This window comes from Jatropha curcas, chromosome 1 (genome assembly GCF_041381405.1).
Source record: "Jatropha curcas cultivar XTBG-Jc1 chromosome 1, XTBG_Jcur_1.0, whole genome shotgun sequence".
In the NCBI taxonomy this organism is placed as follows: domain Eukaryota; kingdom Viridiplantae; phylum Streptophyta; class Magnoliopsida; order Malpighiales; family Euphorbiaceae; genus Jatropha; species Jatropha curcas.
The window spans coordinates 15,302,821-15,374,909 of NC_143151.1; the positions used below are offsets into that span (position 1 = coordinate 15,302,821).

Below are 72,089 nucleotides of genomic sequence, written 5' to 3' on the forward strand. Positions count from 1 at the left end.
CGAAAGAAAAAAGAGATCAGATTAGATAATTATATTACGGTAACATGAATCTATATAAAGTTAATATTCCTTTTTTTTCAATGGTTTTCTATTTATTCTATTGAGAATAGTATAGAATACCCTTTTCAAGAAGTCTTAGTCAATCAAAAGGTAACTAAGGAATGGATAACTACATCTAATGATGTTGTTACATCCGTTCATCCTCCTCTAGAAGAAATTAAATTTGGTCAACAACATCAGATAGTTATAGGTTCTCCTTTTAAGATGATAAATACAGTAGATGATGATAAGAAAAATCATACATTAAAAGATATTAAAAATGTTCAATTTCAAAACAATTAACAAACCAAATACTCAATACAATAGCGTCACAATTAGATAGATTGGAAATTCAAACTCCAGTACCCTATACTTTCCTATTCAAAGACCCTTACCAATTACTAAACTAGAAATTTCAATAGTTAAGCCCCATGAAATACCTGCAGAACAAATAGTTAAGTTAGACAAAATAGAAAACATGTTAAAAAAGATACAAAATAGGTTAAATTATTTGAATATTTCCTCTTCTTCTAGTATTAAGGTATTAAGTAAAGACAAACAATTTGAAGAAGAAGAAGAAGAATCTGACACGGATATTAGTCAATTCAACTATTCAGTGAAAATTTTATTGTTCAGAAGATTCATAATGCAACATACCCAAAACTAGAAGTTTTTACCTTAGGCCGACACCTCCAGATATACAATATGAAAAATAGATCTATCATGACTCAGGCTAGATATGATGGAGAATCAATTAATGAATGGAATATAGATCGATTATCAGAATATCAAATAATAAATATATTACAAGAAATGACTATGGCCTCATCAGCCAATAAGTCTAAGGGTAACACTGATCCAGATGTAGCTCATATATTAATCTTAGGATTTACTGGACAATTAAAAGGATGGTGGGATAACTATCTTTCTATAGAAGAAAGACAGAAAATATTAAATGCTACTAAAACTATAGTTAAACAAGAAGGTCAACAACAAATACATACAACTGTACAAAATGCTGTTAATACATTAATTTTTGCAATTACTAAAACCTTTATAGGTGAACCAGGAGAATATCAAGCTAGAACCTCTGAATTATTAACTAATTTGACTTGCCCAAAGTTACAAGATTTTAGATGGTATAAGGATCCATTTCTTACAAAGGTATTTACTAGGCAAGATTGTAGGCATGCCTTTTGGAAAGAAAGATTTATTGGTGGATTACCTAAGTTATCTGCTAAAAAGGTACGCTTGAGAATACGAGGGATATACGGTGGATTTATACCTGATGATACCCTCATATATGGAGAAATTATTTATCATGTCAATAATGAAGGTTTAGCTCTATGTACTAATCTTAAGTTAAATGCAAAAATGAAGAGTGAGTTTCATCAAAGTAGAAAAGAATTAAGAAGTTTTAGTAGTCAATATGGATATGAAAGGTTACACCCCCCTTCTACTAGAAATAACAGGAAACATAAGAAAAATCTCAATAGAAGACCTTTTAGAACTAGAACTTTTCGAGATAAAACCCTTAAGGATAACAAACCCCCTCAGATAGTTAAGAAGAATACAGTTAAAAGAAAAGATAAAAGACAAATAGTGTGTTACAAGTGTGGAAAAGTAGGACACTATAAGTTGCAGTGCAAGATGAGAGAAAAAATAAATAATCTGGATACATCGGATAAGTTAAAATAGCAAACAATGAGTTTGCTTCTCACCGATACAGATACAGATTTAGAAATAAGTGATAACCCTAAAGATTTATATAAAGTAGAATCTAGTTATTCAGAAAATAGTTCAAGTGATATAGATAAATGTGAATGCGATGGTCCCTGTATTTGTAAGATAAATAGTATAAACGTAGTTACTAGAGAAACATATTTTCTTTTAGACTGTATAGATAAGATTGAAGATAAGAACGTTAAATGGCAATATTTGTTAAAACTAAAAGATGTGATATCACACAAAGACAGATAAGGTTTATCCTATTAGATGATAGCTATCCGGACTTAGGTTTTATATTCAAAAGTTCAAATAAAAAAGGTTTTCTCTCTTTCTGATTGGAACCAGAATCCATATACTGAGAGAAAATTTAGTCAAAACTTTGTACCAAGTTTGTAATTACACAAACTTACAGACTATCACTTAAATCAGATAAAATGTGTTTAGATCTAGGATCTAGGGTAGTTGTCATAACTTTGTAGTAAATTCTATATAGAACTACTATAGACCTTGTATTATATGAAAAGTTCATATTTTTTGATTTAATTGTTAAAGTTAAAGCATCTAGAATATTTGGATTGTAAAGGGACAGAGAAAAGTTTGGATAACAATTAAAAATAAATAGGACCATTAGCTGAATTAGATTCAATCATTGCTAAAAGAGAGTTTGAAAAATTCAAATGTCTTGCATCTCGTAAACATGCAAAAATAGGAATATTTAAATCAACTCGAAATAAAGGTTTAATTGCAACTTGAACTATACCTATATGCAAAATTTGTATTTTTCTTTGTGCCTCAAAATAGCTTAGGGAGAAAATAATTGAATATTTTCATACATATGGCTTAATGGAACAGATTGTTCGGTTTGTTTAATTGAATAATCAGAAAGAAAATCAAATGAACCAATTTTATAAATAGTATTAACATCATGTTTTGGGATAGACCAATTATGTAGCTGATTCTCCACATGAGCGATATTCATCTCTTGGATATTCAAATCACTAAGGCTAGAACTACGGTCACTAATGTTTAAAGACTAATTATTAGAAAGAAGATTTAGTAATCTACTCATTTTGCCAATTAATAATCGTAACTAGAGACTATTGATTACTAGGACCACCTTTGCGAGACCACCTATCACACGGCTGACCAACGCTTACACCGGTTGACCAACAATAATTCAATAGCTTTGTAATTACAACTAGTAACGGCTTAATTAGTAGATTTCTATATCTTATTCCTAATAATTAATCCATAAATAATTAACAATATTATTCCTAATTAACTAGTACTTCTAATTCTTTACTTGATTTTCTTACCATTTTGAATTTGTAATTTTTTTTTATTATATCACTTAAGTTATTTTTTAAAAATTTAAAAGGTATTAGTTATTTAAAATAATTAACAATCTTTATATTTATATTTGAATATTTGAATTTCTTTTAGTTTTAGATTGGATTTTTTTTGTGTTCATTTATTAATAATAATTATCTATGTTTACATCTCTTTTTTTTTTTAAAGCATTTATATTTATATCTATATATCTTTATTATTGTTTTTATAGATAGAATTTTTCTGTATTTCTTTCAAATTTATAATTTTGGAAAAAAATTTTAACTAATACTTATATCTAGACTTTTATATAGTATGTATTTACCATATTTTAGTTTTTTAATATATTTTTCATAATTTTTTATTTGTTTTTTTATTTCTCTAAAGTTGTGGAATTTTTTTATAAATATGTATTCTTATTTATGCAACAAAAAATAACCTCTAACACTATATACAATGGCAAAGTAATAATCTCCTAGTTATATAAATTTTGAAATCACTCTTTTCGAGTTAAGAAAGACATTCTCATAACTAATGGAATTTGTCAAAAGTGCTAATATTTGAATTACCAACTTAATTAGAAATCTTAAAAATAATATTTTATAATTGACATTAAAAGAACTGATATTTGAATTCAATTATAATCATATTGTTATAATTAAATTATGATATCAAATGAATGATATATGTACTCAATTATCATAATGATGACTAATATTTATATCTAATATTAAAATTTTTTAAAAAAATCATCATATCTCTATTAAAATTAAAAAAAAAAAAAAAAAGACAAGTATTACTGAAGATTAATATTTAAATTCAATTAGCAATCCTCATTTAAATTTAAATTTAAATTTTATTATTAAAAAAAATATTAAATCATAAGTAAAAGGAAGTATCAAGAGTAATATATTAATGGTATGGTTATGAATGGATGAAAAATTCATCATCCATCAAAGTCGGTACAATAATACTGACTACTAATTGGACGAAAATGGAGGCAAAGGCTTCTATCAGTGACCCTTACTACAATTTGTATGTTTGTTGATGGTTGATGGAATATTGACAGATGAATATGGTGCAAGTTTTCCTGTAAGGATTAGCTGTTCTTCAGTAAGAATAATGACTTTGTTCCTAAACACCCCCTGATGCAGCAAAGCATTTAGAATAATGAGATCTTTGCTTCCAGCCATGCAGCACCCACTGCAAAAAGGATTTTCCTGTATCATAAACTCAGCTTCGACTTCTAATCATGTTAGGTTTCATGGCTTCTATATACAAGGTTTCCAAAAGAGGCCATAGATTTATCAAGCCTGAGTTTCGCTCTTAACTGATCCCTTTAACTGGAAGATCTGGGTCCATTCCACCTGACATATTGTAGGAAGGACCAGAAGCTGCATTCCTCCTCGCTGAAAAGCACAGCTCAGCTCCACTCAGCCTTCGATTCCTTGTTTGAATAATAAATATGCTATTCCATCCATCAGTCCATTATATCAACTCCATTTACCACCATGAACTGGAGTCTTGTTTTGATTTTTGTATTTGCTTGTCTTTAGATGCGTCAACACATGGCTAATTTCATTAGCAGATGAATGTACCCCACCCTTCAACCACAACAGAGCCTCACCAGCTGCATCCTTTTCTGCAAGTTTCTTACTACTGCAAGGCTGTCCAACAAAGTCCAACCCATTAAAGATCACAGTAGAACGAAACTTGTTGTTTTTCAGTTGTTTCGTCTTATAGGTGGGCATTCCATTTCCTGCCCTGAGAAGCAAAGTTTGCAGCTCATTTTTATGATTATGCAGCTCATTTTTATAATTATCAGATGGTTCCTTGACAGGAACTGCATCTTTTGCTCCCTTTTTGGAAGGTGCTGGCAACTGGCGACCAAATACAAATCTACCGTCACTTTGATCCTCTGAAACCAGTAATCTTATTGTCATCATGAGCTCATTGTGAGATTGGATATCTAAACAGGGCTCCAGAAGCTGCGAAGGCATACAGATTAATATATTAGGAGTTATGGGTACAATTAAAGAAAGGAAAACTGTATGGAAGACTATTACTTACTTTCTTCTGAATTAGTTCCTCAAGTTCTTTCTTCAAGCTTAGGTATGTATCAGCTAAGGCAGGTTTCATAAAGAATTCTAAGTAACCTCCCAACATTTTAAGGTGTCCATCCTATTGGAAAACCCCCCAGAAAAAAAAGTTTCAGCATAAATTATCACAAAAAATGGATGAAAGAAGACAAGTAATAGTGTCCAATAAATCACTCTGAGAAGAACACAAGATGAATTAAATAGCTTACCAGTCCACCTCTAGAAAGGTTTCCTCCAAATAAAAGCAAAACAGAATCAGATACACCAGTAGAATCCCGGAGAAACACTGAATTCACTTTCACTTTTTCATTGAAGACTAACCATGGATATGGAATTTTGGGTACCGCAGCATTCACAGAATTCTGTTGTTTGCAGTACATAGTAAAAAAAACAAGGACAAAGTCAGAATTTTGATTTCAGGGTGCATACTTAGCATTTCCCTGTTTCACGCAGAAAACTTGTACCAGAGATCACAGTGACATCCTCCATTAAAATGCATTTATAAAACAATGTAGCACCTAGAGAGTAAACGTAAGAAACTAACCGAGTACAAAAGGACCTGACCATCCTCCATTGTTTTCAATGCTATTGACTTTTCTTTGTTCTGCATAACACAGAGTCAAAATGAACATTTTCATTGTATCCATCAGACAAGTTGAGCTGATTTGCTTAATACTAAATATCTGTAAGAGTTCAAGCTCCTTTGAGCTATGCCAATGTGGCCAATACTTATGACACTTTAGCCAAAGTGCTATAATTCCTTGCAATCACAAAATTACATAACATAATGATGAAAATAGGGGCTAGAACAAGGCAACAAAGGAATTGGTTTTTATTGGATCTACCAACATAAAGAAAATGGTAGAAACACAGAAAAAATTGCATTATGACTTACCACAACAGAACAGATCCCAGGAAACAAGCCAGCACAGATGACTGCTCGAATAAGATGCTCATCATGGCTCCACTCACTGCAATCCTCAATTTTCTGATCAACAAGACCAGTATCCTTAAGCAAGTAAAAGAATTGCTTCCTAAGAGAATCAATCGCTTTCATAGTTTGTGCAGAAAGAAAATTTTTCCAACAGTACTCATAGCCAGATTGTTGCTTTTCAGCATCTTTCCAGCCATCATAGGCTCGGACGAGGGCAAGATGATCACTGTAATAACGAGCAGAGAACTGTACTTTCGCAGACTCTGCAAGCTGCAAAAATAAAAGAACAGATCGATCCATAAACACAATAAGAACATAGCCTCTAATAACATTGAAAGAAGAACTGCTAAAAATGGCAAAAGAATCACCAAAATTTACATGCATATTTGAATTCTCCCTAATCCCTTTTTCAACACTCGTACCCTAATCTGATAACGTAATATAATGGTACTCCACATCAAAACTGGGAGAAATTAAGACCTTCTTGCCTAGCTGGCAGCTCAAAATAATTAGAAATGAAAAAAAGGTCAAACAACCTATGGCTAACTAATTTTGAGCTCTAAGGGTCCGCAACCTATTGCTAACTAAGTTTGAGTTAAAAGCTTTTGAACCATTAGCTCTCCTTCATCTGACTTCTCTCTCTCTCTTCTCGATAAACTAGGATATTAGTTTATTCAAACAGATTTGTTGATTGAAGCCTAGCAACATCTTTACCAGTATGCATGTATCTATAATCTATAATTTATAGTATATAGTATGTACAAAAGTGGGAATGGGGAGGGAGAATATTGGGATTGCTGAAAACACCCCTACGAAGTTTATGGATTGAAAAAATATCTTGAAGGATTGTAATCTATTGGTTGAAAAATAATGGTAATTTAATTTTGATTGGTTATATTAGTTTCATATCCAAATCTAAATTCTTGTTTCCTAAATCAAAAACATACATCATGTTTGATTAGTATAATTAATATTTATGGATTTATATACAAATTAATAATTAACATTTATTTACAATAAATATATTCTATTAAGGGTAAGTTGATAATATATTATTTTATTTGTACTATATACTATAAATTATATTAGTTTTAATATTATAAATATATTAAATCAACTATTTATTAGGAGAACTAATTGATAAATTTTGTCCGATCCTAATTAGGAATTAGAATCCTATTGTGGAAAAGTTTTATCCTACCTTAACACCATACCTAAAACTCCTTACCTAGAATCTGGATAAGCTTTTAGCTAAATCATCACTACCATGCCATCCAATTAAAGGCTATCAGGAATTGGTCATTATTAAATTTCAAAATATAGGTATTGGCTAATTTTGAATACTGATAAGCAGCCACAACTAAAAATTGAAGCACAATTATCTATTTTTTGGTCATCAAAACTAAAACAAATCAAAACAATAGTCACAGGCATGGTGGAGACTTACATCCTTCTTGTCAAATGGCATCAGGAATGGATCTCTGACACTAAGACCAGCAACAACAGTCATTATTGGACCTAGGCAGTTGAAAATGGCCCCAAATATCAGCATTTTTCCAAGCTTAGGCTCAACTGGAAGCACTGACAAGTAACGCCCTGCAAAGCAGCCACCATTTTTTAAAATTCTCAGAAGCACAAAGAGCATCGATATATTACAACTGTATAGAAATCAATATGAACAGAATCTCATCTTTAAAAAACATAAAAACTGCACCTAGCACTGTTAGATTTTCGTTCTCATCTAAAGCTCCTATTACTTTCAAATATTCAACAGCATTTTGGACCTGCAAATCAAAAAAAAAAAAAAAAAAAAAAAAAATCATATAATTAACATTTGGAGAGATACATCAATGATGTAAAACGGAAAAATAAACATAAAAAGTGGCTTGTAGTAAAACTGAAGCATCTACTTTACTACAAGCATCTACAATAACTTTCAAGAAACAAAATTAGGAATTACCGACAGAGGTTCTGGTGACTGCAATGCCCTAGAAAGGAACTCTGAAATACTACCAAGTTGAAGACTCTTGATTTGCAAGCACAAGGACTGCAATGGTGTCCTTAAAAGTTCTGGTAGTTGATAATCAGCAAAAGCATCATATACGCATCTGGGATAGAGATGATAACACTCGCCAGGTTGAACACGACCAGCTCTTCCTTTTCTCTGAAAGAATATCATCATAATTTGAGAACTCTCAATGCAATAATAAAAGGAATGTCCATGAGAAACAATGAAGCCTTGCATTAACAATCTTATGAATTAATTAAGTTACAGAAAATTTGAGAAAAAAACAGCAAATATTGGGAATGTAGATGCTATTTTCCATGCTATTATCATCTCACAAGTCTGTGCATTAGTGAAACATTAAACGAAAATAAACATACAAAAATTTGAATATAAGAAATCGGAAATTATCAAGTATAATGCAAATTGACATAAATTCCAAATATCCTGCCGCATTTCCACAAAAATAATTAACAGCTCAAAACATTGCTATCAAGGGCAATATGGACTTTTACTACTTTAGCCAGAAAATGAAAATCCAAGTTCTTAACACTATTTTATGGTTATCGAAAGAACCCTTCAGGAAGGGGGCAGATCCAGAAATTTGTATTAGTGGGGGCAAAATCCACACACATGGAAGGCGTGTGCAGGTACACATATGAATATATAAGAATAACAATAATGTAGTGAACATGCATGAGAGTTAATAAAATACCAACAAAATTTAAAGATAAATTTAGAATATTCTCTTTTGAAGGAAATTTATTCACAAAAGTTAAAAACAACCCAAAACAAATTAACATGTCATGACAAAAGTTAAGTGGATTAAAATGTTAAATAATAAGTTTTGTTCGATTCAAATTACATTAATTGACCTACATACATAAAATAAATAATATCAAACTAAAATTAGTCCATATAGCGAAAAACAATTACGAGGGGGCGAATAAAAATATTTAAGCGGGGAAAACATAATAATATTAAGTTAAAACTAATTACGATTTAACTAAATTCAAAAAGACTTCATGAAGGCAATAGGAGTAAGTGCCCATATTGCCCCCGTGCTAAATCTGCCCATGGGAAGGGCATGTCTATCCAGTTCTCAAATCATTTGCTGTATTACTTGTGCTCAACATTATATAGATACTAAAACGGAAACCAAAAACACTGTTCAACAGTGATTTTGGCTTCCTATAATGACTAAAATGCCCAGAATTTGTTATACACGTGATGGTTTTCTATGCGTCTGACAAAAACAGCCAGCTGCCAAGGATTAAAATGTCCTTTCAAGCTCAACACTATTCATAAGAAACATGATTTTGATTTTTCTATAATGACCAAAATGCCATGATTTTGATTTTTCTATAATAACCAAAATGCCCTGACTTTGTTATACAAATTATTGTTTTCTGAGTCAAACAAACACAGCAAGCTGCCAAGCATGAAAAAGTCCTTTCAAGCCAAAAAATATTACTCACAACACAATAGTAATTGAAAAATAAAATCTCTTAGTTTGGACTTTTTTCATATAATATGTATACACTAAAATAAAATCAGTTTATTAAAGCAGTACTAGGATAATAATTTTATTTTTATTTTTAAGTTGATGGCCTAACAATACAAGTTTTAATCTTTGACATTTTTATTGTATATTAAAATGCATTAGTGTTATTACTAAAAATACTATTTTGATAATTTTATCCATAAAACATATTCCTTTCTCATCCCTCCTAATTTTTTCCACTTCTTATAATATTATAATAGACTAATAGTCTACTCAATTTCAAAAATTCATTTATACTAATTTAAAGTATCAAAGGGTCATTTAAATCTTTGATTTTCAACCTTCTTTTCTCATTTTTATTCTTTAAAAGTTTCTTGAATACAATATTAATTGTTAAATAAATCTATAAATTCTACAAGAGCAATTATAGAAGAATTCAATAAATTAAATCTAAATCAAATAAATTTAAAAAATATACATACAAAATGAATATGGATTGTTAATTACATGTTTACCAACTAGAATATCAATTCAAATCAAACACTTTTCAAAGAATACAAAAGTTATTCCATAAATATTTAATAATTATGTTATCTCCATCTTTAATTTTGTCCATTTGACATCTAAATATAAGTGTATACCTAAATTGATCATCAACTTAATTTATGGATGCATATAATTATAATTTTTAATATTTTAATTTAGAAGTTATCCAATTCACTTATCATTCAATTGTGGTTCTTATATATTCTCCAACTATATAATATATCATTGACATTGATTATTATTTTACCTTCTTCTACCATGTTTGGAACCAGATAATAGTACTAAAGCAAGTAAAATCATTTTAGGACTTTAAAACTGACACTAAATTATTTAAATTTCTATTCACTTTAAGGACTTCTTTAATAATGAAAGTAAAAATTATGAGAAAATCATGAGAGGAAATTTCTAAATTATTTAAAAATTTTACTTAATAGTTAAAAATCCAAAAGTTCAAATATATAAAAAATAACTTTTTTATAATGGAAAAAAGGGTGAAATAATAAATCTTTAATACGAAGTTTAATTTTTTTCATAAAGAATTATAAAAATTTGAAAGCACAATATTAAAACAATAAAATTTAAAAATTAAATATACAAAATACAATATATTTAAGAGTTTTAAGATTTTTTGCGCATCCAATAACAATTATAAAAGTTTTTATTATATTATTTACAATATTATTATACATTTTCAGCAAATAAATAAATATAATAGGAAGCTCCCGACGAAGTGCGAGTGTCTTGGCTTGTATATATATACACACACAAACCAAGAAATGTTGTACCCACTCTGCATCACATGATCCAGAACATGGAACGTTGCGATTTGGAACACTCAAATTAGCATTCCAAAAGTGCAAACCACTATGGGAAGAGAAGCAAACAGTCTAGAATCAACCATGGGAAGAGAATCATCATTATGCAGAAATTTCTGGAATTGAGATTTATTTTAGGGGAAGTACAAAAAAATTACCTTGAGGTTTAACAGTCTAGAATCAATATGGGAAGAGAATCATCATTATGCAGAAATTTCTGGATTTGAGATTTATTTTAGGGGAAAGTACAAAACAATTGCCTTGTGGTTTAACACTTTTATTAAAAGGGGACTTTGATTTTTTTTTTTTTTTCAGATACTTAAGCCCTTATAATTTTCTCCATTATAGTTGTAAGTAAGTCCTTGTAGTTTTCTCCATAATACTTTTAAGTTAAGTCCTTCTAGTTTGCTCCATTATACTTGTAAGTGCCAAATACACTAGCACCATTTAGTATTATAAAATCAGTTAAAAATAATTTTCCTGACATTAGAACATTGTCATTATATTTTGGAGCAGGGACTTGGGGTTTTGGGGGTTTTTAAAAAAAGAATAAGTCAAAAACCTTTTTTGTAATATTTTTCATTTTGCTAATTAATTAAAATGTCAATTTTAACCAAATAGTGGGTCCTATAATGAGAGGGTAGCTTTGGTGTAACGGTAAAGTTACTTCACTTGTGACCTGGAGGTCATGAGTTTGAGCCACATGAACAGCCTGTCTACTAAGAAATAGGGGAAAGGCTGAAAATATAAACCCTCCCTAGAGCTCACACATGTAGAATGTTTCATGCACTGGGTTGCTCTCTCTAATGGTTCCTGTAATGCCGAGAGTTATTCCATGATACCAAAAGATATCTTTCAATTAATTTCTTATCCCATATTATCAAACGCTAACGGTGTTAGTACATCTAGAATACTTAAGTATCTAACAAAGCAAACAACAGAATTTAATTTTGTGGCATGAAATATTAATCTAGAAAATATATTTGGCTAACATAGAATTCCACTAGGTACTATGGAGCTAGCTCAATTAAAAATAAACATTTTAACTAATTACTAAAATGAAAAATACTTTTCATAAAAGAAAAGCAAAATAATTTTTATAAATTTCATTTAATCCGAAAATCTTAAATCCCCATCCCAAATTATAAAAGAAATTTCTCTACATCCGCAAAAATATTTTTAATTGATATTAATATATAATATCATCAAACACAAATGGTGTTAGTGCAGTTGGCAATTGAGCGTCTATTGAAGCAAACCACAGGGACCTACGTGTCTATAAAAACAACAAACCCCTATTAATAGAATTGCAAATGACATGATAGTTTTTTGTATTTTCCCCTTTATTTTGTAGTATAGAATTAGTTGTTAATTGATCTTATCAAATCTTTGCAGTTGTTCTTACTATCTATAATTCAGTATATGAGATCTTGCATAGATGTTATTACATATCAAATTCCTACCTAGCAATCCAAAAATCTAAAAAGAGGCATCACACTACATGTTTAGACAGAAATTTCACATTCTCATTTCCATTCCATGTACCAGAGCAATCGCACTTAAGGTTAACCTTAGATCAAACCCTAATAAAAATCTGACAAATGTACATTCAACTCCTTTCCTATATGCATTCAATCCAAGCTCAACCAAATTCATGCATTCCCTTTTTGCACCGCAGACTGCTTAAAAGAGCCTGAATCACAATTTAAAGAACCATTCACCCAATATGTTTGTTTGCACATATCAAGGTGCATGAGCTGAATGCTTGATGACAACTGTCAAACAAATGTATGGTAACCAGTAAACTCTCATTCAATATCTGCATCACATAAGCACCCACATGATCATTAATGAAACAAGCAGACAAACAAGCACAGAACTTAGAGGGAACAATTACTTAACACCTGCATGATTATGCATAATTCAGTACTAAATTCCTTCCATCAATCTCTAACCAAATAGCAATTTCTTCAAAAACTTCTTCCAGAATACTAGCACCTGTACCGTTCAATAGTGTGAAACCTGTACAGCAATCACCACCTAGAAATCTAATTCGTGTGAACTAGTCTTTCTAGTTCTAAAATAAATGCAAAACAAGTCCTAGTATCCTAACTTGCTAAGTGCTAATTGTCATACATCAGATAGGCGCAATAACAAACTGTGAGATATGCATAGAAAACTCAACAATTGATAATCATTAAAGCATGCTCTATTCACAACTACTTAGAGAAATTAAGAGTTAGACTTTTTAAGAAACAAAATCTCACAATAGAGATGTCTCTTTCATGACAGGAGGACTTACTTGCCTAGCTGCTGCCTTTGAGATCCATGATGGAAGCAAACAAGGAGTGTTGTTTAGTGCATCATATGATGTTTCTTTTGCCTTCCCGCAGTCAACAACAAAGACCACATCATTGATGGTAATACTAGTCTCAGCCATGTTAGTAGCCAGAACAATTTTTCGCACTCCATCTTCAGGCTTATCAAATATTAATCTCTGAATAAGGACAGGGAAAACGACCACAGAAATACAATCATTATATAGACATGTTAAATCCTTCGAATAACTTAAGTAAAAAAAAAATAATAATAATTTTAAGAACACTGAAAACCAAACAAGTAAAACAATTAATGCATAAACAAACAAAACAAACAAAACAAACAAACAAACTGTTAAGGATTAGTTGTAAATAGAACGCTATTAGGAGTTGTAAATAGAACTCTATTAGGAGTTAGATTCTTAATAGGTTTATAGTATCTTGTATGTATATATATATGTGTCCCAATTGATGAATCAAATACAGAAAAATATTTTCCCACATTAAATCTACATGGTATCAGAGCCTTTGGCTCGTTAAACCTTTTTTTTTCCGTTTGCGTTGAAATTCCAGCGGCTGTCGGTCTCGGTGACAGTTCTAGGGTCACCGTTTTGTCTCACCACCTACCTCAGAAGGTTCCCCAACTGCCGATCGGCGTTCCCTCCAAATCCGGTCACCGGATTCCCTACGCGTGGGCCCCACGCACCGCTTTTGTGTTTCTGCTACAGTACCACGCGCCGGCGCGTGGCGGCGCGTCCGGCTATCTCCGGCGATCGGAAATAGTTCTCTGGCTTCGTTTCAACTTCAGCAATCTACTCAGGTGGTTGTTTTTCCGATCCGGCGAAGTTTTGGTAGGGGCGTTCTCAGTTTTTGTCAATTTGGCGTTTTCAGGTTACTGTTTGCTCCTGTTTGCTTTTGAAAGGCTATTTTTTTTTTTGGATCTCTTTCTGGGTTGCTGGTAGGGTGTTTAGTTTTTGTTAATAATGGATCCTCCAACTACAGATTCTAAAACTACTATTACTGAATTAATCCCAGCAATGAATAAGATCACAGAACATAAATTGAAAGGAACTAATTATTTAGATTGGAGTAAGACAATTCGAGTTTATTTGCGAAGCGTTGAAAAAGATGATCATTTAATTGATGATCCACCAACTGATGACACTAGGCAACGTTGGCTCAGGGAAGATGCTAAGTTATTCCTACTGATTCGCAATTCTATTGACAGTGAAGTGGTTGGATTAATCAATCATTGTGAGTTTGTTAAAGAATTAATGGAATATCTTGAATTCTTGTATTCGGGAAAAGGTAATCTGTCTCGTATGTATGAGGTCTGCAAAGGATTTTATCGGGCTAACCAGCGAGATATGACCCTTACAGCTTATTTCATGGAATTTAAAAAGATTTACGAGGAACTTAATGTTTTATTGCCTTTTAGTCCCGATGTTAAGGTTCAACAAACGCAGCGAGAACAAATGGCTGTAATGAGTTTTCTTGCAGGTCTTGCTCCAGTTTTTGAAACTGTCAAATCACAAGTTCTTTCAGGCAGTGATGTTACCTCTCTTCAGGAGACTTTTGCTAGATTGCTCCGTACTAAAGGTTCTCATACACCTTCCCCTTCTGATAATAGTGCCCTTGTGAGTCATAATCAGGTAGCTAGACAGCCAGGAAACAGAGGAAGAGGAGGAAATAACCGTGGTAATGGACCAATCACTCGGGAGACAAGCATTCTTATCTGTCATTATTGTCATGAACCTGGTCACACTAAACGGTATTGCAAGAAACTAATAAATAAGCCACCAAGGGTAAATATGGCACATCAAGATTATGCAGTTACTTCTTCTAACAACAATGTAACAATTTCTGCTGCGGAGTATGCTGAGCTCTCTAGATACCGTTCCTCTAAGTCTACTAATTCCTCAATTGCTGCTACTGCCAACTCAGGTACTCCTCCTTCTTGTCTTATGTCTACCTCATCAAAGTGGGTCATTGATTCTGGTTGCACCGATCACATGACAGGTAACCCTAGTCTCTTATCCTCATTAAAAGAACCTAAACAATTTAATCGTCATGTTACTCTAGCTGATGGGTCCACATCTCCTGTCAAATGTATTGGCACTGCCAATCCCATTCCATCTCTTCCATTGTCTTCTGTTTTTTGTTTGCCTCGTTTTTCGTTTAATCTATTATCTGTTAGCAAAATTACTCGTATGCTGAATTGTTGTGTCAAATTTTATCCTACATATTGTGTGTTTCAGGATCTTTTGACGAAGCGGATTATTGGTAGAGGACGTGAGTCTGGTGGCCTTTATCTTCTGGATGAACACGTTTCATTATCTCTGGCTTGTGCTGGTGCTCTATCTCCTCTTGAGGTTCATTGTCGTTTGGGTCATCCATCATTGTCTACTTTAAAGAAGTTGTGTCCGCAGTTTCAGTCTTTATCAAGTTTAGAATGTGAATCTTGTCAATTTGCCAAACATCATCGTTTACCTTTAGTTCCTCGAGTCAATAAACGGGTTTCATCCCCTTTTGAGTTAGTTCATTTTGATGTTTGGGGTCCATGTCCTGTTATTTCTAAAACTGGCTTTCGGTATTTTGTAACTTTTGTGGATGATTATTCTCGTGTTACTTGGTTATTTTTAATGAAAACTCGTTCTGAGATATTCTCTATTTTCTGTTCTTTTTGTGCTGAAATTAAAACTCAATTTAATACTTCTGTTCGCATATTGCACAGTGATAATGCTAAAGAATACCTATCTAGTTCCTTCCAATCTTATATGTCACAAAATGGTATTCTCCATCAAACATCTTGTGTTGATACTCCTTCTCAAAATGGGGTTGCAGAAAGAAAGAATCGACATCTTCTTGAAGTTGCTAGGGCACTTTTATTCCAAATGAAAGTCCCTAAACATTTTTGGGCTGATGCTGTCTCTACTGCATGTTTTTTTATTAATCGCATGCCTTCTTCTGTGCTTAATGGTGCAATTCCTTATAATGTCTTGTTTCCTTCTAAACTTCTATTCCCCATTGAACCTCGTATTTTTGGTTGTACTTGTTTTGTTCGTGATGTTCGTCCACAGGTTTCCAAATTAGATCCAAAGTCCCTTCGTTGTGTTTTCCTTGGGTATTCTCGGCATCAAAAAGGGTATCGTTGTTTCTCTCCCGATCTTGACCGTTATCTTATTTCTGCAGATGTCACATTTTTTGAGAATACTCTATTTTTTCCTTGTTCTATATATAAGAGTGAGAGGGAGGATGATGACCTTTTAGTCTATGCTATCCAGCAAGTTCATAACTCTCCTGCTCCTGCTCGTATTCCTGACCTTGCTCCTGCTCCTACTCCAGTGTCTGCTGCTCCTATTCCCGCTCCTGCACCAGCATCTACACGCCCTCGTTTTGAACAGGTTTATTCCAGGAGACCAGGAACTCTTGACTCACTTCCTCCACCTGCCGTTTCAACAGAAGATCCGGTTCTCTCCACTCAACCTGAGCCTGTGCCATCCACTCCCCAGTCAGACCTTGACCTTCCCATTGCTCTTAGAAAAGGTAAACGCAAGTGTACCTACCCTATTTCCTCTTTTGTTAGTTATGATCATCTTTCTTCTTCATCTCGTTGTTTTGTAAGTAACTTAGACTCTGTCTCTATTCCTAAAACTGTTGTCCAAGCCTTGTCCCATCCTAGTTGGTGTGCAGCAATGAAAGAGGAGATGGCTGCCTTAGATACTAATGGTACTTGGGATCTTGTGCCTCTCCCGGCAGGTAAGAAAGCTATTGGTTGTAAGTGGGTTTTCACCGTTAAAGTGAATCCTGATGGGACTGTTGCTCGTCTCAAGGCTCGATTAGTTGCAAAGGGTTATTCTCAGATCTATGGCCTTGATTATTCTGATACTTTTTCTCCTGTTGCCAAATTGTCTTCTGTTCGTTTATTTATTTCATTAGCAGCTACTTTTGACTGGCCTTTACATCAGCTGGACGTTAAGAATGCCTTTCTTCATGGGGATCTTCAGGAGGAAGTTTACATGGAGCAACCACCAGGCTTTGTTGCTCAGGGGGAGTCGGGTAAAGTGTGTAAACTTTGAAATCTCTTTATGGCCTAAAACAGAGTCCTCGAGCTTGGTTTGGTAGATTTTGCAATGTGGTACATCAATTTGGCATGCAGAAGAGTACTTCTGATCATTCTGTATTTTTCAGAAGTACTAAGACTGGTTTGATTCTACTTGTGGTTTATGTTGATGACATTGTTATTACAAGGAGTGATTCAGCCGGCATTACATCACTCAAATCATTTCTCCAGACCCAGTTCCAGACAAAAGACTTAGGCTTGTTGAAGTATTTTTTGGGTATTGCAGTATCTAGGTGTAAGAGAGGCATCTTCTTATCTCAAAGGAAGTATGTCCTTGACTTACTGAAGGAAACCGGAAAGTTGGGTGCCAAGCCATGCAGTGCTCCAATGACTCCAAATATGCAACTTTCAATTGGTGGTGAGCTATTTAATGATCCTGAGATGTATAGAAGGTTAGTGGGCAAATTGAATTATCTTACCGTAACATGTCCAGATATTGCTTACTCTGTGAGCGTCTTGAGCCAGTTTATGTCTTCTCCTACTGTTATCCATTGGGAAGCTTTGGGACAGATTTTGTGCTACTTGAAAGGTAATCCAGGTCGTGGCCTGCTTTACAGTAATCATAGGCATTTGAACATTGAATGTTTTTCAGATGCGGATTGGGCAGGTTCGAAGGTTGATAGAAGATCAACTTCAGGATATTGTGTCTTTGTAGGTGGAAACTTGATATCATGGAGGAGCAAGAAACAAAATGTAGTCTCACGATCGAGTGCTGAATCAGAATATCGAGCTATGGCACAATCTGCTTGTGAATTAATTTGGATTCGTCAGTTGTTAGAGGAAATTGGCTTCAAGTCATCCTTGCCTGCAAAGTTATGGTGTGATAATCAAGCTGCTCTTCACATTGCATCAAATCCAGTATTCCATGAACGAACAAAACATATCGAGATTGATTGTCATTTCATTCGTGAAAAGATACAACAGGGTGTTATCTCTACAGGACACGTTAAAACAAGTGAACAGTTAGGGGATATCTTTACAAAAGCTCTAAACGGACCCCGGGTTGACTATCTTTGTAACAAGTTAGGCATGATTAATATCTATGCTCCAACTTGAGGGGGAGTGTTAAGGATTAGTTGTAAATAGAACTCTATTAGGAGTTGTAAATAGAACTCTATTAGGAGTTAGATTCTTAATAGGTTTATAGTATCTTGTATGTGTATATATATGTGTCCCAATTGATGAATCAAATACAGAAAAATATTTTCCCACATTAAATCTACACAAACAACAACAACAAGAAGAAAATGTAACAAACTTGGGTTAAGCTTAGTCATTACTTCTTTATAAAATGAAAATATCAACAAGAAGTAAATGGTGAAATTACCTGCTCAGTGCTGGCCATAGAACCATGGCATGCAAGCAGCAATACTTTGCTGGGATCACCCAAGATGGGATGAGTTTGTAGCTGATCCTTCAAAGAATTAATGTCATCCCAACCAGTCATAAAAACTAAGACAGCACCAGGCCTCTCTTTCTTTACTATGTGACAAAGCACATGCTCAATGAGGTTAAAACCAATAGAGTCAGGATTCCAAGAGTTCAAAGACTCCTGGGTACGTAGGCTATAGCCATTAAAGTTAGCAGCTTCAAGTGCATCCTGTCAAAAAGCTGAAGGTAAGAAGGCAAAGCAAAATGAAATCATGCAACAAGAACTAAAGCTTGTGTCATACCTCAACAGAAGAAGCAATCTGGCTCTTCCTCTTTCTGAAGGCTTGACCTTGTTTTTGCATTTTCCAAGCCTTTTCTTGACCATAATCATCAATTTGGTTATATGGAGTCAACCGGTATCCAGTCCTTTCCAAAATATCCTCTAAGAAATGTGCTCTCACTGGATAAGTAAAACCCTGAAAATACAAAAATCACCGCTAACAGCAACCAAGACAAAGATAACTTTGATCTGCTAGGCTTTCACATGTCTTTCTACTTTGGAAACAATGAACACATTCTTGAAAGGCAAGAATCAGATTTAAACCAAACTAAAAACACAGAATTACAAGAGCCAAAAAACAAAACGATGAAAATTAAGCACAACCAAGATATTCTTGCTGGTAAGTTTAACAAATTACCTGATGAACCAAAAGCTCATATATTTAAAGTAAATAAAACAAAGGCCCAAAAGAGGGTTAAAATTTTAAGAAGAGGAACTCATCTCTAGAAAGTAAGAGGATCCTTCACTATCGTGTTACGAAATTAAAGCTAAAAGAAGGGAACTCTATAAACTCAGAGTTTGTAATTTGTAACCAAATCAGAATAAGATGCTTAAACAATTCCAACACTGTCATGGACACTTCTGAAATAGAAGATCAAAGATGGGTAATCGACACCTCATCTATTTCACGCAAAGCCACTTTGAAAGCGTGCACATATTTCACATTGAGATGGACTAAAAAGCAAAAGACTGGCACATTTATCATAAATCATTTTTCAACCTGAAGATCAAAATTTGCATTGTTTAATAGTCCTAGTAGGAAAGAAAGTTTGTCCTGTCAGAAAATAAGCACAACTAGAAGAAGGAAACAAATTCTCAAGAGTCAAGTTTTTTTCTTTTTTTTTTTTTTTTAGGGGGGAAAGAAACATTATTGAGAGAGAAAGAAAGAAATGGGTGTATGCTGAGAACAAGGAAATCCAACCATATAACTCAAAAGACAACTAAACAACAAGAGTACAAGCTAAAAAATTATGCCCTTCAATCAACACTCAAAGAAATGCCTCTAAATGCTCTGGAAGAATAAGCCAGTGTAGAAGCCAAAAATATCACTTTGTCGACAACAAACTAAAGGATTAAGGATGTAGTCTGTTTTTCCAAAGATAAGAATCCCTCAATTAAAATAAGAATGCAAAAAAGCATAATTCAAAATTACTTTGGCATCTTTTCCACCACCAAAATTTCTCCACATTATACCAAGAAAAGCCTCTAGAGATTCTAGACACACCCACAGTACAGAACACTAAGAAAACAATTGCAAATCGCCAAGCCTCTTCACAATGTAGAAACAAGTGAAAAATGAGTCCACAATCATTACACATAACATATCAAAAGATAAAGCCTTATTAAGATAATTTTTCCACAAAAGAGCCACAGCATTCACCTTTTGGAGAACTGAAGTCCAAACAAAAGCTCTTACCTCAAGTGGTAATTTTGCTGTCCAAATTTTAACGAATGATTGAAATAAATAGTCTTGGGAAGGACATATAAGGTGAGGTAGAAAGGATTTAAAAGAATTTTCCAAAGGAATCCAAAGACCAAATACTTCTACAAGCTCTAGCAGATAAATGCTGCTATTAAGAGTCCTTTTTAAAGCTTAGGAGAACATTAACTGTAGAGTTATTTTCAAGTCAAATGCTCATATTTATAGTTATTAAATCAATGGCAATTATGGTTTCAATTTTATTGTAACAGTTTCACATATTCTGCTGATAAAGTATATTACTGGGGTGTGCTTTAGCAACAAAAGGAAAAGCAGGGAAAATATACAGCAGAAAAGACAGAGAATGGGGTAATGCTCTAGCAAAAGCAGTATGATATTAATGACTGTTAAAATCAACTAATTGGTTAATGCAGTAGCTGAAATTGGTCTAAACCATATAATTTATCATCAAAACTGTATTGCAATAATCGCTGGATGGGTTATCAATACTTGTAGGAAACAGAAACTAGCATCATGATACTCACAGGAATATGAAGCGTTGGAGCACCACCAAAGTAAGAAGAGAAAAGCTCAGCATTTAAGGTTGCACTCATCAGAATCAACCTCAACTCTGGTCGACGAGGAAGGAGATCTCTCAGGACAATAAGAAGGAAATCTGGCAAATAAATACGCCATAATTTAAGTATCCACAATATTCACCGTTAATTAACTCAAATGAATTCCAATTGCACCTTCATTCATTCCTCGTTCATGAATCTCATCAACAATGACATGAGTTACACCACTTAAATTTCCGTCAACAAGTAATCTCCTCAATAATATGCCAGTAGTGCAAAATAGAAGGCGAGTGTCCCTCCCCTTCATTCCTTCTAGCCGGACTTTATAACCAACCTTTTAGAAGGAAAAGAAAACAATAAAGTCAAAAAATGATTTATGAGACAATGTTTCAAGAGAAAGTGCCATTGTGTATAAGGCAGAAACTAACTGATTCTCCCAGTTTCTCCCCTCGTTCTGCAGCAACTCTTTCAGAAACAGACATTGCAGATATTCTTCTAGGCTGCGTACATATAATACTACATGCAGCACCACGAGCAGCTTCAATCTCAGATTCTAGTATATATTGTGGGAGTTGTGTGGTTTTACCACAACCAGTTTCACCCGAGACAACAACCACCTGCATCATGTAGCAGTCCTTTTTACTTTTTACCATTTATTGATAAAAAACCATATTGTGTCATAATCATAATTATCTGTCAAGTACATACATTCATCACAAGCATGATTTATGCCAATGCAGCCAATCCACTCTGCGAATGAGCAGTATGATTAAATATGTGTCTACACTCTACCCGCCAAGTAGTCCAATATGTTAACCAGCATGAAATAATCTCAGCATGAGAAGACCCTGAAAATTTCTCCCTCCCTCTATCTCATGGACCTATTCCAACCTTTACAAAAACATTAAAATGCAAAACTATGTGTGCCAGTGTGTAGGCAAGAAATGTAATGAGTTAACCTGGAATATGTCTCCGCTTAACTTAATAGGCACTTATGATTGGCTACAAACCAAACAACCTTGATTTGATGAAGCAGAGCAATCCAAAATGCCATATTGGAAATTCTTTATCATAGAACCTTTGATAAAGTAGAGCGGTCCAAAACTCCATATCGGACATTCTTTTAATGACACAATCCCTACTTAACTTGAAAGCTAGGTTGATGTGCAACTTAAAGCAAAAACCAGATATTTCTCTCTAATCACCAGCTCGCTATGTCTCCCAACCCCCAATCCCAATTCCAACCCCTCCATTTCTTTTGGGCATAAAGAGAATCATTTCTTGGGACACTTTAGTCCCAGTGTTGCAATTCACTTTGGAAATAAAACTCCCTCGCAAGTCGCAACTTGTTTTATGCTTTCATAATAATTCTGGGGTTTAAATGATGCAGCATCCTCAAAATTAGTTTCAGCCAAAGTGATATTCGTGCAAAAGACAGTGTAATAGATAAATAAATAGAAGATCCCCGAGAAACAAATTCATAACCGTCATTGGTTGAACCACCCAAGATGCTTTCCTCAAAACTATATGAGGAAGTTCCAAGCAATTCTAAAGCTATAAATTAAAAAGCAACGGTGAGGAAATGAAGAAAAATCCAGTATGACAATAAAATTACCTGATTTTCAGAAATGGCTTTTAGTAAGGCATCCCTTTCTTTATATGCAGGAAGACTTCGACGAAATTCAGCCATCTTTTGACCCTCACGAGATTCCTATAGAAGAACTATTATTGAGCATGATAGTATTTAAAAGATACAATAAATGATAAGTAAAAACCAGCATATAAAAAGAATTTAATTACTACGAACTCCTACTGGGAAAAATGTACTAATTGTAAAATTGAACAGCTGACATATCATACGACTTTTACCAGTCAATAACATTCTGAAAGTACTGAAACTCAAAACTTGTGAAGGTACAATGTACCTGCCATTCTTTTTGCTTATTTAGTAGTTGCAAACTTTGACGCTGGAGAATTTTCCCCATCACAACATTGTTCCGTATCAAGGTATCTGCCTGCTCATTCAGTCCTTCAGCAGTAGACGTACTTACCCCACTATTTGATCTTGTCAAGGAATTACCAGAAATGTTTCCCCTGTTCTTGGAACTTTTGGAAAGGTAAGCATTGAGATGGGCATCCAATTCTCTCTGCAATCCAAAAGGCAAAATTACCTGTAGATGCACGTGAGCATAAGCGTTAGAGATGCAATTACAGCAGTTAGAGATGCAATTACGGCAATTTTCTTAATTTAGAAGCTTTATTATTAGTAAGAAGTTTTATTTAGTAGTCTTATTTCGTAGTCTTCCTATTTTAATAGAAGCCTTCAATATGTGTTCCTATTAAGGAGCAATTTTGAATAAAACTACAGCAGAATTATTTTCAACTAAATTGAAATCTAGACTCTCTCTAACGAGTCTAAGGTTAGAGCTCCCATTTAACGAGCCTAAGGTTAGATCTCCGTTTTAAAGAGCTTACAATTTTCAATAACAATAGATCGAGGAAATATCATGGTAAAACAAAAGCTTTTAGCTTTTAAATAGATTTTTGTTGTTAATTATTAACAAGCCTGTGGCCAGATCCTGATTGCATGAACATAACAACTTGGTATTAAAGTCAAGCCTCATGAGAGATTCAATCAAAGAGATCAAATCTCTTCTACAAGAACTAATGATGCAGATGAAGCTCGAGTGGACCAAGTTGAATCTTGGCAGAATCTGACTTGACAAATGCAGGAACTCCTTATCTGATCAAACAGAAATTGAGAGAGAGAGAGAGAGAGAGAGAGAGAGAGGGAGAGAGAGCCAAGGAGGCAAGCAGCAATTCGACACAAGAAATAGCGGAGTTGAGCGAAGGTCCGAGACACGGGCTGGTGCCATGACAGTTCCGCGATACACCAAATTGGATTTTCCTACCTATGATGGTTCTGAATGATCCATTAAGTTGGCTTCAGGTCTAAGCCATTTTTCCTCATCAAAAAACACAAGAGGCTGATAAGGTAGGATTGGCAACGTTTCACATACAATAGACTAGAGCAAGAAGAACCTCCTATCTCGTGGGAAGTTTTTAAAAACTACTACAATCTTTATTTCGGTCTACCCCTAAAGGGCAATGATTTGGGCGAATTAGTCAATTTAAAACAAAGAAATTTTGTTGAAGAGCAATTCCAAGTGTTCTTAGCAAGGGCTACAACAATTAGGAATGACCAGCAAGTCGAGCACGTTATCAAAAACCATAAAGTTGGATATTGAAATGCATAACTGACGCAGGGGAAAGATGTAGAGCTGTCAGTTTTCAACAAGTAAGCTAGAATAGGGTTGATTGTAGGTGGAACAGTAATCAGTAATTAGGTTTATAACCTTTGAATTAAAAATTGTGAGGAAAATAAGATGATTTACAATACTACTAGTGTTGTCTATTTATAGTGATAAATCCTAACTAGACTAGGAATCCTAATTAAAGAAAGAATTAAAACTCTACTCCTATTCAATGATAAAATAGTAAATCTTAATTAAATAAGGAAACGGAAAACTAATGCAAATCTGAAATAAAACAGTAAATTAAATAAAATCCTAATTGTGCTAGGAATCCAATTAGGATTAGGAGTGCTCCTGCATCATTCTCCCCAGGCTTGAAAAAGACTCGGCTCCGACGAGTAAACCTTAAAGATCCTTCAGGAATGCATAACTTATTCCTTTTGAATAAATAACTATCTTGCAATCGGTATGGCAGACTTTCAGCTTCTGAAGAATGCAGCAAATCAGCCTTTATCTTGCTAAAACATGAATCTAAATTACACTAGTTTTTCAATTCTTCAAAATCAGTAATTTGAGTGCTCAAAATTGACAAAATTAGGGATCTTCTGCTCAATGCATCAACCACAATATTAGATTGATCGGATTTATATTTTAGTGAGAAATTAAATTCATCAAGGAAAGAACTCCACTTAGCATGTCGATTGTTGAGTTTATTCTGAGATTTTAGATACCTCAAGGCCTGATGATCAGAAAAAACCACAAACTCACGATAAGCTAAGTAATGCTGCCAATGTCGAATAGCTCGTACCAAGGCATAGAACTCTAGATCATAAATTGAGTAACGCTTCTTAGCTTCAGACAACTTCTCACTAAAAAACTCAAGAGATCTGCCCTCTTGGCTAAGAACAGGTCCAATCCCTTTATGTGAAGCATCACATTCGACAATAAATAATTTCTCAAAATCTGGAAGTGCAAGAACAGGTGCTCTACTTATCAAAAACTTGATTCTTTCAAATGCCTTTTGTGCAGAATTTGTCCACTTAAACTTTTCTTCTTTCATAGATTCAATTATAGGACTCATAATTGAACTGAAATTTTGAATAAATCTCTTATAGAAAGAGGCCAAACCATAAAAGCTTCTAACTTCTTTGATGGATTGCGGTGCTGGCCATTCGGTAATTGCACGAACATTTTCTGGATCTGGTTTTAATCCTTCAGCAGACACAATGTATCACAGGAAAACCACTTCTAGTTGCAGGAAACTGCATTTTTTCAAGTTTATGTGCAGCTGCTCTTGACGAAGTACTTCTAACACTTGTCGCAAGTGTTTTAAATGATCTTTCTCGGTGCGGCATTCAAATAACCCATCCGGTGTCTTAAAAGCTGTTTTCCATTCATCACCATGCCTCATTCTAATTCGGTGATATCCACTTTTCAAGTCAATTTTGGAAAACACTTTAGAACCCGCTAGTTGATCATGCATATCCTCCAATCTTGGTATTGGAAAGCGATATTTGATTGCAATCTTATTTAGAGCACGACTATCCACACACATTCTCCAAGAACCGTCTTTCTTTGGAGTTAATCAGGCTGGGCAGGCACATGGACTCTTACTTTCACACACCAGACTTTTTTCCAATAATTCCTTAACCTGTCTTTCTATTTCAGCCCGCTGTAAAGGAGGCAGTCGGTATGCAGGCAGATTTGGTAAAGCTGCTCCTGGTAACAAATCAATAGCATGTTGGATGCTTCTTAACGATGGTAAGCTTTTCGGTACATCTTCACTAATCAACTCCTTGAATTCCTGCAATAATCGTTGAATTTCAAAGGAATATTCAACTGATTTTTCAACCTGGTCAGCTCCTATCAGTTTGCTCACTAAGGCATACGTGACTCCCACCTCACTATGTGCAGCTGCAAATTCTTTAACACTTACAAGCCCATTTAATTTACTAGTTGCAGCTCCTTTATTTGCTATTTGCCTTGTTTCTTCTTTGAGAGGATGCAAAGTGTACTTCTTGTTGTCCTTGTAGAACGAATAAGTATTAGGCCTTGTCTTGTGGTCTATATCATGATCATACAACTAAGGTCATCCCACTAGAATATGCCCAACATCCATTGGTACTACATCACATAGTGCTTTATCTGCCAAACCATCTCCCATTGTGAATTGCACTAAGCATTGAGATGTTACTGGTATCTCGTGCCCTTTCTTCAACCAACCTATTTTATATGGATGAGGATGTTTTGTTGTAGGAAGCTTTAATTTATCTACAGCCTTCTTTGATATTATATTTTCCATACTTCCTCCATCAATGACTAAATTACACATTTTGCCTTCACAAATAACACATGTACGGAAAATGCGGCGCCTCCTCCAATCTTCTTTTCCTTCTTCCTTCATCGCTCTCATGACTGTTTGAACAACTAAAGACTCACCTTGAGTTGGGTGAACATCAATTTCTTCTACTTCCTCATCATATTCATCAAAAATAGGGCCCTGGTCTTCATCATACTCAGCTAAATTCACCTCCTTTGTGGACAGATGAATGAAGTATGTCCCTTTTCTCCACAAGTAAAACAACGAACTTGAGAATTGTTGCCTCTCCTTGTAGACGAACCAGAATTGTTTTGCCCACCATAAGGTACTATACATTTCCCTTTATCGTTCCCATCAACATAGGTTGCCTCTTCATTGTATTTATTAGTAGCGGCAGCTTCTTTCCCGCTTCGTTGAGTTGTTTGAATCCCTCTTGCAGGTCCAAATTGTTTTGCCAATTGCTTCTGTTAATGGGGCTTCTAGCAACGTAACGGAAACTCGCTTTTCAGCTGCTAAGGCATATTGGCGAGCATCTTCAAGATTGTGTAATAGAACTATGCCCAATTCATCTCTAAGGGACTGATTCAAACCAGCAAGGTAGCGAGAGATAATTTGTTCATTATTTTTAGATATTCCAACTCGAATGGACAAATTATTAAATTCTGCAATGTACTCTTCAATAGACATGCTATTTTGTTTCATGCAGTGGAACCATTCATATAGTTCCATTGCGTAATCAGCTGGTAAAAATTGCTTCCTTAGCTTAGTTTTCATGCGCTCCCACGTGTTGATTTTAAGCTTTCCTTGTCGTGCACGCTGCTTCTCAACTCTCTTCCACCATTGAAGTGCAGTACTCTTCAATTTAAGCTTTACAAAAAGCACTTTTTGGGTTTCAACCATTGGTTTCTATTCAAAATAATTTTCTTAACTAGTTTCCCAATCTAAATAGTCTTCGGCATGCAATTTCCCATGAAAGTCAGCAACTTCAATTTAACTCCTCCACTATTTAAATCAAGAGCATAAAGTAAACGCTCTTTCAATCTGCCTCGTGCTGCCGGGTTTGCAGGTCCAACTTCATGAAAGGGGTTTACGTCCTCGACTTCCTCTTCACTCTCAAGAGCTTCTTGGAAATCACGGTTTTGGGGGTTGCCTTCCGGAGTCTCCATTCGGGCTTCCACGGGTTCCTGACGCTGTAAGGCTTGTACAGCCCGGGTCAAATCCTCAATCATTCGCCGTATCTCAGCTATTTCATCTTGTTGGGGTTGATTGCCTCTGCCTCTGCCTCTTCCAACCATGACTTAATTCAGACAAAAACAAAAAAAAAAAAGAATCCTAGGATCTGTTTTTGGGCTCTGATACCAGTTGACGCAGGGGAAAGATGTAGGGTTGTCAGTGTTCAACAAGTAAGCTAGAATAGAGTTGATTGTAAGTGGAACAATAATCAGTAATTAGGTTTATAACCTTTGAATTAAAAATTGCGAGGAAAATATGATGATTTACAATACTCCTAGTGCTGTCTATTTATAGTGATAAATCCTAACTAGACTAGAAATCCTAATTAAAAAAAGAATTAAATCTCTACTCCTATTCAATGATAAAATAGTAAATCTTAATCAAATAAGGAAACGGAAAACTAATGCAAATCTGGAATAAAACGGTAAATTAAATAAAATGCTAATTGTGCTAGGAATCCAATTAGGACTAGGATTGCTCCTGCATCAATAATCCACCCAATTTGGTTACTATGATGAATTGGGCAAGGGCTCTTTTAAGGAAACAATAATTGGGGCAAGCTGGAAACACAAAATTTGGTTCTACCGTATTGGGAAGCCAAAGATTCACACCTTTGTAGCTCATTCGACCAAAAACATGGGAGGAGTATTGACCACAAATACTGACAGCATTGTAGTGTTTCCACTCCTTTTATCAAGTAACTCAACTGCGCAGAAATGGATGGAATATTACATTGGGCACTAGTGTAAAAACTTATTTTATATGGAAATAGCAGACCACCGCAAACTAGAATCACATAAATTTGGGGAAAAGGAATTTCTTTGCACACAATTGTGTGCAAGCAACATACCCAACTTAAAAAGCAGTTTTCAAGCTTGAGGATAAGCTCTTTCTCCCGGAGGGAAGTAATGTTAGAGATGCAATCACGGCAATTTTCTTAAGTTCTATTAATAAAAAGTTCTATTTAGTAGTCTTCCTATTTAGTAACCTTCCCATGTAATCTCTATTTAAGGAGCCATTTTCAATAAAACAATATAGCAGAATTATTTTCAACTAAATTGAGGTCTAGACTCTCACTAACGAGTCTAAGGCGAGAGCTCCATTTTAACAAGCCTAAGGTTAGAGCTCCCTTTTAATGAGCTCACAATTTTCAGCAACAATAGGTCAAGTAAAGAATCATGCAAAAACAAAAGCTTTAGCTTTTGAATCAAATTTTACTGTTAACAAGCTCATGTGAGATCCTGAGTGCATGAACATAATAATAAGTTACCAATGCACTAACTGAAATGCAAAAGCAGTTCTCAAGAACTGTGTGCAAATGTTAATAATTCTTAAGAATGATAATTAACACTTCTACTTAATCATCTAAGTAAATATTTATTGCAATTTTTCGATAAAATGGTCCAACCATATTGACAATTTCCTTTGTTCAAATATAAACTAACAATGCCAACCAAGTGTGGTCCGGTTGGTCTTCTCACTTGTGTGGGGAGTGAAAGAGTCTCAAGTTTGAGACCTCTCGACTACGGATCCAATAGACTGGCGCTTAGCTTAAAAGGCCATGGGTCCTCATTGTGTAGTCCACAATATCCTTTTAACAATATATTGAAGAGAGGAGGGACCACAAACTAAGATGAGAATAAATACCTCTCTCTGAGGACGCTTGTCATCCAGATCATGTCTATAATTTGGCAAAGGGGCCTTACTGAAGACAACAACTTTTGAATATTGACGACTGCAAAGATAAATTTTATTCCAAAATGTCACAGGAACCTCTAGGTCTTCAACCACGTTCCAAAAAGAATTTAAGATATATATATATATATATATAATGACTACCATAAACTGGAAAAGACTATGATACCTATGCAAACCCATTCGAGTTGCCAATGCTGAAAGATGATCAAAATCACGCCTGTCCTTTTTCTCCCTCGAGACAATTTCTTGCTCATCTTTGTTACGAAGTAACATAGTTAACTTCCATCTCCAGTCATCAATGTTATCAAGGGTGGAACCACTCTGAAAAGAACCAAAAAAATGCAAATGCACACAAAAGAAAGTTGCATCCATGAGAGTTTTATAGCTTTCATGTAGTAACATAACAATTACATCGTCAAACACTAGTATCCCAAATTACAATTCTCTGTCACTTAGTTACCATCAAACAGGTAAGAATTTTAAGTTTCTGGTTTATGAATGTAGTTTACTGCTATGAATTGCTAACATTAAAATGATGAAATTGCCTAGACTTGGTTTTAAATTAAACTTGTGAAACTCAATCAATCTGCTAAATTGGACAAGACTAACAAATTTGGGTTAAAATACTTTATAAATACATGTGAAACAAACTCGTTAATTTGTTTCTATTCTCAAAAAGTAAACTAAAAGAAGTTTCATTCATTATCCGCTGTAAAAAGTCAATCACAAGTATTTCCTTTGGTTTCAAGAATTCTCTGTTTGAATAGCGCATACATGAAAATTCCTTGTTGATGTTCATTGCCACAATACATACTCCAAAAAATAAAAAATCATCACAGTGTTAGAGCTAAATTATAACAAATAGAAAATAATTAAAGAAATGGATACGCATAAAAACCAACCAATGACTGCTGGGATGCCGAGCCAAGTTCGCGGTCGGAATCATCACTAGAAACGTCCTGGTAGGCAAACCGGCCATAATTCAAGTTCTGACGACCCATATAAGGCAAGGCAACGGTCTTCCAATCCAAAAAATCAGGAGAACCAGAACATCTGACAGTCCTCTGACGCTTAAATTCCTGGGAGGCATAAAAAACAGGCTTGAAAGCCAGAGTTCCGTAATTACTCATTGTAACACAAGATGGTGCTAATGAAAATAGAGATGGTTGGAGCTTTAGGGTATTGTTAGGGGTTTTACGGGAATGGAAATAAAGAGAGACCGTGGAGGTGGTGGTGGTTCGTAAAGACATGATAGTGGAGGAGGAGGAGGTTCTAATAGAACTCTGGAAAATTGCTGAGTAGCAGGACATTATGTTCTTCGTAATCTTCTGGTTCCTTCTGGTTTTAGGGATTTTTGTTCCCTTTGCTGCAACTAGGGTTTTTGGTTAAGTCTGTTGTAGAGGGAACGAAGCTTGTTTCTGCACCACAGGGATTATGCTTTTTCTGTTGCGGCTTTAGTTTAGTCCAAGTGTTTTGTAATACAACAGAACGTTAAAACTTTGTTCTTTGTAAGATAAGATAAAAAATTTATGAATTGAAACACCCGTAAATCCTATTTTCAAAAATTTATTGAATTAACTTAAAAATTAAAAACTAGTTGTTTAAAATTTTTAATTGAAACACCTGTAAATTCCAATTTCAAAAATTTATTGAATTAACTTAAAAATTAAAAACTAGTTTTTCTTTTAATAAAAGAAAGAAAAGTGCATCATCCTAGCATCAAGAATGAACGATAGAGAGATAGTACCCCATCTCGTAGACTGGACTTTTAATAGGCATAAGTTGCGAGTTGTTAGTGTGCAATCTTATTCGCTGATTGTTCAGCAATCACTAATAAATACGATGAGACGTTAATTTTAAGTAGTATCTTAATTTAAATATACGCAATTGTGTTTAAATTTCAATTTGTAATTTAAAAATAATTCAACTTCAATTTGGTAACAGTAAAAAGACATTTGCTTTTTTAATTGATTTTTGATCACCTGAATGCCACATGGGTTTTTTTTTTTTAATTGATTCAGATTTTCATTAATTAAAAAAAAATTCCCTCTCCTTCCTATCAAGTTTTTATTTCAATTAAATTAACACAATAAAGAACTTTTTTTTGTTTGGGAGTCAACAAATTTAGTGATGTTCTGGAGAAAATATGTGATTTAAGTTTATAACTAAAAAAAAAGGAACTTGAAGTGTAAAAGTGCATTATCAGATGCTATTAATTTATTTTTAAGTAAATTTGTCTATAATCAAATAATTGTTACCGGAATGTTTAAAAATTAGCCTTAGAATGGCAAAACTCATGCCATTTCAAGTTGTTTGTGCTTCTTGAACTTTTCAAAAAAAAAAAAATCCTAAGGCACCCTCAATTGTGCGAGGACCAATTATACACCTGAAATTCAAATTTTTATACCAATTTAGTACCTCTCCACGCTGGCAGATGAGAGTGTGGATACAATTGCAAATTAGAGCGTGAAGTCAAAATATAAACGCAAATGTAGAAAAAATTTTGTTAATCATAACATCAAACCTTTTAATAAACCTCACTCTTGCCTACACAAAATAAAAACCCAAACGCCATTAACATCTCAGAAGTAAAAACCACCACCAGTTCGATATGGCCGTGCTCCCTAATGCACCACTACCAATTCTCCCCATAGAATCCATCTCACGCTGCCACTCTCATTACTATCGCCACCACCTCCTCCATAGTTACAATTACAAATCCTAAACAATCATCATCATCACCATTTGTCACCACCAAACTTTCACATGCAAATTGCAGTATTTATGATCAAACAAAATGATATCACAAGGGAATTTATTTATGTTAACTCTTTTGCAAATTACAAGCACAAATCATTATTTTCGTACCAAAAAACCCCGTATAGAATGTCATATAAAGACCAAAGAAACTCAATAACTTCAATGGAGCAAATGCAAAAGCCAACCAATATGTCAAGATACAAGCAATAGCAAGGTCAAAAAATGCCACAATAAAATCACTTAAAATACAAAAATGGACAGCTTTAAAATCCATCTCCTCTTTTAAGAACTCAAAACTTCAAATTCAGTATATTACTATTAGTTGAACAAAGCACAAAGAAAACATGAAATTTGAACTAATTCTAAACAACCCACAATGAGAAATACAATTCCAATACAATAATGTTAATAAAAGAGCAAACATGACAAGCAAAAAACTTTCATGACACTTGAGATATTTTTGAAATCAAAATATGACTAATTAGAGGATCATAATCTATTATCAAGACTTTACATTTGTTTCTCTACACCATCAAAAATGGCTTCCACGAACAAAGCCGTATAGCAAAGATTATGACAGTTGCTTACTCGAATTTGAAGAGAAGATTATGAGATTATGCCTGTATAGTCCTTGTTAATCTGCCATTTGATTATGCCCGTTGCGACCTGGATATGGATAAAGATGAAGAGTCCTTTTTCAACAAAATATTTTCTCCAAAATTGCCAATGTGGCAATTAAAATGGGCCCCATTTTCAATTACTTTATCCTAGTAAGCACTTGTGTCATTCACGCACTTAAGACTGCTCAGAGAGGTGCTAAATTGGTATAAAAATTTGAACTTTAGATGCATAACTGGTCCCTCGCGAAGTTGAGGGTGCACATGCTTTTTTTTTTTTTAAAGTTCAGGAGGCAATTTATGTATTTGGCCTTTAAAAAAGTGCAATGCTAATATATAGAGTTTGGAAAAGGAAAAAAAAATAAAGAGAAGATATTTTTGTTTAGAATATTCACAAACTCTAAAATTGGGAAGGAAGACATTTAAAGTTTTAAGTTGTCATATTTGTAAATGTATCAAATAAATCTTAATATACAGAGCAAAGCCAAGGGATCAGGAAAGCCAAGGATGGTGTAGCTCGTGTTAAGTTATTTTCTTAAATAGCTTCTGCACAAGCCACTAGAAGATGAACGAGTTAATTCAGTTGAAGCACCAAAAGAATTAGAAATGGAAACACGCCAATAGTAGAAGAAGATGATGTTGTCACCATATGTTAATGATAATGATATGTAAGTGAGTTTCTATTAACTTTAATTTTAGTATCGAGTCAAAGGAAATTCTGTCACTATTCCCACGAATCAAGAATAAGCTCAATTAGACATCATTTGGGCCTTGATTAGACCTCTGGAAGCAAAACAATGTGCAAATCGGTGAGAAGGTTGCTACAGGACCACTTCTGTTTGTGGTACCATAGGACCCATATGTGGTACCATTTGGGCCCCATAAGGTACTATTTGGGTACCACTTGGCACATCTAAATGATACTGTTTAGGGGCTTTGTAGTACCATATGGAGCCCTTGTGGTACCATAAAGGTGGCCCTCTGCACTGTGAAACCTACACTCCCTGTTGACGCGTGTCTTTATGCCCCTGCCTGATCCAATGATGATACGAGGATGTAATATGAATGGGTTAATGCTATCTAGAAGTCTTTTAATCCAAGGATTTAAATTGAAAAAAGAGAGAGAGAGAGAGATGATGTTAAGTCTTTGACTGGGTCATAGCTGCGTCACGCAGCTATGATAGCCTACATGATGTTTTTGTATTAAACGACATGTAGCTCCGGTACAACAAGTAAGCTGCGTCACACAACTATGCTCTGTTGCCCTACTTCTATAAATAGATCTTTTTCTCACGTTTGAGACAACGGGAGAGAACGATTCTGAAACCCTAAAAAATACGCCCTGCGACCACATTCTCCTCCAGAAGCTCTTTTGAGTTCGTTTGAAGGAGAATTGCCATTAGATATTAATTTTAGGTGAATCAAACTAGAAAAATAGAGAGAAAATTAAGAGAGAAAAGAGCGAATATTTAAATCCTTGTTGACGAAGTTTCTGGAGCGTCTTAACCGTCGTTTGTTAAGGCATCAAAGCTGTTTACAATCCTCAATCTGAGGATTAGGTAATTCCTTTACACTTTTTGTGTTTTTGTTCATTGATTATTTATTTTATCGCTGTTCTTTTTAGTAGTTTAATCTTAATTAAATTATATTCTGTTCATTTTTGGTCATTCGAGGTTGTCCTAAAATATATTTAAATAAAAAACGCTTTAAACAAATAATTTAAAACAGAGCTCGGACCAGAGCAGTTGCGTCACGCAGCCAGTAGATCCGTAACGGATCTGGCAGATGCGTGATGGAACTGTTCATGTCCAAAATTTTGTATCTTTACCCAGAACAGTTGCGTCACACAACTACTGGATCCGTAACGGATCTGGAAGATGCGTGACAGAACTGTTCATATCCAAAAATATTATTTTTCATACCCAGTACTCTGTTTCTCGAACTATGAACAACTGCGTCACGCAGCTACCGGCTTCGTCACGCGACTGTTCTTCCAAAGAACAGCTGCATGACTCAACTGTTCTAGGGTTCCAGAAACAATTTTTATTCTTTCAAAAAAAAAAAATAATTTTTGTACAAAATAAAATTTAATTTTTCCAATAAATCTGAAGATCACCAATTATGAACAGATTGTAATTTGATTAAGTTTAAAATATTAAAAATGTGATTATGCATGATTTTGGGGTTTTTGGGTTCAAATTTTTATTCGGGTAGATTGTATTTTTAGGTTCGGTTTGTAACCCGCCTTGAACCATAAGGCAAGAGCGGGTCTTTTATTTATTTGATTTAACTGCTTTAGTTTGGATGATTTGGATGATTTGAGTGATTATGGATGCAATGATTGGATTTGATTGGAACGATTAAATAATTTTCCATATAAGAACTCGATTCACTTGGGTTGGGTTTAAATAAATAATTTGGCTTTTCTAACTAAAATAAGTTAGAAATCGTAGGGTTAAAAGAGGCCGATTTTTCCAGGCGTCGGCTTCCAATGGGCCGGCGTACCCAATTCCCTTACCCAGAATTGCATTGATGCGCCTGACCAGTCTTTTAAATGATTTGGCCTTAAACTGGGTTTAAAATGAAGTCACTTTTTATAAAATTGGAAACGGTCCCATTACCGAAATAATGGGTGGCGACTCAAATGTTTTATAAGACCGATGTATCGGCGTCGTATCCAATAAAATGTTTCGTCACCACTGTTCACAATAAGATCCTTTTCCCATCAAAAATAAAAAGGGACGTTTTTCGGGTCGCTCGGGGGCGGTACGAAAATAGATTGGCGACTCTGCTGGGGATGCACCCGCTAATCCCCGGTTATTTTTTAAAAATAACTAGTCGGTTGCAATTAGGAATTAACTCTAAACCTACGTTTTCTAAAATTGGACATAAAATTGGTTAGAAAGCCGTCAGAAAATTCTTTAATCGTACTTGTTTGTTTATTTGCTTTCCTTTATTTTTTTTTTAAGTTCTTGCATTCATACTGCATTTCTCTCTTCTCACCACTTTCTACCCAAATTATCCCTCGGTATCATTGTTAACTTTGAAAGTGGATCCAGCCTAAACCTTGCGTTTTAGGCACATCCACCCGAGAATTAGCAATTTTACCAACCGCAAGCCCAGTACCTTAAAAGGTGCATCAAAAGGAGTAGGCCCATGTGAAAGCCCGAATCCTGTTTGTGGAACCCAGACCTTGTAAGCCCCATGGACCAAAGCCCATGCATGTAGTTGAAAGCCTTAGTCACTTCCCCATAAGGAAAACCTGAGTCTATTTGCTGTTGTTCTGTCGCATTCATTCTGAGAATTTGTTTTGTCAATCTCAAAACCCCCTGCTGGTTGTTGAGATTAGACCAAATCCTAGGAAACAGACGTCGAAATTTTTACTAACAGAATTCGTGTGTGGGAGAGATAAGGTTGGAAGGCATGCATTTCCCAACTCCCATTCCCCTGTGCTGTGACATTTGTGCATCACGTGATATTTTTCATTTCAGCCATGCATTAATAAGGGCTAATTTTCGGTATGGACGTTTGACCTTGATTTTGAGAGTGGACCTCTAATTCGTTTTGAATAACATAATGCAATCGTTTATAGTGAGTTGACACCCAAAAGAAAAGGGAGTTATAAGGGGGTTGCGATTCTTTTGTATTTTCACATTTCTCGCATTATTTGAAAGTAAGTGTCAGATTGCAAAAAATTTGTAATTAATCAAAATAAGATCCTGCTTGGGACCATCTGCTCCAAGGCAAAAAGTAAGGATACAAAAACAAGAATAATGAGAAATATCCCGCTTGGAAATTCTTTCATTCCAAGGCAAAAATTAGGGACTCGAGAGAAAATAGCCGACCGTAAAATCCAAAATGAACGGTCGACGACAGATAATGTCAGAAATGTTTAAAGACAAAGTAAACTATTGCTATGTTATTCATGTCGAATTTTAGGTCCACTCGTCGAAAATGAGATCTTATTTCCATACTGATTATTGGCACATTAGATTTGCATTCCTCATCCTATGTGCCTCTATTCTTCATGCATACATGCAGAACCTCCCTTAACTCAGGTCCTTTGATTTATCAGCCAAAATTGATCCGTCCCGGGAAATCACTTCAAGAGTTTGGCGTCGACAGCCCAGTCACCGTCTGGTCAGAGAGTCCCCAATCCCCGAGCGTGCTCTGGTTAGTTCTGTGGTCAGTTCAAGTTCGTCTGATTCGGTTTCTGATTTAGATCCGGTTGTAGTCGAGATGGCTGACGGTAATGTGAATGAGACTGGCTTTTCTCCGGCCCAGTTAAGGGCTATAACTGATATAATAGCCACTGCTTTTGCTCAAGAGAGGGCACAGAATTAGGTTCCCCCTTCTTCAAGTAATCAAACGTCTTCCCTTGTAGTTGAGGAAAGGGAGGCTCCAGAACCCGCTTTGGGTAACCAAGCATCAGCTGATAATGTTGCTCCGGTTGAGAACGATCTGATTAAGCAGTTAGCAGAATTAAAAGACAAGTGGAGAAGATGTCTATCTCAAAAGAAAAAGATCCAGTTATCAATTTTCATGTGACTAAGTATGTCCTGAAGCCCACAAGTTCTACTTCTTCGAAGACCTTTAAGCATACCTTATTCAAAGGGGATAACGACCCAAGGTCTCATTTATCGGAGTTCATCTGCCTTGCTCAGATGAACCGATACGACGAAGAGGATGTGTTGCGAGCATTTCCTCAGACATTGCACAAGAACTATAGGAAATGGTATGACGGTCTAGAGATGGAGATGCAGAGGGCTGGATTGAATATTGAAGAACTGTACAATGAAGAGAAGACGAAAAGTCGAGAGTTCGGTAATTATCGGTCTTCCTACAGTGATCATAACAGAAATGTTAGTCATGCAGCTATAAACCAGTCAGGGAGTAGCAATACAGTTGGGGCTGTTAATGAGAAAAGGAGAAGGGAATTTACTGATTTGGGTAGGCCTTTAAGCACAGTCATGAGATCCTATATCAAGAATGGCGTATTGTCAAAGTTGCCAATTAATCCATCTAGGCCTATTCAGGGTAGGTTTGTCGATCAAGACTGTGAATATCATTAGTTTAAAGGTCATTCTACTGATAATTGTTTCAGGCTCAAACATGATATCCAAGATTTGATAGATAGTGGGAAGATCACTAAGTCTTCGGAGCGCAGTAAGCCGACGCCTGGAAACCATTAACAGATAATTGTGATGAGCGTATTGAACAAGCTCTTAATCCTTCTTTTTGTTTTGTTTTTCTAAATGTTGTTTTGAGAACGATTTGGGTGGATTTCCTTTACTATTTCAATCAATGGAAGTGAGTTTTAATTATTTGTTTTCTTGTTTTCCTGATTGTCGTGTTCATGGCATTGATTCTACTATACGCATATTTGACATAAATGCATTGAATCATTTCGCATTTAACCTAAGCACCGCCGAAGATCCCCAAATAATCGAAATCGGATCGAACTTTAAGCTTGAGCTCAAAAAAAAAATAAAAAATAAAAAATCTCCAAGAATGTCTCAAGAGGAATTTAGATGTCTTTGCCTAATGTTGATATGCCGGGGATCAACAAGTCAATTGCAGAGCATTTCATCCCCATCGATCCGCATATCAGGCCAGTAAAGCAGACGGGTCAGACCAGAGTGGCAAGACAAGATCAAGGCTGAGGTTCAGAAGCAACTAGGTGCAGGTTTCTTGGAGGTAGTGCATTACCCTGAGTGGTTAGCAAACATAGTCCCTGTGCTTAAGAAGGATGGAAGACTGAGAGTCTGTGCCGACTATAGGGATTTAAACAAAGCATTGCCCAAAGATGACTTCCCACTTCCACATATAGATGTTCTGATCGACGGTGCTGTAGGAATGGGATGTTATTCCATTAAAAAAAATTAAAAAAAAAAAAAAAAAGAGAGAAGAGGAAGGAGAATGATTGCTTGTTTCTACAATAAGTGGGTGTATCCAAGGGCTTTGAAAAATGCAGATGTAGTTTTGGTCAGACTGTTAGATAACAAATCCCAGAGTCATCTTGGAAGGAAATTCAGACCCAACTGGCATGGACCGTTCAGAATTCAGAAGCTGTTGGCCAAGGGTGCTGCTAAATTGGTCACTACGGAAGGGAAACCTTTTAATCGGATCGTTAATCAAGACCAGATGAAAAGGTTTTATGTCTGAAATGATGATTTCGATTAAAAAAAAGGGGGGGGGGGGGCTAGGTTGAAAACCCAAAAGGGCGACCTAGGTAAGAAATGAGCTCGCTAAGTTGAAAACCCGTAAAGGGCGGCCTAAGCAAAAGTCAGAGTTTATAAAAAAATAAATAATAAAATAAAATAAAAATTTTGAGATTAACGTATGGTGCTTAGTTTAAATGCGAAATCTATGCCATGCATTCGTGACATACTTGCGACCGGTTGCTGAATGCCATCAACCTGACTAGAAGGAGAATAGGCGAATGAGTAGTTAGAAGGAACGACTGTTGTATTAAAGTAATTTCTTTTTACTTCTGTATGATGTTGAAAGAAGTTAGATCAACAAAGAACTTGTTTTTCAGATTTTCCTTCTCTTTTGTTTCTGGGGTATGATGGTTGATTACAAGACCTTCCTCTCTGCTTATTTGGTCAAAATCGGCTCATTTAGTTTTGAAGATGTTTTGGTTGTTGATCCTGCCTGAGTGTTGGATTCTTTTTAGATGGTGATCAGGAGGTCAAACGCTATTTTCTCAGTGGTTTCCTTGGAAGGATCGATAGAAAAAAACCATGAATAAAGTCCTTAGCACTTAAATAGGTTCATGCATACATGAGGGTGTTGCATATTTTATCTCTTTCTGAATGTTGCAGGTGATAAAAGGGTCACTTCATCTTTTTCAAAAATGTAAATTCTCTTTGTTTTGGTGGTTTTCCTTAGCTTTCGTTTTAATGTCTTTTGTTAATTTTGGAATAACGTTGATGGGCATTTATACCCGTGTTAACGAGGTGAACCACTCTCGCAAGTGGGTGGGATGCCTCCTTTTTTCGTTTTTGCGGTTTTGTTTTCTTTGTGCAGGAATAAAGTGAAGTCCCAAATCAGAATGTAAATAATACTGTAAAGGAAATGTAAATCATACTGTAATGTGCTCAAAGGAGCTACAAAATATATATATATAAAAAAGAAAGAGCAGCAGTCATCGCACTGGTTGGACCATCAAACACCAATCCCTCCAAGACCTAGTTTCGTCACTCGGAATGAAACCAATCACCATACCTGAGTGTCACAGTGTCATGCATCACTCCCTGACCCATGTACCAGGTGTTTCGATTCCCCCAACGATCAGCTAGGTTGGTCAACAAACTCTGCGTCACGGGACCGCTTTCGAAGTTATGGACTCTGGGAATGCGCTGAATAACACCATACTGGCGATTGATTCTGTCCGGAAAGTAGGCCATGGAAAGATCAAGACTGGCATATAGCACATAATTGAGGTTCATGCTCCCGACAGTGACTTGTCGAATCCTCCACCAAGGGCAAGTCCACCGAATCACGGTGTGATCTCCAAAATCAAAGTGTCCTCGAGAGCGAGTGCGAAAATTGGCAGAACCATATGTCGGGATTGAACGAGCTGGGACCGGAGAAATCAAGCTCAGTTTGTCTAAAGCCCAGGCTTGCAGTAATATCGAGCAATCTCGATGGTGAACATTGAAGTCGGTAACTTGAAGGACAATATCCCTAACCCAGCACATGGTCTCTCCCATGATCATCATAAAGACGGTGCGATGATACACCTGCATGTCCCGGACAACGGTCAGCAATCGAAAATCTCCAATTCCAGGCCAGCGATTTTTCATGGCATACATATTCAGCAATAGGAAACAACAAGCCCGAATCCAGGAAGGGTTCGCATCCATGGACAGAACCCTATTCAGGAAAGGCTCTAAGGGAAGACCTTGATCCGGATCTATTCCGCTAGGAAGGTAAACCGGACATAGAGCAACAACCTCGATCAGATCATATCTTGGGCCTGGGGACAAAGCGGGACTTTCATCCTGTTCAGGGTGGTGACCCATTATGGCGCACATCTCCTCATAGGTCGGAGTCACTTCAGAATCTTCAAATCGAAAAACCATAGTGTTGGGGTTAAAGTGCCTTACGAGCTAGGATAAGAAACCATGATCAGGCTTCAAGTCTTTGAAGTATTTCAGCCAGGCTAACTGATTCATGGGATGGATCCCCCACAGGTCATTGGGAAGTGATTGAACAAAAGAGGAGACTTGATTTCTGAAAGTCCTGGAGGCAGAGGCATTAGTAGAAGATCCGCCAGCTCGGGCCTGGGTAAGAGATTTAAATAAAGGGTTAGACTAACAATTATTTATTTTTAATTACAGGAAATAAAACATTCAAGTTGCTGATTAGACACAGACGCGTCACGCAACTGCAGCTGCGTCACGCAACTGCAGCCGCGTCACACAACTTATCAAGGAGCTGCGTCCCCTGGCTCGTAGCCGCGTCACGGAACTGTTCTTCCAAAGAACAGCTGCGTGACGCATCTGCTGAAAGGAAAGAAAAAACCTAACATTAATCTACCCTATTTCCTGTGTTTTTCTATGAGCTTACAGGGTCTAGATGAGACGGATTCAACATGGCGTCACATTTCAAGGCAACAAATAAGGTATTTAGATGCGCAAAAGAGTCAAAATCAAAGTTCAGAGACAACAGGGTCGCGCAGCTTTGAACAGCTGCATCACGTAGCTGTCCACCATAGAATAGCTGCGTCACGCAACTCTCCTGCGTGACGCCACTATCGACGAATAGACAGCATAAAGACAGCAAATATGCATCCAAAAATCACCCAGAATAACACAGACAGCAAGAAATTCAAGCGTAATTCACTTACCTCACTCTGAGAACCGCGCATTGCGTCGGTATTGTGTCAAATCGGAAAATGGGAGCCCGGTGCCGGAAGAAATTGAAGAGGCCGTGTACCAGATGTAAAAAAGAATGAACAGCAAAAGGTTATTTATAAAAGAAAAGGGTTAATGGGCCCAAGCCCACCAAGAACCTATAAAAGCCCAAATCGGCTTATTTTAGGCACTTTGGAGTCGGTGTGCGGCTCGTATACTTCAATAATTCCATCTACTCACCACACAGGGGTCAAAATCATCAAATACCCTCAGGTAAGTTTTTCTTTCAACACCGCATCAGGAAAAGTATACCTGAAAATTTAGGGCTAGAAAAATTTGACAAAATTTTTGCTAAAATTTCAAAAATTTTTGCAATGGATAAAAAAATAACATTTTCAAGGTTTGCTTAAAAGACAATATTTTTGGTCTCGGGAAGGAATTCCAGACTGGGGGCAAAAATAAAGTCTTTTGCCCTGATGCAAAATTTCAAATTTCAAAGTTTATGGTTACTAATGCATGGGGGCATGTGATGCTCCAACATTTAACAAAGACGACATCTGTTTGTACACAGAAATTGCTCTTTTCTTTTTGAAAATAATTTTTCAGGTCAACCGGTGATGATTTCACGAAGCCGTTTGGTCCTATCTGTGACATCCTACCGAGTCGAGTCTTAGCATAGAGTCGAGTAGTCGAGTTGAGTCGAGTTGAACCAAACCCGGTTGGGGTAGAATGGGTTTATAAGTGGAGTTACTTGAGTGAGAGAAAAAGATCAAAGCATATGGGTGAGGATTTATTTGCATTAAAAGATCAAGCTTGGGTATTAAGTGATAGCCTTTTGCTAATTGAGGTACCATTTAGGAAGTTTTACATAAAATCCCTTGATTTTTGATGGCCTACCCGTGATTATCACTTCACTTTCCCATTTTTCATCTTTATCTTCATCTTCTTCATTTTCTTCCTTTCCTCTTCCACCTTCCTTTCAATTTTAATGGTAGTTAAGCCTTAACTTCAATTTTTCTTCTATCCAAGTAAGTAAACCTTCTTGAAGTTCATAATTGAATCATTTGGTGCTATTATATTAGAATTCATAAGAATTCTTATTTATAGGTGAAGGGAGTTCAAAGAGTGTAGAAAAAAGAAGTTAAAGAAGAGCTCAAGCTTTTTGGAGTAAAGGTTTGATATCTCTTGTTATTTTCCATTGTCTTTGCATGAGAATTGTGTGGTGTGTTGCTAGTGAGACAATATATTGCTTCATGTTGAGTGGGAGGACTGGTAATGGTGAGAAAACAGGGGAGGAAGTGACTAAATGAAGTGAATATTGAGTTTATGTTGAAACAGGGCTTGCTGGAAATTTTACCAGTAACTTCATCTTAATTTTGACCCTATTTAATGATGGAATTAGGAAGTTTCATAGAAGAGTTATTTGTTCCTCTATGTGTTAGCTTTATATGGGTTTTTGAATCATCAAAATCGGAGTTGTATATTGAGAGATATGACCAAAAGAGTACAGACTGTGCAGGCTGGAAAACGCGAAGCGCGCGCGCGAATCGCACGACGAGCTCGCGTTGCCTTCTCGCGCTCGCGATTTTCAAATGCGTGCTCGCGACTTTCACCTGAAACTCTCTGACTCTTATTTGTCACATCTCATGCTCACGACTTTCAAGTGCGCGCTCGTGACTTGTGCTCGCAAACTCTCTGTCTCTCATTTGGCACTTCTCGCGCTCGCGACTTTGAAGTACGCGCTCGCGTACTTGGCCCTTGGCCTGTAAGCGCTCGCGACCTTCATCGTGCGCTCGCGAATTTGGCCTGGGAACTCACTGTCTCTCATTTGGCACTTCTCGTGCTCGCGACTTTCAAGTACGCGCTCGCGACTTGTGCCCGATAACTCACTGTCTCTCATTTTGCACTCTACGCGCTCGCGACTTTCAAGTGCGCGCTAGCGACTTTCACCTGGAAACTCACTGACCTTCATGTGTGCATTACGCGCTCGCGACCTTGCAAGGCGCGCTCGCGACTTGTGTTTTCATGCACTTTTGGACTTCATTTTCAATGCAATTGTATTCCTTTGCTTCACTTATATGCCTCCAATCATTTTAACATCAAAATACAACATTAGAACATGTATCAAAACAACATTCAAGCATGCAAATGATGTGAAATCAAATAAACATTATGAGTTATGAACTATGAATATGATGTTGTGTTATATTATTGACATACCAACATTATGCTCCATTGAGGTTAGGTAGAAACCATGTAGATAAGGCTATGTCGCGACATAGGATAGTAGATCTGCACCCCATACAGTTTGATACTCCGGCTACAGGCCGTTGAGTGGATATGATTATATATGGGCCATAGCAGCCAAGCATACAGTATTCATCCAGTTTCATACAGTTTTTCTTATCACTTCGGTTTCACTATAACCTTATGGAGCCATACAGATATCTTGACATAACATTTCATGAATCATATAGTATTATAAACAGTACGAAAGATAATCAAGGTATAATGAAGGATCATGCTATATGTGCTTATATGTTTAATTATCCATATGCATTTACATGCTTATTTCTATCTATGTATGTGCTTAATTATTTCTTTATATGTTGAGATATCCACTGAGCTTTATTTGCTCAGCGAGTTACCTGTTTAACTCGCAGGCTCTGAGTTTGGACCATAGAGAGTCGGCTTACAACTGCTGCAGTTCATCTGTAGAAGACTCAGTTTTCAGGGTAGCTACTCATTTTAATATGTATCTTTGTCTACCCTTTTTATGGCATGTACAGGGCACTCAGTTGGGCCCATTTCATTTTGACACTAGTATCATGTTTTGTAAATATAAATTACATTATTTTTGTATACAACATCAGCATGCTATTATATTCAACATACATTATGATTTCAGCATGTCAGGCCATACAGTCAACCAGTTTGTAGTGTCTCGGTCCGATTCATTCGGGTTTACGGGTGGACCGGGAAGGGGTGTTACAAATTTTGGTATCAGAGCCCTAGGTTTAGTTTCCCCGGGCTTGCATGCATAAGTCAGTATAGTGTACATGCCATGTCTACCCTGATGAACTAAGCAGTTGTTGTTCTTTTAGGAGGATGTCACAGGAAGGTGAGAGTGAGTCACACGCCTCCAGAGCAGTGGAGGGTGAGGCTCCAGTAGCACCAGGTCAAGCCAGAGCAGTGGAGGTTGAGGCTCCAGTAGCACCAGGTCAAGAGGTGTTGTTAAAGCAACTTGCAGATACTTTTAGACAGATTGCAGGAGTGATACCTCAAGCACCAATAATAGTAGAAAGAGAAAGAAAGCCCCCACTAGAGAAGCTTCGGAAATATGGGGCGAAAGAATTCAGTGCTAACAAGGATGATAGTCCAAAAATAGCTGAGTATTGGTTAGATGGGACATCGAGAGTTCTGGAACAATTACAATGTACACCAGAGGATAAGTTGGTTTGTGCCACATCATTGCTCATAGATGAGGCATATACCTGGTGGACTACTGTTCAGTAGCGGGTATCAGCAGAGCAGCGTACATGGCAATTCTTCTTGGATGAATTCAAGAAAAAGTTTATCACAGAGGCTTACCTAGATGCGAGAAGGAAAGAATTCTTATACCTGAGGTAGAATAGAATGTCAGTTGCCGAATATGAAAGAGAATTCACCAGGCTCAGCAGGTATGGTAAGGGGATAGTGACTACAGAGGCCGAAAGGTGTAAAAAGTTTTAGGAAGGCCTGAACGATGAGATTCAAATGGGAGTGGTAGCTTCCAGATTCAGAGAGTTCTCAGCTTTGGTAGAGGCAGCTCAGGAGATAGAGTGAATTCAGGCCAGTCAGCGTACCAGACGCCAGCGGTCTCAGCAGAGGAGAGACCAGACTCAGAGTGCACCCAGTGCATATCAGTCAGAAAGCAAGAGATTCAGAGGTGCTAGTAATTCAGCTAGTGCTAGACCTTCCTTTAGCCAAGGCGCAGCTAAGGGTGCTAACACGCCAGCGGTATCAGTTGTGGCTAGTTCTGCTGGTGGTAGTCGAGGTTCAGGCAGAGGAATTGGTAGAGGCACCGGTAGAGGTGCAGAGTCAGCCGGTTATACTTTTCCACCTTGTGAGCATTATGGTAGACGACATGGTGGAGATTGTTGGTTGGTGACTGGTAAATGTTGGATATGCGGAGCATCAGACCATCAGAAGAAGGATTGTCCGAAGAGGGCAAAAGTTCCTACACAGTTCATAGCAGGAAGAGGTAGAGGTGAGAGCTCCGGAGGGCAGAGACAGCAGTCAGAGACTGTGGACAGACCTGATACAAGAGGTCCATCCAGGGTCTATGCTATGCGAACCAGGGAAGATGAGGAAGCTCCAGATGTAATAGTTGGTGAGTTTTCCTTATGTGATCATACAGTTTATGCTTTAATTGATCCTGGCTCATCTCATTCATACATTAGTGTACCTAAACCTTGGGTTAAAGGGTTAGAAGTTGCATATGTGAGTCAGGGTATGGTAGTTACTAATCCATTAGGAGATGTAGTACAAACTCATACAGTGGTCGAAGGATGTCCAATTGTTATTCATGGAAAAGAGTTTCCAGGAGATCTGATGGAGTTGCCATTTAGAGAATTTGATGTTATTTTGGTTATGGATTGGCTATCCAGACATCAGGCTATAGTTGATTGTGCAAAGAAAAGGGTGACACTATATACAACAGTAGGGGAAGAGATTACAGTAGTCGGGAAGCGGCGAGAGTTTCTGGGTAATGTGATATCAGCCATGGCAGTAAAGAGATTACTTCAGAAGGGTTGTGAAGCATACTTGGTATGTGCATTACAAGCAGAGAAAGAACTGTCAGAAGTACAAGACATACCAACAGTGTGTGATTATCCAGATGTATTTCCAGAAGAGTTACCAGGGTTACCACCAAGGAGGGAAGTGGAGTTTACCATAGATGTCTATCCTGGAGCAGCACCAGTATCAATTGCACCTTACAGAATGGCACCAGCAGAGCTAAAAGAGTTAAAGATTCAGCTACAGGAGTTATTGGATAAAGGCTTTATCATACCCAGTGTATCACCTTGGGGAGCACCGGTATTATTTGTAAAGAAGAAAGATGGATCATTCAGACTGTGCATTGACTACAGACAACTGAACAAACTGACAATCAAGAATAAGTATCCATTGCCTCGAATCGATGATTTGTTTGATCAGCTAAAAGGTGCAGGTATGTTTTCTAAGATCGACCTTAGGTCGGGATACCATCAGTTGCGGATAAAGGAAGAAGATATCGCTAAGACTGCATTCAGGACCCGATATGGTCACATGAATTTTTAGTCATGCCATTCGGTCTCACAAATGCACCAGCGGTTTTCATGGATCTCATGAACCGCGTGTTTCATTCATATCTAGATCAGTTTGTGGTGGTGTTTATAGATGACATTTTGGTCTACTCCAGAGACAGGGTTGAACATGATAAAAATTTGCGGATTGTACTTCAGACACTGAGGGATAAACAGTTGTATGCCAAGCTCAGTAAGTGTGAGTTTTGGCTGGAAGAAGTTTCTTTCTTAGGACATGTGGTGTCATCGGAGGGTATCAGAGTGGATCCTCATAAGATTGAAGCTATTGTTGATTGGAGACCACCCAGAAATGTTACAGAAGTTCGAAGTTTTCTGGGTTTAGCCGGTTATTACAGAAGGTTCGTAAAGGGATTCTCCATCATTGCATCACCCTTAACAAGATTATTGAAGAAAGCAGTTGTATTCCAATGGGATAATAGATGTCAGCAGAGTTTTGACACTTTGAAGAAAAAGTTGACTGAAGCACCAGTGTTGACTCAGCCAGTGTCAGGTAAAGATTTTGAGATTTACAGTGATGCCTCTCATATTGGGTTAGGATGTGTACTCATGCAAGACAGAAAAGTGGTAGCTTATGTCTCCAGACAGTTGAAGCCACATGAATTGAATTATCCAACCCATGATTTAGAATTGGCAGCCATTGTTCTAACATTCAAAGTGTGGCGGCATTATCTGTACAGTGAAAAGTGTCACATTTACACAGATCATCAGAGTTTAAAGTATTTACCGACACAGAAAGATTTGAATTCAAGACAACGGAAGTGGATGCAGATTCTGGCTAATTATGATTATGTCATTAATTACCATCCGGGCAAAGCTAACGTGGTAGCTGATGCCCTTAGCCGGAAATCATTGTTTGCTTTGAGAGCAATGAGAATTAGCATGGAGTTGCAACAGCAGGGAGTTATTCTAGCACAGATGCAAGTACAGCCATCTTGGGTTCAGGAAGTTGCAGAGGCACAGAAGAAAGATGCACAAACAGCACTATGGATGAAACAAGTACAAGAAGATCATGGTGGGAAATTCAGATTGGATAACAGTGGAGTCTTATTCTATGAAGACAGAGTTGTTGTACCACAGATAGGGGAGCTTAGACAAAAGATTCTGCATGAAGCTCATAACAGTCCATATACAATGCATCCAGGTAGTACCAAGATGTATCAGGATTTGAAGAAAGGCTATTGGTGGCCGGGCATGAAGAAAGATATCGGAAATGTTGTAACAAGATATTTAACATAACAAGATATTTAACATGTCAACAAGTAAAAGCAGAACATCAACTGCCAGCTGGGTTACTTCATCCAATAACAGTGCCAACATGGAAATGGGATCAGATCACGATGGATTTTGTTACTGGATTACCTCAAACGCAGCGGAAGCATGATGCAGTATGGGTGATCGTGGACAGATTAACTAAGTCCGCACACTTTCTACCAGTCAGGATGGACTATTCTCTGGACAAGTTAGTAGATATTTATGTGAGCGAAATAGTTCGACTACATGGAGTTCCATCATCCATTATATCTGATCGTGATCCAAGGTTTACATCGAAGTTTTGGGGTAAACTGCAGGAAGCATTAGGAACGAAATTGCAATTCAGCACTGCATTTCATCCTCAAACAGATGGCCAATCAGAGAGAGTCATTCAGATCCTGGAAGACATGATGAGATCATGTGTTACGGAATTTGAAGGCAGTTGGGACAGATATGTACCTCTCATGGAGTTTGCCTACAACAACAGCAACCAATCAAGCATTAAGATGGCACCATATGAAGCATTGTATGGTAGACCATGTAGGACACCTGTGTGTTGGACAGAACTGAGTGAGAAGAAGATTTTGGGTCCAGATTTGGTTAGAGAAACAGAAGAGAAAGTGGAAATCATCAAAAAACGGCTGAAAGAAGCAAGTGATCGACAGAAGTCTTATGCTGATTTAAAGAGAAAGGATATTGAGTACTCGGTGGGTGATAAGGTATTTCTGAAAGTTTCACCATGGAAAAAGATCCTAAGGTTTGGACGAAAGGGTAAGCTTAGCCCTAGGTTCATTGGTCCATACGAGATTGTTGAACGTGTAGGACCATTAGCCTATCGCCTAGCGTTACCTTCAACCTTAGATCGAATTCATAATGTCTTTCACGTATCCATGTTAAGGAGATACAGATCAGACCCATCACATGTGTTATCAGCAGAAGAGATTGAAATTCAGTCGGATCTCACCTATGAAGAAGAACCAGTTCAGATCTTAACCAGAGAAATTAAAGAATTACGGAACAAGAAAATAGCATTGGTAAAAGTTCTTTGGAGGAATCATAAGACAGAAGAAGCAACTTGGGAATCTGAAGACACCATGCGACAACAGTATCCGCTGTTGTTCACAACAGGTAAACTTCGGGACGAAGTTTTTATTTAGGAGGGGAGAATTATGACATCCTACCGAGTCGAGTCTTAGCATAGAGTCGAGTAGTCGAGTTGAGTCGAGTTGAACCAAACCCGGTTGGGGTAGAATGGGTTTATAAGTGGAGTTACTTGAGTGAGAGAAAAAGATCAAAGCATATGGGTGAGGATTTATTTGCATTAAAAGATCAAGCTTGGGTATTAAGTGATAGCCTTTTGCTAATTGAGGTACCATTTAGGAAGTTTTACATAAAATCCCTTGATTTTTGATGGCCTACCCGTGATTATCACTTCACTTTCCCATTTTTCATCTTTATCTTCATCTTCTTCATTTTCTTCCTTTCCTCTTCCACCTTCCTTTCAATTTTAATGGTAGTTAAGCCTTAACTTCAATTTTTCTTCTATCCAAGTAAGTAAACCTTCTTGAAGTTCATAATTGAATCATTTGGTGCTATTATATTAGAATTCATAAGAATTCTTATTTATAGGTGAAGGGAGTTCAAAGAGTGTAGAAAAAAGAAGTTAAAGAAGAGCTCAAGCTTTTTGGAGTAAAGGTTTGATATCTCTTGTTATTTTCCATTTTCTTTGCATGAGTGGTGTGTTGCTAGTGAGACAATATATTGCTTCATGTTGAGTGGGAGGACTGGTAATGGTGAGAAAACAGGGGAGGAAGTGACTAAATGAAGTGAATATTGAGTTTATGTTGAAATAGGGCTTGCTGGAAATTTTACCAGTAACTTCATCTTGATTTTGACCCCATTTAATGATGGAATTAGGAAGTGTCATAAAGAGTTATTTGTTCCTCTATGTGTTAGCTTTACATGGGTTTTTGAATCATCCAAATCGGAGTTGTATATTGAGAGATATGACCAAAAGAGTACAGACTGTGCAGGCTGGAAAACGCGAAGCGCGCGCGCGAATCGCACGACGAGCTCGCGTTGCCTTCTCGCGCTCGCGATTTTCAAATGCGCGCTCGCGACTTTCACCTGAAACTCTCTGACTCTTATTTGGCACATCTCGCGCTCGAGACTTTCAAGTGCGCGCTCGTGACTTGTGCTCGCAAACTCTCTGTCTCTCATTTGGCACTTCTCACGCTCGCGACTTTGAAGTACGCACTCGCGTACTTGGCCCTTGGCCTGTAAGCGCTCTCGACCTTCATCGCGCGCTCGCGAATTTGGCCTGGGAACTCACTGTCTCTCATTTGGCACTTCTCGCGCTCGCGACTTTCAAGTACGCGCTCGCGACTTGTGCCCGATAACTCACTGTCTCTCATTTTGCACTCTACGCGCTCGCGACTTTCAAGTGCGCGCTCGCGACTTTCACCTGGAAACTCACTGACCTTCAGGTGTGCATTACGCGCTCGCGACCTTGCAAGGCGCGCTCGCGACTTGTGTTTTCATGCACTTTTGGACTTCATTTTCAATGCAATTGTATTCCTTTGCTTCACTTATATGCCTCCAATCATTTTAACATCAAAATACAACATTAGAACATGTATCAAAACAACATTCAAGCATGCAAATGATGTGAAATCAAATAAACATTATGAGTTATGAACTATGAATATGATGTTGTGTTATATTATTGACATACCAACATTATGCTCCATTGAGGTTAGGTAGAAACCATGTAGATAAGGCTATGTCGCGACATAGGATAGCAGATCTGCACCCCATACAGTTTGATACTCCGGCTACAGGCCATTGAGTGGATATGATTATATGTGGGCCATAGCAGCCAAGCATACAGTATTCATCCAGTTTCATACAGTTTTTCTTATCACTTCGGTTTCACTATAACCTTATGGAGCCATACAGATATCTTGACATAACATTTCATGAATCATACAGTATTATAAACAGTACGAAAGATAATCAAGGTATAATGAAGGATCATGCTATATGTGCTTATATGTTTAATTATCCATATGCATTTACATGCTTATTTCTATCTATGTATGTGCTTAATTATTTCTTTATATGTTGAGATATCCACTGAGCTTTATTTGCTCAGCGAGTTACCTGTTTAACTCGCAGGCTCTGAGTTTGGACCATAGAGAGTCGGCTTACAACTGCTGCAGTTCATCTGTAGAAGACTCAGTCTTCAGGGTAGCTACTCATTTTAATATGTATCTTTGTCTACCCTTTTTATGGCATGTACAGGGCACTCAGTTGGGCCCATTTCATTTTGACACTAGTATCATGTTTTGTAAATATAAATTACATTATTTTTGTATACAACATCAGCATGCTATTATATTCAACATACATTATGATTTCAGCATGTCAGGCCATACAGTCAACCAGTTTGTAGCGTCTCGGTCCGGTTCATTCGGGTTTACGGGTGGACCGGGAAGGGGTGTTACACTATCGAACAGTGATGGTGTATTACGAAGCTGTTTGGATCTTTTTCTCGATTCGTGATGATGCATTACGAAGCGGATCGAGTCAATCCGTTTCCTAATCAATGATGGTGAATTACGAAGTTGATCAGGACAATCTCAATACTAAACCTTCCAAAGACGATTACACTGAGCTGAGGAGGTGAACAGTAAAGCCGACTACACTACGCTTTGGACTCTTTTCAAACCCTCTGAAACCGATTACATTGAGCTGAGGAGGTGAACAACAAAGCTGACTATACTGTGCTTTGGACTCTTTTCAAACCCTGTGAAGCCGAGTACATTGAGCTCAAGAGGTGAACAACAAAGCCAACTATACCGTGCTTTGGACTCTTTTCAAACCCTCTGAAGCCGACTACACTGAGCTGAGGAGGTGAACAACAAAGCCGACTATACCGTGTTTTGGACTCTTTTCAAACCCTCTGAAGCTGACTACACTGGAGCTGAGGAGGTGAACAACAAAGCCGACTATACCGTGCTTTGGACTCTTTTCAAACCCTCTAAAGCTGACTACACTGAGCTGAGGAGGTGAACAACAAAGTCGACTATACCGCGTTTTGGACCCTTTTCAAACGCTCTAAAGCCGATTAAACTGAGCTGAGGAGGTGACTTCAAAGCCAATTACACTGAGTTTTGGAGTTGTTTGCAGATCCAACTGGAGCCAACAAAGCCGATTACACTGAGCTTTGGACGTGACCAGATTCAAGCCAAGATTGAAGGCGCGTCAGTAGGCCACTTTAACATTAATTGTTTACACGATTAATGATAAAGTGAGGGGGCAAACTGTTGACGCGTGTCTTTGTGCCCCCGCCTGATCTAATGATGATACGAGGATGTAATATGAACGGGTTAATGCTATCTAGAGAAGTCTTTTAATCCAAGGATTTAAATTGAAAAACAAAAGAGAGAGAGAGATGATGTTAAGTCTTTGACTGGGTCATAGCTGCATCACGCAGCTATGATAGACTACATGACGTTTTTGTATTAAACGACATGTAGCTCCGGTACAGCAAGTAAGCTGCGTCACGCAGCTATGCTCTGTTGCCCTACTTCTATAAATAGATCTTTTTCTCACGTTTGAGACAACGGGAGAGAACGATTCTAAAACCCTAAAAAGTACGCCCTGCGGCCACATTCTCCTCTAGAAGCTCTTTTGAGTTCGTTTAGAGGAGAATTGCTATTATATATTAATTTTAGGTGAATCAAACCAGAAAAAGAGAGAGAAAATTAAGAGAGAAAAGAGCGAATATTTAAATCCTTGTTGACGAAGTTTCTGGAGCGTCTTAACCGTCGTTCGTTAAGGCATCAAAGCCGTTTACAATCCTCAATCTGAGGATTAGGTAATTCCTTTACACTTTTTGTGTTTTTGTTCATTGATTATTTATTTTATCGTTATTCTTTTTAGTAGTTTAATCTTAATTAAATTATATTCTGTTCGTTTTTGGTCATTCGAGGTTGTCCTAAAATATATTTAAATAAAAAACGCTTTAAACAAATAATTTAAAACAGAGCTCGAACCAGAGCAGTTGCGTCACGCAGCCAGTAGATCCGTAACAGATCTGGCAGATGCGTGACGAAACTGTTCATGTCTAAAATTTTGTTTCTTTACCCACAACAGTTGCGTCACGCAACTACTGGATCCGTAACGGATCTGGAAGATGTGCGACGGAACTGTTCATATCCAAAAATATTGTTTTTCATACCCAGTACTTTGTTTACCGAACTATGAACAGCTGCGTCACGCAGCTACCGGCTCCGTCACGCGACTGTTCTTCCAAAGAACAGCTGTGTGACGCAACTGTTCTAGGGTTCCAGAAACAATTTTTGTTCTTTCAAAAAAATAATAATTTTTGTACAAAATAAAATTCAATTTTTTCAATAAATCCGAAGATCACCAATTATGAACAGATTGTAATTTGATTAAGTTTAGAATATTAAAAATGTGATTATGCATGATTTTGGGGTTTTTGGGTTCAAATTTTTATTCGGGTAGAATGTATTTTTAAGTTCGGTTTGTAACCCGCCTTGAACCATAAGGCAAGAGCGGGTCTTTTATTTATTTGATTTAACTGCTTTGGTTTGGATGATTTGGATGATTTGAATGATTACGGATGCATTGATTGGATTTGATTGGAACGATTAAATAATTTTCCATATAAGAACTCGATTCACTTGGGTTGGATTTAAATAAATAATTTGGCTTTTCTAACTAAAATAAATTAGAAATCGTAAGGTTAAAAGAGGCCGATTTTTCTAGGCGTTGGCTTCCAACGGGCCGGCGTACCCAATTCCCTTAGCTGGAATTACATTGATGCGCCTGACTAGTCTTTTAAATGATTTGGCCTTAAACTGGGTTTAAAATGGAGTCACTTTTTATAAAATTGGAAATGGTCCCATTACCTAAATAATGGGTGGCGACTCAAATGTTTTATAAGACAGATGTATCGGCGTCGTATCCAATAAAATGTTTTGTAACCACTGTTCACAATAAGATCCTTTTCCCATCAAAAATAAAAAGGGACGTTTTTCGAGTCGCTCGGGGGCGGTATGAAAACACTCCCCCCCTCATTTTGGCACCTCTTGTTGCTTGATCGAGCGCTTCTTAAGCTTTAGCGACTCTCATTCTCCCTTTCGTGAATGCTTCTAAGGTTATATAGTCTAATTTTGCTCTTTTTCCTTAATTGTGTCAAAATCTAACTTGGTACTTAAAAGTCGATCCTTTCAACTTTCATACATACTTTGGCCTACTTGGTCCAAAGCTAATTAATATAGTATATATAAACCTTATGCCCATCCTTAGCATATTGGAGTAAAGGCTCGGTCTCTTTGACCGTTTTACATTATGGAGCTCTGTAACCGAATGTTTGCACCACCCGGCCTTTCAACCTTGCAACCAAGGGTATAAAACTCAAAATTAAACTTTGTCAATTAAGCTCGGTCTGTTCGACACTCAAAATTCTTTAAGCCTGGTCCGTCCGGCACATTACAAAACCAGTCTTCAAAACCAAAGCTCGGTCTATCCGACACTTTGTGTGCCCTGATCCTCTTACAAACGAGGTACAAAGGCATATATAGGGTTTCAACATAGGTAGTGGGCCCTTGACCAAACTGACCAATCAGGATCTAAGGGAATATGTCGCACGGCCTAGAATCCTTGATAAACGAGGTTATAGTCGGGCTCCCCTCCGAATTACACCTTATATTCATTTATGCTTTTAATGCTTTGTCCATATCATAATTGCCTTGCATCCAAGTATGCTCAAGCATTGATAATCTGATGTGCATGTAAAAACAACAATTTTGATTACATGATTAATTCCAAACTATTGATTCTATAATAAAAATTTGACAACCTAGTCTTCGAACCCAATGATTCGAGGCTAGTGCTTTTATCCTAAAAGGAGAAACTAAAATAGAGTCAAACACGGGGTTTTTACCTTATATTTTACCCGAAATAAAAACAAAGTAAGGTTAAACACATTCACACCTGTTAAAGCGCTCCAAAAAGCCAATCCGACCACTTAAGCTAACTGAGCCATCATCAAACAAAAAGGAACCATAAGGAGCCGTGAGAAATTGACCAATGGACCCGTTCGGATAAGACTCTATCCTTCAGATCTTTCCAATGGCACTCAGGAGGGGCCTCACAGCTGGCGACTCCATTAGAGACTTTAAACATTTTTAAACTAAAAAATGTAGTAAGAGGACTACCGAGCAAGCTTCGAGTCTCTGATTCGAAATTAATCAAGTAATCGCCTTTGCATACAGTTAGATGCACCACTTGGGATCCTTTCTCATCATTATAAATTAAGTAAACCGAGTTGCTATTATCACCTAGGGACACTCCTCCTTGGGATTGTCTAGGATTAAGAAAGCTGCTCACCCAATCCTGTGTATCTTCGATCCTTTCGGTAGGGTACAGGGTTTGGCATACCAATCGTTCCATTTGATACGACATGGTCAAATAACAAGGTATATTCCAAATGTTAGTATAAACAAAGAGATCATATACCCATACATGATATGTAAAGTGGGAGGGTCGAATACCTATCTCTTGTAGCGTAGCGGATGCAAAACCTCTAGGCTCGTGTTACCAGTTTGCTGACCATAGGAGCAATCATGATCAATGAACTGCTCTTGTTGGCCACAGTCTAAAAGCCCTACTGTCTCTTGTAGCAATGTGAGAGCAGTCAGATTTTCTTGAGAGTGTTTATTTGTTTCTACTTTTTGTGTCTTTGTAAAAAAAGAGAGCGTGTTCTCCTTTTTTCTTAAATTTAGTTGGATTACCGTAAGTTAAAGGAAACCACTAAAACACAAACTCTCTAAAATATATCCAACTAGGATATTTAAACTTGTTTAAATATAGATAATAATAATTAGACATATTAATTACGATAATGTATTATTAATGGACTCGGGTTAAAAAGGCTAGTCATAGGCATACCCATACCTGTCCATTAATTCTAACATCTCCTACTTGCACATGACGAGACTTGACCTATATATAATTGGACATTCATACTTAGCAGATAGACCGTGCGACCAGCATACTTCGAGAGTTTTCTGCTATACACTTGTAGATGTATAACATCTCGAAAAACAAAGGAAAACTCTTTAGAGTAGAAAAGTATGCAATACCCTAGATTTTTTATCACATTTCTTGTTAGCATTGATCTCATAACACATTTCATATTCACAATTATATTTACTTATAAACATAATTAGTCGACCTGTGAACATAAAAACTCAAATATGACTGCAAAATAATCTTCCCTTCAAATGAGTTTTCTCAATCATAATTCAACTCACTTTTCTAGAAATGCCCCATTCAATCACATCAATCATGATTTTTTGGCAACACTCTAAGATAGCAATCACTGAATTATATCTCAAGAATCAGTCAAAAGTCATAAGGGTACTGGTTTAGAGGACTATCATTCTCATAAGCGTCTCACATAACCAACATTTGAGATCACTTATCTTGGCAACTCATTTGGTCGTCATCTCGCACACGTGGTATGCGCACATGTCATGGTGTTATTATCTCTCCTTCCACATGGAGTGCATGTCTACTAAAACATAGATTTAGTTCAACACTATGCAGGTGATAGTTCAGACATACTTAATGATACAAAACCCCAAGATCAACATGGAACTTAGAACTCTCCACTAATTTAAACCAGCAGAATTAACTCTTAAGCAGTCATGATTTTGATTTGTTCTTATATCTAAGAACTCAACCCAAAAGAACTTAAAGAGAAATCCCAGAATATTCTCTTTAAATCCAATTTGAATTAGATGTTCAAAAACATAAGAAATAGGAATTGAATTTGAATAGCAATTGAATAAATCAATTACAAGCCGAACAACACCTTATGCATAAAGATAAAAGAAGGCTTAAACCTCACTTTCATTAATCTGAAAGTATCCAAAATTCTATATCTCCCAAAACGAAGAAAGCTAATCCCTTTATATTTAGAGTAGGGATGTACAAATTAATTAAATAAAAATTAAAACAATAACTAAAGCCATAAAGTGGATGACTCTTTCATAACTCCCTTAACTCTTCATGTTCTACTAACTTCTTGTCTCTTCAAGTTCTGGTGATCCAAAATATGTCCAACCCAAATATATGGGCTGTCCAACCCAAATATATGGGCCCCAAAATGAGCTTTGAGCTAAAAGCCCAAAAACTTCAAAATTGCCAAAACAGGCCAATGATCTCATTACTCTATAAAATTTCCCATGTATATATATAGGCACAAAATGAACTCTAAACTAGCTCAAATGTATTTTAATTAATTTAGGAAGTATTTTAGCCCATATTTTAATTAAAAGCCCAAATAGTCTATAAATTTCCATACCCGGACATTTTCCTATTTTGACTCGTTTTGCCTCCATAACCTGTATTGTATCACTTAATGTCTAACTTGAGTTCACTAATCTACTCAATAAACCTAAGAACTCACATCTGACACTAAGACAGTTTCAATATATTTACAAATAATTATATCCATCATTACATCATCATGTTATACAGATCTCATTTCTTAAAAAATGAGACGACTCGCTTATTTTGAGCACAGCTCTTCTGATTATCACTTAGATAAATTGCTTAAAACCAGTCTTAAACTTTGTTTATCACATAGATAAGCAAAGATGATTATCATGTGAGGTCAATCATGTATCTGTCTGACATGCTTTTAATGAATCAATAATAGTAAATGTATACAGAACATTCACACTCATGTATGTATAAAACAATCAACACATCTTATCATTAATAAACTAGGTGAAAATGTCATAACGTAAAAAAAAATTAACATCTATGCAGTCCTTGAGATTTTGTATGTCCTCTGAATACATCTCTAGGTACAGGTTTGGTCAATGGATTTGCCACCATTTCACGCGTAGATATGTATTTTGTATTCACCTCTTTTCGTATAACCATGTCTCTCATAAAATTGTACTTGGTCTTACAATGAAATTTTGGATCTTTAGTATAAGCTATTACTGCTTGACTGTCACAGTTGATTATAACCGTTTCACTGATAGCACCGACAAACAAATGTTCCAAAAATCTCTTCAACTAGACTGCTTGCAGCCAAAAATGATACAAATTCAGCTTCCATTATGGACAATGCTATACATGATTGTTTCTTGCTACTCAAAGATATGGCGCCATTGTTAAGCAAGAAAACAAAACTAGAAGTGGATTTTCTCTCAGCCGCATCTCCTGCCCAATCCGCATTTGTATAGCCTTTCAATTGTAAACTACCACCATGATAACACAATGAGTATTCTGTAGTACCTTTAAGATATCTTAATATCCTTTTAACTGCTATCCAATGTGCTGGACCTGGATTGGATTGATATCTTCTTACCCTCCCAACGGCAAAATAAATATCAGGTCTTGTACACAACATTGCATACATCAAACTTCCAACCGCGTTAGCATAAGGAACTCGCTTCATTTTATCTTGTTCTTCTGGAGTCTCGGGGCATAATCTCCAACTCAGGTTTATCACCTTTAGCAATAGGAGTATCTATTGGTTTATAGTCACGCATATTGAATTGTTCGAGGACCTTCAAAACGCATGCCTCTTGTGAAAGAGATAAAAATTTCCTCGAACGATCCCGTGAAATCTTAACTCCAAGGATATATGTAGCTTCACCCATGTCCTTCATTTCAAAGTTGGACGATAACCAAGCTTTGACATGAGTCAGATACTCTAGGTCATTTCTAGCTATTAATATGTAATCAACATATAATGACATGATGATAAACATTCCATTTGATCTTTTTGTGTAAACACAATGATCTTCATCAATTATAAAAAAACCATTCGACACGATTGTTCTATGAAAATGAATATACCATTGTCTCAAAGACTGTTTTAGAATATAGATTGACCTCATCAATCTAAAAACCCTGTGTTCTTGGCCTTCTTTGACAAAACCTATTGGTTGAACCATATAAATTTCCTCATCCAATCTCCATTGAGAAAAGCGGTGTTTACATCCATTTGATGCAATTCTAGATCAAGGTTTGGCACAATTGCCAAAATTAACCTTATGGAAATGAACCTCACAATAGGAGCAAATTTTCTTCATAGTCAATTCCTTCCTGTTGGGTATACCCCTTTGCAATGAGACAAACCTTATAACTCTCGATGCTGCCATCAGCTTTACGCTTGATTTTAAGAACCCACTTGCTCCCAATAGCTTTATGCCCTTAGGGAAGATCTACTAGTTGCTAAACATGGTTCGAGATCATAAACTCCATTTCCTCTTCCGTTGCTTTTATCCATTTATCCTTGGCTGGACAACCCTCCTTGACACTCTTTGGTTCCTCATCATCTTGTGTTGTAATCATGAAAACTTCATTAATGCCTTCGACCTCAAAACGTCAGCAAGGAATGTTTCCACAATTACTATGTCTCAATTCTGATTCTAGAGGAACATTTTCATTAAGATCCACAGGACTCCCACTCAAACTAGGATCCACTAATGTTCCAGTAGGACTTGGATCTATACTCCCACTTGGACTAGAATCACTCTCATTCAGATCTGTTGATGGATACGGATTATCCACAATATCCTCCCACTCAAAGGAAGTGATCCAATGGAGTCCTGATCTAAGGTCTCAAAAAGAGAAAGAGTACGACATAATTCATTCTACTTAGGAAAATTGTTCTCTAAGAACGTGGCATCCAGTGATTCAAATTCAGTTATACCTCCATTTTCATGCTCACCTATGAAAATATATCCTTTTGATTGTTCAGAATATCTCATGAATATCTCACAAATATCTCATCTATGCCAAATAAGTATAGCTTTAGCCCTTTTGTTTTCCTTTTTTTTAAATAAACAAAAAAAGACGTAACAATCTGACTTTTCAGGTTGCTGATACCATAAACAATGCTTTGTGGTTGTTAGTCGTGTACCAACAAACTCAAAAAAAATCCCTTTTTTTTTTAAAAAAAAAAATCATATATAGAAGAAGTAGGCATGGGAATAAAAAGAGAAACAGATCCCTAACAAGGCAAATCTCATGAGTCACCAACGCAGCACCTCAACAGTGCTGATCATGTCTCCTTTCGTGTTTTTTCATCAATTAATTTTAACACATTTAAATTAATTAGAAATAGAATAAATAAAATAAAAAAGATCTAGAATCTATATAATTAATCTACACATATTTACACTTAAATATGCCTAAGATCAATTCAAACTTTCAAATATATGTGCAAACTAGAGCACAAAGGCATCAAAACTCTTATACCAATCTTAGTATAAACAAAGAGATCATATACCCATACATGATAGGTAAAGTGCATGGGAGGGTCGAATACCTACCTCTTATGGCACCGCGGATGAACAACCTCTAGCCTCGCGTTACCAGTTTGCTGACCATAGGAGCAATCACGATAAAAAAACTGCTTCTATTGTCCACAGTCTAAAAGCCCTACTGTCTCTTGTAGTGATAAGAGCGCAGTCAGATTTTTCTTGAGAGAATCTATTTGTTTTTGCTTTTTGTGTCTTTGTAAAAAAGAGAGCGTGTTCTCCTTTTTTTTCTTAAATTTAGTTGGATTACCATAGGTGGAAGTAAGCCAACTAAAACACAAACCCCTCAAAATCTATCCAGCTAGGATATTTAAACTTATTTAAATACACATAATAGTAATTAGATATATTAATTATTATCACGTATTATTAATTTACCCGGGTTAATAAGGCTAGTCATGGGTGTACCCATACCCATCCATTAATTCCAACACCAACTCTAGCGGATGAGACCCTTAAATCGAGTCCACCAAAAGCATGTAATGGCCCTAAAACCTGACTCTAGGTTATATGCCCCAAAAATCATGAAACTGTTTTTTGGCACGACACCCATGCATCTAAGCATTGCACGTCATGGACCAAGAAATACCCTAAACACCAACTAGTGGTCAAACTCAAATATTAACCAGTGGTCAAACTAAGCACCAACCAGCGGTCAAACATAAACACTAACTAGCGGTAACCTAAACACCATCATGTGGTCAAACCAATGGTCAGAACCCTACCCGAGGAGATTCGCCCGACTTACAAACACTACCAAAAAGCCTTAAACACCGACTTAAGCACCTTAAAAGCCTTAAACACCTAGCTAAGCTCCTCCAAAGCCTTAAGCCAGACTTAAGCACCTTAAATTTTCAAAAGCATCAAACACTGACCAGAGCATTACTAAAATACCAGAAGCCTTAAACACTAACTTAAGCACCTAAACCGAGGACATCACCTCGATATAAAGCCTCAAACATCGATCTGAGCACCATTAAAACCTTAGCCTTAAACATTGACCTAAGCACCACTAAAAGCCTCAACTGAGCACCCTCAAATACCCTAAGCCTCAAACACCGACCTGAGCACCAGTAGTCTCCAAAAGCCTCAAACACCAACTTGAGCATTGCTAAAACACCAAAAGCCTTAAACGCTGACCTAAGCACCTGAATTGGGGGCGACAATTGAACATAACACACTACCAAAAAATAATGAATTACAGATAAAAATTACCAATTCAATGATTTTGTAGGTCTTTGAGAAAATATCGACTATTAGCGATGAAATTTTAATAATAAAAAATAGAAATTAAATTAAAAAATACCGACAAAAATTAGTAGGTATTTAGTAGGTAATCAGAGACTAAAAATATTCGGTAGGTATTTTGTAGGAAAAATTCGCGCCAATTAATTATGGTATTAAATAGTGACAAAATACCCACTAAATTACCGATAGAGTTAATTTAATGAAATATCGACAGAAATATCAAATATTACCAACTTATTTTCAACTACCTCAAAAGCCTTAAACCGGCCTAAGCACTACATAACAGAGCATCATGCTTAAATTACCATCATAGCCTCAACCACTGACTTGAGAACCACTACACTACCAAAAAGCCTTAAACATTGACCTAAGCACCTCAAAAGCTTTAAACACCGACCTAAGCACCTCAAAAGCCTTAAACACTGACCTAAGCTCCTCCAAAGCCTTACACCCAATTCTCATCATTCTTTTCTCATTGGATTATGATTTTTCTATGGAGCACTTACCGTAGTTAACAACGACACCTAAGATATGAAAGAGAAGGTGAATGGAGTGTTAGGGTTTTTTGCTTATTTGTTGGGTAGTGTTAAAATTTCGGAGTCTGCAGAGAGAGTGTGATTGTGAGATTGTATTTTTAATTTTTAAAATTTGAAATTATAAATGGGTTTGGATTTTCAAAATGAGCTAACATATTAGGCATGGCCTATCAGGCCAACTTAATATTGGGGAACCTATTTTGTTAAACCCATTTTGTATTTTTTAGAATTGTGCTTAGTATTTTGGATTTAGGCTTAGATTGTAATTAATTGGGACCTAATTGATATCATTTTAGATAATTAATTAATTAATTAATTAAAAAGAAAAGGATTATAGAAGACGTGACCTATAGTTGAAAAAAAGGAAAGCACTCCTTAAGCGGTTGTTGACACGTACAAAGGGTGGGGGACCAAGGGAGCTAATGATGAAAATGTGTGTCAGTGGATCCTTTTGGTAACTACCTGTGGAGCATATAAATGGAGCAAGGGAACAATGTAAAAGGGCAACCAAAACCCAACCAAAATTCTTCGACGAATTCAATCAAACTCTCCAACGAGTCAAGCGGTTTAATTTTAAAGAATTGTCTTTATTTTTTCTAAGCACTTTCTATTTATATTACTTGTAATTACAAGCACTCTTTTCAATAAAAGCAAACAATTTACACTTCAAGCAATGGAATTTTCTTTACATTTTAAGCAATCAGACTCTCTTGACAATTTTCGCTGTTGAAATTTATTTTAAATTGCACAAATAGGTGAAATGTTTACTGTGAATCCAAACCCACAGTCTAGAAGTCAAATCAAGCGTACTTTGATTTTCAATTGATGTACTTCACACACCTGGCACACTCGCATTTCTCCAACCCAAGCTGTCAGCCAGTGGATTCATCAATCTTTTTCCAAAAAGAACCAGCAGTTGTGCAAACTCTAAATTGTTTCTGAATCTGGATATATTAAGCATGCTATCGGACATTGGAATTGAGCTATGATCATCTGCTAGACACATGGTATCCCGCTGAGGTTGCAGACGCATACCACCATTCTATAGGCTTTGCCTAATTCATAAACTAGCATTTATGCCTCATCGTTTCCGCTATTATACTGATATCTATAATTGTTGTTCTTCTGAGTTATTATCAAGGCCCCTACATAAATTGAAATTAATGATTGGACTATTAATTGGTGAATATTATAATAATGTGGAAGTCACTGGTGATAACATTGTTATTTGGTTGCTTGTGATACAAGTTACTTATATTGATTTAGTTATATGATCACTTGTAATGCAAGTCATCTATGTTTATATGGTTATAAGATTACTTGTGATGCAAGCTACCTATGTTGCTGTAGTTATATGGTTACTTGTAATTCAAGTTATCTTAGTTCATATGGTTATATGATTACTTGCAAATGAAGGTATTTAAATTGTTAATTAAGTGCTTGAAGTGCAAATGTAAAAATGTTATAATACCTGCATGTTTGGAATTTGTACCCTAAACTTTGAATTGATATGTTTTATGGCTTCTTTGAGAACTTTGTATGCTAGATGATGATATCATGTGTGTTAAGTACTATTGAGTTTCATACTTAGCGCGATGAGTTTCTCTCGCGCAGGTGCGAGATTTGTGTAGACTGAAGTCATTTAGAGTTTCTGTATCAGAGGTGGAGCATTTTACTTCAGTTGACTTTTGAGTATGGATTTGTCCTATGGACTTGGCATGTCGTAGAAAGTTATTTTATTGAAAGAGTTATTTTACTTGGGATTGTAAATGACATTTTTAATAAGTTTGGATTTCATTTGGTTTAGATTGTTTATAAATTTTAGTAATGACTTATTTTAATTATTTTGGAGGTTTCACTAGGGAACTAGAATTTTGGAGTTCAGAAATTTTATGGAAATGAGAATTCTTGGACATCACACTAAGAGTTGCTTTATACATCTAAAAAAAAAATATGTTTTTAAGTTTGTTATTTTTTTTAAAAAAAAATCAATAAGGTGTTACTAAGGTTTTAGTAAGGTTCTCTTGTATCATAAGTATTTTGCTTGCGCGTTAAATATTAGGTAAATAAAATATATTTTTGAATTTAAGTGTTTTTATAATTTGAATCCTATTTCAATGTTTATAATTGAATAAGCCAGTACGTGCCTTTGGCACAGAATATGACATCTCCTGTAGATCTTTCGAGATCGTAGAGTGGTGTTATATTTAGTAATTCGCTATAATTATGTTATTTCGCTGTGTTTTATGTATGATAAAATCCAACAGTTTCGAGCTTGTCTAATGAGCAATTTAGGTGCTGATGTGTTAAGTAATTTTTTAGCTTCCATGTTGAACAACACAATTGTTGTACTTCTAGCATCTTCTGATACTTTTAAATGTATTTTGTACCCACAATTTTTGCAAAAGAAATTAGGTTGTTATGGTACATATAATCATGGTATGAAAGAAAATATTAAGAAAAGATTAATTTATTTTTACTTAACTAATAGAAATTTGCATTCTTTAGTGCACCAATCACAGATGTACAAACTTTCAGCAAGGACCAATTTTTTGTTGCAAATGTTGCAGGAAACATAACACCATTTATAACATCTATCCATATATATTATTTTCACTCGAATGATGATAATCTGTTCTTGGATCAAATAACAAAAACAATACATCAACACCAACTTATCAAAAAATTTTATTAAATTAAAATAAATGATGTAATACTTGCCTTTTTTACCATATCATCCCACTAGATTTGCTTTAGTTGTTTTATGGTCTTTTTATTTAGAAACATCCGCTCTTCTAAAGACATTTGACTTGTTTGATTACTTTCGAAAATTCAAAAATCAGTTGGAGTTGATAAAGACGTAAATTAGAGGTAATAATTCACATTGAAATTCTTATGGTAATGTCTTTTTGCAATATATTAAATATATATAATATAACATTTCAATCATTGATTGGACTTCTACTTGTAGATTGATATAAAATTTTTGATGTACCAGTTGTAGAGAAGGCAATCTCCCTTGCTATTATATAGTTATTAACATTAGTATGCAAAATTTAATATATGTAAATTAAAAAAGGATAAACTCTAATTTGGTAAGAAGTTACAAAATATATAACATCATTTACCTTGGAATTTTTTATCATAGTGGAAATAGTAATGACAATGAAAGTTCCACGTTCCCTGTTGTAGAAACTAAAGCCAAAAGTGTTTTCGAGGTTTTCACATAGTGTAACTTTCACAGTTGTGAAGCTATAAAGACAATATGATGAAATACATGAGTCGTGAGAAGCAATTAGAAGTTTAAAAATGGAGGATCAAAATATCAAATACATTATTTTACTGATTTTCCTAATTGCAATATCTCTTTTTTTCTTCCTACACCAACTTCTTCAATGTTTCCAAGTCTCTTTAAACAAACAATGATATATGGTAATGGAATAAAATATAGCATTAAAGTAACAAATTTAATAAATTTTGCAAATGTTCAATAAATAAGTTACTTAAAGGACACTTTTTGATGCACCTGAAGGAACCATAATGTTATTGATTTTTGTATCAATGATTTCTATAGTGACAAATTGGAATCCATGTCTTGAATGTTGACAATTCCATCATCAAGCCTTCTCACAGAGGTGGTATGGAGAAAAAAATATCTTGTATTCATTACGGAGTGGTTGATATTGCCCTGTAGTCGCAACAACTTTAAAGTTCTTTATGGCAGATATGATTCCCTCACCTTATTAAAGAGATGCCTATACTTATTGACTTGATTTTTTCAAATCGTAAAAGGAATCATGTCTCCTTGCAATTAAATAGAATAATATCAAACCAATAACAAAAAAAAAAAAGTCATTTGTACTAAACAAATTTCAAAATTTAGAGTCAAAAGTAAATACATTTTCATCAATTAATATCATATCCAAGCTTGTTAACTCATCATTCTTTTTTAGGCTCAAAGATTCCCAAACCCTACTTATCCTAACTTGTACTGTCTAATCATCCCTTTTTGTATTTAATCAATCAACTAATTTCTACATCTTGAAAATTCTAGAAACATGTTTGTATAAAGAAATATAATTCAAAACTAAAAGTGCGTAGAATATTATTTTTGTCTGTGCTTTTAATTTTAATACATAGACGTACATAAATATAAATAGGATGGAGATAGATACTAACTCCAAAAAAAGAGAGGGATAACTATCTAGTCAAATTCTATTAAATATGTTGAAAGGCTTGCAATTATATACCAACAAAAAAAAAAGATGTATAATTTAAGTGTAACCAATTAAAATATAAATTTTGAAAAATTATATATGTAGTTAGATTTGTAGTTAGATACCAACACACAAAAAAAAAAAAAAAAGAAAGTAATAATTATCTAGTTATTTTATATTCATATTAAATGAATATGTTGTGAGACTTGTAATTAGATATCAACGCCAAAAAAAGAAGGAAGTAATAATTAATGTGTTACTAACCAATTAAAATATAATTTTTTCAAAAAATAGATATGTAGTTGGACTTGTAGTTAGATACTAACACAAAAAAGTAATAATTATCTAGTTATTTTAATTAATATTAAATAAATATGCAGAAAATTAGGTAATTAAACTGCTGATACAATAATAACCTACTACCAAAAATGCTGAAGATTAAACATAAAAATAAAATATCAAATGGCTAACATACCATAAAATACAAACTGATGAGTCCTCAATTAAAAGATAACATTAGCAGAAGAAACTCTAAGAGTTTCAGGTTATCTTAACAATTATTTGATAGTGGCAATAATTTTTATTCTGAAACAAGTCCTTTAAAAAGAGATAGTGTGTGTGAGAGAGAGAGGTCGAGGGATCATTGCGGCTAAAAACTTACTAGCAAAAGAAAGGTAGGGTTATAGATACTGACAAGCACAATAACCGCACTTTGTTGCGTGCCATTTTTCCTCTCTTTTATTTTTAGTTTAAAATTAGGTGAAACAATGACTAAATTGTTAAAGAATGATAAGTATATGTCAAATTGGTATTTTGTGCTGTTGGAGATGGATTACATCTTATACAGTTCTATAGATAGATACCACAAATGTTTTAAAAAATATGTTGGCTCTCTTTTCCTTTAGTAGCAAATGAAAACTATTATTTGTCTTGGATGATTTTAAAGGATTTTAAAGCCAGCATAAATAACAAAAAGTAACTTATTTCTTGTATAAAATCAATAACCATACTCACTCTAGAGAAGCTGTGGTTGTCAAAGTCAAAGTTGGCAGATGATTCTTTAAAGTTGAAACATACAATAAAAAGGAATTTGAGTAACATGTAAATTCAAAAAAAAAAAAAAAAAAGAACCTTCTAATTTGTACTATACAAATAATGATTTGTGTATATACATAGGATATAGGGAAAGAAAATTCTAACTTCATTTGTCTACACATTTGATAGCATGAAGCAATATTTTGTGTTTGTATTTAAAGACATCATAAAGCAGATAGGTATGAACACCGACTAAAATACTAAAATCCATTTCAAATTCTCAATCCTGCAAACAACAGATAGAAAAGTACTATTTAAATGGCATACAACGTCCCTCTCCTTTATAGAGCCACAATTGGCTAAACCTGCAATTATGTAAAGTATATACTTTAATTTTATTCTATTCTATAAAATTAAAATAATTTTGGCTAGAGATTGTTAAGACCATCAGGACAGGAGAACAAGCCATTGTAATTTTAGAACTTTATCCAAATATTCAAAAAAAAAAAAAAAAAAAAAAAGAAAATCATATGCCTGCAAGATTTTTAGAAGAACAGAATAAATCAGCACAGTTATCTTTTAGGGTAATAAGAAATTAACATCATTTCTAGCCATCTTCTTCAACATGTACAACACTTGTTATTTGTCTAGTGATATCCTGAATCCTTCATACCATGGGAGACTATGGCATTAATGATTTGAGACCAAACATTTTTTACAATAAAAATCTTTAACCATCATTTCCATGTGTAAAAAAAAAAAATAGCAATTCTTGAATTCCTTTCTGTAGCAGATGATATAAATAATGTAAACCAAGCATAAGGATATCTTCCTTTTACTTATTCAAGCAAGAAAAAGGAGACCTTTTGAGGCCTACATAGAATGAGTACCCTTCCCAATGGAGCACCATAGGAAGATAGTTCCAATTAAGACTATAAAACCATTACATGTTAGACAACTAAAGCTAGATTACTTTCTTGTTGAATATCATTCTTCATACTCTCTACCCTTGATTATGATGCATGGAAAAATTTGACGAAATTGACATGATAATCTATTTATCTATCTAAAAGCTAAATCTCAATAAGAATCTAGATTCTACCTATACCTTTAAAACGTGTCCACCTATATCCTTGTGTATGTATAACTAGTTGGAAAATCGCACTTGGCGTGCGGGTATTTAACTATTGTTTTATTAATCAAACTATTAGAAAGAATAATAATGAAATAATTAATAATGGCAAATATCAAATTGATTTATAATAAAGAAAAATGGATACTAAATTTTTTTTTTTGTTGGAAGTTAATTCATGTTTTACATTGATTTTACATGCAAGAAATAAAGTAATAGTACCTAGTTTGAATTTCTACTTCAACTTTTATTAAAGATGATTATGCAGCATATTAAATATATAGATAAATGAAGAAATAAATTTTAATAGATGGATGATGTTGATAAATATATAGTTTGACTTACAATTCGATACAAACACTTAAAAAAAGGAGTAATAATTATTTAGTTATTTTTCATCAATATTAAAAAAAATTTCAAATGAACATATCTAAAAATTACATAGATATTCAAGGAATAACTTTTAATAGATGTACAACGTAGATAGAGATATATAGTTAGACATGCAGTTGGATACTGTCGCCAAAATAGAAAATAATAATTATCTTATTTTTTTATTAATATGAAATAAATTAATAATAAATTTGTACAATCACCCCAGGTTCATACAGAGTTTTATAACAACAATTTATCAAATAGCAAAAGTGGCAAATTTCAATGTTCAATACTATCAATATCTCCTTTTAAGCATGAATTTAATTTGCCCTAAATTATATGTCAAGTTAAAATCTATCATAAAGTAACAATTTTACATCACAAACCCAAAATATAAAATATTCACGGTATAAAAGAATCTGCTTTCCCATATCAATAAAACGAACATCATCGTGTCCTCAAAAACGTATATGAAAAAGGAAAAAAAAGATTTATATATAAAAAATTAATGAATCATGCACCCAAAATATTTTATTTACATTACCATATTGTATTTCCTTTGTAAATTCTTGGTTTTCCTTCTGCAACTTGCTGATATTTATTTGAGGTGAATTCAACTAAGTGCTTATGTTTCTCTTCTTCTTTCGATATTCATAGTCCCAGAATCAGTTTGTCTCCATTCACCATTTTGAAAGCTCTTATCTTTGCTACTTGACCTTCCAGAGCTCCTTGAACCTGAAAACCCTTTTGAACTACTCCTTGAGTTCATTGAAGGGCTCTTAAATCTAATTTTTTTTAAAAGAAAAAAGAAAAAGAAATACCAAACTAATTCAATCAATCATCTAACTTCCGATATAATACAATGATATCCAAAATGAAGAATCCTACAAAAAAAAAAAAAAAGAAAATACAACAAATAACATATTTATCTAACACAAAAAAGGGGTCCAAAATTGCTCCATATGTTGACGTAAGCTCATAAAGTTCTTCTCCTCAATCCATGTTAATTATGAATGATATAAATAAATTGGATTACATAAAGAATTTATGTTGTATTCAAATTAATATTTTTACAGTTATTGTTTATCTAGATGAAAATTAAATTTTAAAAATTTAATTTTCAAATTATCTATGTATCTATCTAAAAAATTTTAAAAATTAACTTTTATAAAATATTCATCCAATTGAATTATAGAAAAATAAAAAGAAAATTCTAAAAATTTCTTAAAAAAAAAAAATACAATAGTTATCATAGGGAGAAGCTTTGAATATTCTCTTTGTTTCAGCTTCCTTATATATATAATATAGACTCTTAAATTTTACCCCTAAAAGGTTGAGTGATGATACACTATTTTTTTCGCATAAAACTGGATCGGGATTCTTGATTGCTTTGGTTTTTAGACCGATAGTCCGTGGCTAAGATTACCAATGTGTTTAACCACTTTTACCTTTTCGGATCATCAGGCATTTCGCGATGAATTCGAGCTCGGGAAGCGTGTCAGGCTTGCCTGGCATACTTTTCGGTGAATCTCCTCATTTTGCGCGCCACACAGTTAAATTTGTAAAGTGGTCCGGTCCTATTGTGGGGCCCGATAGTGCCATTTTTTGCCATATCAACCCTAAAATGGGGCCACCCACCCTCATTTGCCTATAAATAGGTATTGAGAGGTGTATGAAGTGGGATTCTTTTTGGAAAGAAGGGGAAGCTCTTACATTTTAAAACCTCAACCATAGAAATCTAAAGACAACTTGTGTTAACCTTGGATTTATGGTGAGATTTTATCGTTAATCAATCAAAAATCCCTTGTAAATAATCTATAATCCTAAAAACACAAACTCTAATCTTGAGTCTGGATTTTTGGATCAAAGACCAAGTGTTGGGTTTTCCTTCATCCATTTTTGAGCAAATCGTCAAAAGAAATCACAAAAGTTAATTTCTGAGAACCTTTAAACGCTTTTCCCCATCTTTTTCTTTGCTTTTTCGGTGTTTAAAACACCATTCTTGGGTCTAGTTGTGAAGGAAACCTAGGATAAATCAAACATGGGTTTTTGCACCTCTGTGGCGCGAGGCCAACAGTAGTGGCATGCACCACTTCCCTGTGGCTCATGCCACAAGTGCCTAGAAACTCTTGTTCTTACTCAATAAACTTCCTGATTTGGTGATTTGATGGCCAAGCTCCGACCTTAAAAGGTTCGTGATGCGAATTAGGTCATATATGGATCAAATAAACACATAAAACATGATTGAGAGTAGTGATTGATGGATTTGTTCATCCTTCTAGGATGAACATCAAGATCATGAGCTTAAATCATGTAAAAACTTTAAATTTATGGTCCTTTACTTTACTAGCACTTTATCATTTCTGCTCTTTATTATTTCTATCCTTTAGATTCATGTCATTTAGTTTAATGTTCATTGTTATTATGCTAAACCTTTTTTTTTTTGTTAATCTTGTATCATTACATTCATCATATTCATGATTGTTGGATGATTGATTGTGTTCTGATCTTGTAATTAATATATAATTTTGTGGTAACTTGTTATCTATTATGATTGTTGCTTATGGTTTGGATTTATTTTTGATTTAAGCTTCTTATTGCAAAATGTTAAAGGGTCCTTAATGGGATTCCTATTATTGCTTGATGTAATTATTATTTGGGTT

At 35.6% G+C, this 72,089-nt stretch overlaps 1 protein-coding gene and 1 pseudogene across 1 annotated transcript; both read right to left on the reverse strand.

Moving 5' to 3' along the window:
• Positions 1 to 3,982: 3,982 nt before the first annotated feature.
• LOC105640444 (DExH-box ATP-dependent RNA helicase DExH3) lies at positions 3,983 to 31,131 on the reverse strand. The gene is made up of 19 exons (XM_089719772.1): positions 30,557 to 31,131; positions 29,821 to 29,975; positions 29,604 to 29,691; positions 23,075 to 23,320; positions 22,765 to 22,860; positions 21,578 to 21,766; positions 21,324 to 21,483; positions 21,117 to 21,247; positions 19,114 to 19,287; positions 18,768 to 19,040; positions 13,302 to 13,496; positions 8,090 to 8,293; positions 7,844 to 7,913; positions 7,577 to 7,725; positions 6,091 to 6,399; positions 5,740 to 5,799; positions 5,405 to 5,557; positions 5,167 to 5,277; positions 3,983 to 5,084 (listed from the first exon to the last, which is right to left on the reverse strand). Exons 1-19 carry the CDS (start codon positions 30,962 to 30,964, stop codon positions 4,590 to 4,592), a joined length of 3,666 nt encoding a protein of 1,221 aa, XP_089575898.1. The 5' UTR covers positions 30,965 to 31,131; the 3' UTR covers positions 3,983 to 4,589.
• A 27,450-nt stretch (positions 31,132 to 58,581) lies between these two features.
• LOC149499048 (secreted RxLR effector protein 161 pseudogene) lies at positions 58,582 to 59,010 on the reverse strand (annotated as a pseudogene).
• Between the last annotated feature and the right edge of the window lie 13,079 nt (positions 59,011 to 72,089).

What these genes read in the sequence shown, in the direction of transcription:
- LOC105640444 (XM_089719772.1), bottom strand. Translation starts at nt 30,964, where the DNA reads ATGTCCTGCTACTCAGCAATTTTCCAGAGTTCTATTAGAACCTCCTCC. An exon ending in CTCCAACGCTTCATATTCCT is followed by an intron (nt 19,288 to 21,116) that starts GTGAGTATCATG and finishes TTGTATTTTCAG; the next exon opens with GGTTTTACTTATCCAGTGAG. An exon ending in CAAAGGCAGCAGCTAGGCAA is followed by an intron (nt 8,294 to 13,301) that starts GTAAGTCCTCCT and finishes ATATTCTTTCAG; the next exon opens with AGAAAAGGAAGAGCTGGTCG.